This window comes from Macaca thibetana, chromosome X (assembly GCF_024542745.1).
Source record: "Macaca thibetana thibetana isolate TM-01 chromosome X, ASM2454274v1, whole genome shotgun sequence".
NCBI classification, from domain to species: Eukaryota; Metazoa; Chordata; class Mammalia; order Primates; family Cercopithecidae; genus Macaca; species Macaca thibetana.
This window is the reverse complement of record NC_065598.1, coordinates 8,427,098-8,499,186: the sequence shown is the minus strand read 5'-3', so window position 1 is coordinate 8,499,186 and position 72,089 is coordinate 8,427,098. Positions and strand designations below refer to the sequence as shown.

Below are 72,089 nucleotides of genomic sequence, written 5' to 3'. Positions count from 1 at the left end.
TTCCTGTGCTTTTGAAGTCTTATTCATAAAGTCTTCTACTAGACCAATGCCCCGAAGCATTTCCCTTCTGTTTTTTTTTTTTTTCTAGTAGTTTTATTATTTCAGGTCATACACTTAGATCTTTGATTGATTTTGAGTTGATTTTGTATAGGGTGAAAAGTAAGGGTCTAGTTTCACTCTTCTGCATATGGATATTCAGTTTTCCCAGCACTACTTATTGAAGAGATTGTCCTTTCCCCAAGGAGTGTTCTTGGAACTTTTGTCAAAAGTCAGTTGACTGTAGATGTGTGGATTAATTTTGGGGCTCTCTATTCTGTTACATTTGTCTATGTGTCTGTTTTTATGCCAGTACTATGTTGTTTTGGTTACTACAGTTTTGTAGTGTATTAATATTTGGAGGTCTGATAGTTTCACGGCTCCAGCTTTGTTCTTTTTGCTCAAATTGTAAAAGTAACTTTTTAATTCACACTAGTGAGGTAGCAAGGAGCATAAGGTAGGAGAACATAAACAACACTAATTGTTCACTGTTTTAAATTCACATTAACCAGTAATCAGCAATCTTTTAAATAGGTTTTTGCTTACTAAAAACAGTAGCAAAACATTGCTACTTAGATTCTTACTCTGTGCTCAACTTTTGCTGTATCCTGAGGAGCACAGCCCTGGCCCCAAAGCAGGGAGAAGGGGTTTCCCAATGAACTACCTAGCAGTCGTGAATAGACAATTACCCTTTGAGCACATGAAACCCAATCCTCCTTCTACTGTGCAAGGACAGCATACATTGCTTTAAGGTGACTAGACAACAGCAGTTTTGGCAAAAAGGACTTCAGTTCTCTGAGTTTTAATTTTGTCATTGGTACAACAAGAAGGCTTGGTGCCTTTAGCCTCTGAGGCCCTTTTTAGTTCCAATATTCTATGGTTCTCAGCCATTTCCATTGCTGAATTCAGGAAGGTTAGATTTTATTTCCAAACACCCATTTTCATGACTCAAACAAAATTTTATTCTTGGCTCTCTGAGGAAAGGGAACCGCTTTGTTCCTTATTCTCTCTTTCCTAGTATCTATTTCAGTACTAGCAGTTTATAGGTGCCTAGTAATAAGGAGAAGGTGTCAAAGGAACCAAATAATATAGAGTTGACCCTTAGACGATGCAGGGGTTAGAGGCATGGACTACCCCATCAGTGTGGTAAAAAATCTGCGTGTATCTTTTGACTCCCACAGAACTTAACTACTAATAGCCTGCTGTTGACTGGAATCCTTACCGATAACATAAACAGTCAGTGAAGACATATATTTTGTGTTTTATGTATTGTATAATGTTTCTAGCAATAAAGAAAGTTAGAGAAAAGAAAATGTTATTAAGAAAATCATAATGAAGAGAAAATATATTAGTATTTATTAAGTGGAAGTGAATCATTATAAAGATCTTCATCTTCATTGTCTTCATGTTGTGTAGGCTGAGCAGGAGGAAGAAGAGGAGGAATTGGTCTTGCTGTCTTGGGGTAGCAGTGGTAGAAGGAAATCCACTTATAAGTGGACCCATGCAGTTCAAGCCCATGTTGTTCAAGGTTCAACTGTACCTCAGTATTGACTAGAAGAAAAGATATTGAAATAGGACCCCAGCATTGGGATTTTACTGCCTTGCATGGAAATAGCCCTTATATATCTTGAGGCAGAATGAATTTTAGAGGCCATGCTATATTGTCCTTTCTACCCACAAACAATGACTTGAAGCTGCATGGTTTCCAGGCATGATTTAATGATGTGACCGTTACCCAACCAGTACTTACTCCTCTATGACCTCATGCTTGGAAGGGCATTGGTTTGGCCTTTATTTCTTCAATTAAAAACAATTTAAAAACCTAGCATATGACTACATGTCTCCCTAACAGTTCATAACCTTTCCAGTAAAAAAAAAACCAAAGTAAAGTATTTTGATAGACACCCTACAATTTCAACATTTGGGTTCTCAGTGCTAATACCAAACAATAGAAGGGTTGTTTGATAAGTCATTTCACAGTTCATTTTCAAAATTTTCTATTAGCATGTGAAAAGCCAAAGTATTCCATTATCATAAAGCTGTATTAAAAGTCAATTTATATTTATGCACCTGTTAAATGATAATTAAGAAAAAAAATCTCTGCAATGTATTAACTCCCTTTGCAGTGAAAAGTAATTGGCCATGGGAGATTATCATCAGCCAGCACTTGAATTTCAGACATATAACCTCTGCAGAAAAGTTTAAAAACAATTAGAAAAATGCTATCACCTGCTTTTTACAAAAGTTATGCAGGAAACGTCAGGGGACACACATTTATCTCCTAGATTATTCACCCATTTCCCCATCTTCCTGCTGTTAGTTCGGCTGATAGCGGCAATTATTCAGAGAGTGAGAATTCATCATATCATGTTCTTTGACTAAAGTCATGCCAGGAAATTATTTTCTAATCATTGGAGATCGTTTAAAATACCGTTGGTTATGGTGGACTCATTTGGCACTCGAATTGCATTTAAATCAGTCATTCCTCCATTGCTTGTTTGTCTTTTCCCTTATTTTCAATAAAAAACAAAGCGTCCTCTGTCCAGCCCCCACCCCCACCATGCCTCCTTTAAGATCTCTACTGTGACAGCTGCAGAACCCATATGGCAGCAAGGTTCTGACTCCTGCACTTGCTGGCTGTGCTGTCCCTGAAGCTCTGCACTGTGAACTCAACCCAAGATATTCATTGTCTCCATAGCAACTGGGGAAACCTTGAACGGGTTACCATCAAGACAACAGAGCAGCTACAGGTCCTGGCATTTCCTTTTCCAAATGGGATTGTGGGCAGATAAGTTGTTTAATAGATACGTGTTGCTTAAATCAGTTCCTCGAAATTCCTGAAAAACCAAGTAAAATGTCTGCATATTAGGAGTATTTGGTTTTGAGAGGCACTCAATGAAGAATCCCTTAATAAATCAGACACCTCCATTCTCCCAACAATTTCTTTTGGTATACACTACGCTGAATATGAGCACAGTACACCTGTGGAGATCTTATCCAGTTCCATTCTGCTAAGTCCTAGTGGTTAAAGATAGACCCTGTAATTGTGGAAGAAAAAGAATTTTCCACTGACTTCCTTCTGATTGTTGTGAATGGCATATGGCTATCGAAGCCTTCATGTCTATCAATGTTTTTGCTTCTCCCTGAATCTCTGTTTCTATCCATTCCTCTTTTGGATTATAAGTGAAGAGTCAACATAATGAGGTTTTCACATCCGTTTTTCAGATAATTTAGTGTCAATTAGACATTATTTAATAGGAGGAGACTCTCCAGAATTATGCATACAATTGCATTATAACCCTACCATGGCCAGGGACCTGATTTGGATCATGCTGACATTTTCAGGCGCATCCTGTGTTTCAGGCTCCCGTAAAGGCACTGCCTCTTGATCCTTTGATCCTACCAGCCCTGTGAACTAGGGAGAGTTGGTTGTCAGCTAATGCCCCTTGGTGTGTGGCTGCCTCCACAGTGGTCTATATGGCCCACGTGATTTTTTAGTGCCCCTTCTCCTTTATTGGTACCCGTGCTATATGATGGTTAAATATTTTGAATATCATACCTAGAAAGAGGTATTATTATCCATCTTTCATAGAATCTAAAGAAAAACCTAAACTTACAGAAAAGGGCTCTTGTAGAAAGTTACCTTCTTATAATGACTAAACTGTATAGACTCACTTTTTGGATACAGTTAGCAGTAATGTCCCAGTTACACATTTTGAGAACCATATTGCATTAGAAAACTTATGTAACTTTTACCTCTTTCCTCAACATTTAAGGATGAGGATGCTTTTTGTATTTTTACACGAACACAACCCTCAGACTCTCTACTGGAAATTACTATATATATGTGTGTATATATATATATACACATATATCTGTATGTATTCCTCTTTTCTCCTTGTTGATTGTTGTGTGGTTACATTTAGAAGAATTTAAGATTTGTGATAAGGAAGAAAGACTGTGTGCTATTGATCAAATGTCCAGGTGAGGGACGGTTATAATAGTGACAGATGGATAATCAATATAATTCAGACTCACAGAATGAGTCTGGGCAAAGATATTGGGCAAAGATATTTGCTACAGCTCCATTTGCTGAAAGGCTGAAATGCAAGTTGATGAGTAGAGTTAGAGAATATAAAATGATCTTTTGATTTAAAGGAAGAATGGACTTCATTGTCTCATTGAGAACACACTCAGTATGGTTCAGTTTACAAATTTAGATTGTGGTTTGATCATTTTATTTTAAAAGCACAATAGTACTTGGAGAGTCCATGCTAACCACTTTCTCCATGCCTGACAAGTAGATAAAAATGTGTAATAAATCCAGTTGCTCTGAGATGGAAAATAATGTGCAAATCATTGGTATTTTTAGAATATCATTATACTTCCAACTCCTCGTGTGCTCTCATCAAGTGAGCACAATTCGCAATGTTAAGGCAATTTAAACAAAGTATTTTTTGGTAGAACCACATTTGAGATGGAATCCATAAAAATATGTTCAAAATGGAATTTACTAGCTCTGAAATTATAGAACTAGGGTTTACATAGTAAAAACCACCCTGAAACCTCTAATATTGATTTGAATCCCTTCGGCATTGTCTTATAATGCATGTTAGTCATTTACAATGCATGTCAATTCTTTTCCTATCTACCAATTGTCATTTCTAAAAAGTGGGAAAGACAGCCTGGCATTTGACTCTGGAAATAAACAATTTAGAAAACTTAAGGGGGAAACTGACTTAGAAATGAAATATTCATGTATGTTTTTATTGCTCATTACTTTAAACCATTCCTTGGATGCAAATGTTAACTTGCTGATTCGTGATTCTAGTTGCCTTTTCTATCAACGAGCAAGCAAAAAGGTAATTGGTGATGAAGTTTAGCAGCAAAGAAAAATCTATTCTTCACCCTCCCATATTTGCTGACTCCCTTAAGAGGATAGAAATTGAGGAATCAGATAACCTTTGAGAAAAAGCAATTGTTGAAATGTGTATTGGTGAACTTATTTGCATATATATATTATTTTGGAATGGGACTAGCAGGAAATTATACACTGCTAAAAGTGACCTACAGAGAGCATCTAGGAAAAGTTCACTTTAATAGTCAATGCAAGGAAAGTAAACTCTGTTGAACGATAGGAGTGGATCACAGATGGGTAAAAGTACCCAGATAGAAAAGCACAGTCAGTGGAAAATTGAGACTCTCAGTAGCAACATTGGAAAGTGCAGTCAGAAACTTTTGGTTGTGAAGAAACTAAACGAAGACAGAAGCTGACATTCCCTGCTGTGGTCACTGGGGCTCCTGGTCAACCAGAAGGCTAGGAAGTCAGTGGAGGGGTGGCAGGTCATGACTTTGACCTCTCAGCAATCCATCCCTCAAGAAGACCTGGAAAATGAATCCTGCTCAAATGTATACAGTTTATTAGTTTATAAATCTGAAACATTTTTTGCTGAGTGGATTTCTGTTTTGGTCTTTCAAATGCACAATTGTGGAGCGGTTTTTTTTTGTTATTGACAATAGAAAACTCTGTCAAGTTAAATATGGCGTAATGTTGTACAGGAGATGTATAGAATTTATTTATCTTGTATAACTAAAACTTTATGCAGCATATTGAATAGCAATTCTCCATTTCTTCTCTGCCCAATTATCAGGAACCACCACTCAACTTTCTGTTTCTGTGAGTCTGACTACTTTAGAGAGCTCATGTAAGTGCATCGTGCAGTCTCTGTCCTTCTGTGACTCATTTCATTTAGCGCAGTGTCCTCCAGGTTCATCCATGTTGTCGCAGATGGCAGAATTTTCTTCATTTCTAAGGTTGTATAATATTTCATTGTATGCATATACCACATTTTTGTTATCATTCATCTGTTGATGGACGTTCAAGGTGTTTCCATGTCTTGGCTATTCTGAATAATGCAACAAATATGGGAATGCAGATATCACTTTGGGATATTGACTTCAATTATTTTGGCTATGTACCCAAAGGTGGGATTGATGGAGCACATTTCCAAATTTTTGAGGAACCTCCATACTGTTTTCCATAGTGGCTACATCATTTTACATTCGCATTTACATGCACAAGAGCTCCAATTTCTCCATATTTTGATAACACTTGTTATTGTTTGTTTTTGTTTTGTTTTGTTTTGTTTTGTTTCAGATGGAGTCTCATTTTCTCGCCCAGGAGGGACTGCAGTGGCACGATCTCAGCTCACTGCAACCTCCACCACCTGGGTTCAAACAATTCTCCTGCCTCAGCCTCCCAAGTAGCTGGGACTACAGGTGTGCGCCACCATGCCCAACTAATTTTTGTATTTTTAGTAGAGACGGGGTTTCACCATGTTGGCCAGGCTGGTCTCAAACTCCTAGCCTCTAGTGATCTGCCCTTCTCAGCCTCCCAAAATGCTGGGATTACAGGTATGAGACACCGCGCCTGGCCTATTGTTAGTTTTTTGATAATAGCCAACCTGACAGGTGTGAGGTGATATCTCATTGTGGTTTTGATTTGCATTTCCCTGATGACTAGTGATGTTGAGCTCCTTTCCATATACCCGTTGTCCATTTGTATGTCTTTTTTAGAGAAATACCTATTGAGGTCCCTTGCCTATTTTAAAATCAGGTTATTATTTTTCATTTTTGCTACTGAGTTGTAGAAGTTTCTTATATGTTTTAGATATTAACTTATCAGATATGTGGTTTGCAGATTTTTTTTTTTTCCATTCCATAGGTTGCCATTTCACTCCACTGATTGTTTCCTTTGCTGTGAAGAGGATTTTTAGTTTGATAGAGTCCGGCCTATTTCTGTTTTTGTTGCTTATGCTATTGGTGTCATATCCAAGAAATCATTGCCTAGATCACTGTCATGAAGCTTTCCCCCCATGCATTCTTCTAGGAGTTTTAAAGTTTTAGGTCTTACGTTTAAATTTCTAATATGTTTTGAGTTGATTTTTGTGTATGCTGTAAGATGAGGGCCCAATTTAATTATTTTGCATGTGGATATTCAGTTTTCCTAACACCATTTGTTGAAGAGATCTGTCAAGTTATTCAAAGCAGAAATAATGGAGTACTTATAACACCAAAACTCTTTGGCTAATGATTTTGCTGGCTGTGTTACGCTGTTGCCATCAGAGAAGCATGCAAGGAAGCCCCAGTTACAAGTGTACACACACACATTGGTTCATACACAAGCACACAACACACATGCACACTCTGGAGGCAACCTGTAATATATGCCCATAGCTGCTGGAACAGCCTCAGGTTGCTAGTTCCAAAGCCATAGACTTTCTTTTTCCTTGCAGATGATCAAGTTTTCTTCCTCTTATTTGTTTTTGCAGATTCTATAATTCCTTAAATCTGGGGATTCTTCTTCCCCCAGCTTTATTATACAATAGGACAAAGAAGCTCATAATGCCTTTTTCCTTGCTGTGCCATACTGCCCTAGACACACATAGAAACATTTTGTTTGCTTGTTTCAGGTTCATATGCTTGTAACTATAGGCATTTTTAAAAATTGATAAAACATTAGAGAAATTTTCCAGTTTCTCTTAAGGTCATCAGCTCTTACTTTCCTTGGGTTTCACTTCTCACCCTATTACCTCTGAAAACCAGTAGATAACTTATTGCCATAAATTGTGAAGAAATTCGACTAATTTTATCTGATAGAACTAGAGAGAACATTATAGATCTCTTGGTCAACATGAATGCAGGTGCAAAGATCTCTCTTCTGCCACTTCCTTTCTCTTAGGTCAGAAATAGAGAGTCTCTAAATATATACAATTTTTGTTTATTAATTTTTCCTCGATAAAGAAAATAATGAAGAAAAGCAGGGTCTACAAAGCAAAGACGGAACCATACCTTTTTACGGTAGCTATTGTAAGCCCCCATATTTTTGTCTGAAAACAGCATCTTAGAAATATTTGGCAGGAAGAGGATTTGGGTGGAGCTGGTGGCTGCATGCAATATCCTGGGGTGGATAGTCAGCATAAACCAAATAGAAATGCATCTAGAGAACTGCAGCTTTTCACGGACTCCTTTGGAATGGCGTATGAATACTCTGGCTTTGGAAAACCAGGAAGATCTCATTTCAGTATAGCAGGTAAATGGCAAATGATAAATGAAAACTTGCTATACATTGGAGTTCAAACCAGGAGCTATGTATATCAGTCAGTTGGTCTTAATAGAAGGATGGAATTTGAAAAACATTCCCAGTGGATATAAAGATGAGTGCAATCTATGCAGCCTGTTTGTGGGCAGAAGCTACAAATGGGTAAGTCCTTTTATACATATGACCAGGAGACAAGAACAAAACAAAACAAAACAAATGTGGATGCTGTGGGAAAACCTGCAGAATTAGAAAACAATATCATTCTGAAACCTCAGAGGGAGAGTGAACCTCTAATATGAATCAAATCAAGAAATATAAAAGAATTCTAGAAAACTGTTCAGAATCCCAAAAAATGATGTGAGGCAATAGGTCAGAGAATAAAGTAATAAGAGGAAAATAGGGTAAGATAAAAAAAAAATAACGAAACCAAAGGATAACATGAGGAAACAAGATGGGTGAGACAAGAAGGAATACAAGGAAACTAAAAATCCAATAGCAGTATTAAAATTGGCCTCAGAGGTAGTTAAGATTGTTTTCAGGGGAAAAAATGGAAAAAAAAGACTAAACTGAAAAATTTCTTTAGTTTATGAAAAGTACTTCTAAGAAAATGGATTGACATTTTACGCACTTAAGGAGAAAAATACAATTTATCTACAAGGTATTAAAAATTCAGTGGAATTTCCATCTCTACTTGCTGATCAGTTCTCCCTTTCCTTCTTTAGGTAACGTGGCCCTTCATTTATTTTAGGAGTTCTTCTGCCTGGTGTTATCAATCAAATGAAACTGTCACCTAGTGCAATATTAACCATGGGATTCAGGCTCATCAGTTAGGAAGCCCATTCTCTGAACAGAGTTGAGCATGTGACTCAAGCCAGACCAATGATATTGAGTCAATATTTCTTCTTGTTCTTTTTGGGTTATATTAAGTGAATTGGGTTTTGTTGCTTGTAACCGAAATACACTCACATAATCTCAGCCTCTCCTCTGAAAACACGAATATCCGAATATAATGGAGAGGCATTTACAGATTTTCAAGTAAAGCATTATAGGAAGGGCATTCTTAGATATGCAGAGACCCAGAAAAATGGCCTCCACGAATCCTTCCGGAACAAATGCTTGATGTCTTAGTTCAGCTTATGTGCATTGATTGAAACTGCAGAACTTGGTCTGGTTGACCTGTTGCTTTCCGTCTACTTTGAGAAGATTTGGGTTATCTGCTATGTCCACAGCCCCCTCTGAGATGGTCAGAGGTGGTTATACTTGTTATAATGTGAGCCCATGAGACTAGTCAATGTCTTTAGAACCAAGGAAGGGGGATTAACACAAGTGAAACATTCTGTGCTTGATTTACATCTCTGCCCATAACCAGCCCTCTCAACTGGGTGTTAACAGGCTTACTGATGAAATATTGTTGAGAAATTTAGGTCTGATATACTTAGAAAGAGTAGGCAGAAACAGAGAAAGCAGAAGCCACGGAGTCATAGAAGACAAGAAGCCAGCAGCACACTTGATGGAAAGGCACAGAAACCTATCTTGAAATGCTTGAAGCTGAAAAGGGAATTTATTCTTTCACAACTGAGAAGTTCAGGAGGATTCTGGTTTTAGGCACAATGCATCCAGGCGTACCAATAATGCCATCTTTGTCACTCTCTGTTCTGCCTTGTGTGTTGGCGTCATTCCCAGGTACGTTTCCCTCAGCCTTCATTCTCTAAATCCTAAGTCAGCAAGAAAAAGATAGCTTCTCTTTTCTAAGAGTTTCAGCAAAAGTCCCTGCAGAATGCTGTGCTGCCTCAGACACACCCATCCTTGGACCGACTGTGATTTGTTGGGAAGTTGCACTCTGCATAAACAGGTTTGGATGGAGTATCCCAGCTGAAGCTCATCCTTCCCCATGGCCTGGGGACAGAGGAGATCATAAGGGAGCTGTTCCTTGTAGGAGCTGTTCCTACAAGATGAGGAATGGTTATCCAACAGGCAAACACTAATGAACTTCTGGACCCCTTCCATAAGCCTAAGACATAGGTTCTTAGGTTTATGGAAGAAGAGAGATGAAGAGTGGAAAGGCATTGATAGAAATATTAGAAGCAGATAAAGAGAGAGTGTGTCTGAATCATTAACGTAAGTTTTACAGGTGGAAGAATTGCACAACTTTGAGCACATGTTGATTTAAGCTGGTTGACTGGGAAGATGGCATTTCATGGTAGTCAATATCAGGATTTCTCCACCTCAGCACTACAGACGTTTGGGGCAGAATCATTCTTTGCTGTACAGGGCTGTCCTATGCGCTGTACAGTGTCGAGCAGCATCCCTCGGCTTTCACCTGCTAGAGGCCAGTGGCACACCCTCCCCAGTGGTGACAGCAAAAAATGTCTCTGGACATTGCCAAATGTCTTCTGGGGGGCAAAACTTGTTGCAGGTTGAGGACCACTGCTTTCTATCTACAAGCGGGATAACTGGAGTTTGTGACTGTTTTTTAATTGCCTCTTGGCTTTTGTCTTTTTGACTTCCCCATGTATCACTACAATAAACCCAGCCAACTGTGGTCACCCTGACAGTATCTCAGCTGTATCTTGAAAATTATATTTAGTGACAGGTTTTATTTAGTGTTCTTTGCTTTGAATAGGGAAGTACTCTGGAATACCCATAATGGATGTGATCAATATTCAAGTCTTTATTACGTCACCTTCCATGCAGGGTCGGTGAATTCCTGTGGACTATTTCTACATATTTGAGATTATTCTCCATGTACTGATTTTGGCTTTTATTTATTTATTTATTTATTTATTTTTGAGACGGAGTCTTGCACTGTCACCCAGGCTGGAGTGCAGTGGCATGATCTCAGCTCACTGCAACCTCTGTCTCCTGGGTTCAAGTAATCCTCCCACATCAGCTTCCCGAGCTGCTAGGATTACAGGCATGCACCACCACACCCAGCTAATTTTTTTTTTTTTTTTTTTTTAAGTAGAGATGGGGTTTTGCCATGTTGGCCAGGCTGGTCTTGAACTCCTGGCCTCAAGTGATCTATCTGCCCGTCTCAGCCTTCCAAAATGCTGGGATTATAGGCGTGAACCACTGCGCCTGGACAGCTTTTGGCCATTTTTAAAGCTTTTTTTGGGGGGAATTTAAAAAAAAAACAGTAAACATATGTTATTTATAAAATTATAGGTGCTGATTTTTAGAAATATGTGCAATTTTGAATATGCCATGTTATTATCACACGTAAAATATTCATAGCAAAAATCAACTATATTCAGGCACTAACAGTGTGAGTGTTTATTATCACTATTTTTGTACTTTTTGGTATTTTTCCAATTTCCAAAATAAATTTGTTACTCAAAAAACAAAATAAGATAGCTGAAGAAGGGAAATGGCTACCCAGGTGATACCTGAAAATGCCCAGTTGAGGAGCAGACCTGGATTTCTGGCCACATGGCTTGTTAGGGGAGTCCTGGCTTTCTCTGTGCGCCTGGACGGGATGAGGGTGACAGGGTTTCCTTGGCAAAGAGACCTGCATCGGGGCTTTGACAAACGTGAACCCTCCTTGTTTTGTCTCTGCTGATTAATGAGGAGACGCTGCCATCTTTCTTTAATTTCTTTGTCATGTGAGCACTGCCCAGGGATAGTGTATCATTACCCATATATATGAATGAATTAGTTACACTGTGATCTTTTCCTAAACTATTCTAAGTTCAGTTATCATCATAGAAAGCCAACACTCTGGGATATTTTGCAATATTTCTAAATGTAAAAAGAATCTTAATTAACAACTGTTTGAGTATTTACACACTTTCTTTGTCCCATGCCACATGTTGTTTTATCCAAATAGTATGACGAAGTCTTGCCCTCAAGTCAAGGAACTTAATTTAATTGGGATGACAGACCAATGTAAATTACATAGCATAGCATCAGTCATACAAATTAACGTGTAGTTGAACCTTACAGCTTATTCTAAACTCTAGACATTATGCAAGTCCAGAGAAAGAAATGTGATAATGCTAAAAGTATAATTCAAATATAATACAAATTGAGTTAAAGAAGAGAAAGCGGCCGGGCGCAGTGGCTCAAGCCTGTAATCCTAGCACTTTGGGAGGCCGAGACTGGCGCATCACAAGGTCAGGAGATCGAGACCATCCTGGCTAACACGGTGAAACCCCGTCTCTACTAAAAAAATACCAAAAACTAGCCGGGCGAGGTGGCGGGCGCCTGTAGTCCCAGCTACTCGGGAGGCTGAGGCAGGAGAATGGCGTAAACCTGGGAGGCGGAGCTTGCAGTGAGCTGAGATCCGGCCACTGTACTCCAGCCTGGGCGACAGAGCGAGACTCAGTCTCACACACACACACACACACAAAAAAAAAAAAAAAAAAAAAAAGAAGAAGAAGAAGAAGAGAAAGCTAATCATGGGAATGTGGACACCCCAGTCATCTGGGAAACTCTAGATACACATCCAGAGAAACCTAGTGAAAGTCCACACCTGTGTGTTTGCTCTTATTTTGTAATACTTTGCAGACAAAGTTTGTTGCTTGGGCATCAGCTGTTCCTGTCTTGGGGCTCAGGCAGGAGAGGGAATTTTTGTGCAGGTCTGAAAGGATGGGCTAGTCAGCCTCCCACCAGGCCTTCTGACACTTTCCACACTATGAATATGATCAGATTTAATGAATCAGAAATTAAAAGAAAAATAAGTTTTGTGGCTAATGAGCATTTCAAATGATACGCACTTTTTATGGATTTGATGATCTTTGCATAATTACTGACAGCTCAAATCCTAAGGATTCAAGGAAAATGAAATTCTCTCTTCAAGTTGATTAAGAAATACATAATGTAGCTCCTAAGTCACACATGGCAAAGCCTTGTATTGTGAATGCAACGATGCTTGTAATTGACCAATAATTGCTTAGTCATGGTAACTAGATCTATGTCTACAAGGTTGGCAAGAAACTACTAAAATGGGTTTATGTACTAAAAATATAATTTGATTGATTTTTTAGTCTCCCCTTCAGTATAGCTTCTTTCTATTCCTGAGTATAGGCATTCCTCAAGGAACTGCCTTTTTTGGTTGTAGCTTCCTTTTCCTCAGTTTGCCCTTTAATGGGTATGGTTAAACCCAAGGTTTCAAATATCTTAGTTGACTCCCCAATTTTTGCCTGTAACTAATTAGCTCAACATCTATGTATTGAGTATCTGTAATGAGCCAAGATATTTTCTAGGTGTAGAGGAAACAGCAGTGGGCGGGACAAAGTCCTTGCCATTGTGAAGCTTACATTCTAGCAGGGCTATTCGGAGAATATGAGAAACTGTATAAATTAGTATTCCCTCCTTCTCTGCATCTCTACCTGCCATAAATGTACTTTAGGATAATGAGGCACAAGAGAAAGAGAGAAAACTATTTAAGTCCAGGGAGTGAACTTTCTGCTTTCTATGTGGGTATTTCTACATACTTCCAGAACATCTCCATCTGGATATCCATAAGACACGTCAAATTCAACCTGCCCAAAAGCAGACTTTCCAATGTTGGGAAAAAAACCACAAAAGAGTCTACACTGTGTGGTTTCATTTATATAAAGTTCAAATTGGGCAAAGCTCATCTGTGGTGATAGAAACCAAATTAGAACTTACTTTTGGGGGATGCAGGTAATCAGAGGGTGCTTCTGAAGTGCAAGTAGCATTTGTTTCTCGACTGGGTGTTATTTAAATGGCACTGGTCACTTTGTGAAAATTCAATTAGTCGTACACTTAAAATTTTTTCATTGTAGTGTAATGTACAGAAAATGCACGTACTTCATGTATAAAGTTTGATGAATTTTCACAAATAGAACACAATCATGTAAACAGCAACTGAATGAAGAAATAGAACCTTCCTAACACCTTAGAAACACCTCTTCGCACCTTTCTGGTCACTAACTTCCATCCTGCCTTCAAAAAGCATAAGTTAATTGTGTTCCTTTTTGTACTTTATATATGATAGAGTATGCTTTCTTTTGTATCTGACTTATTTCACACAGCATTACTTTTGAAATTCATGCATGCTTGTGCATGTGATATACTGCTCACTCTTACTGATGAATAGCATTCCATGGTGTAAATATAACACAATATATTCATCCATTCAGGGTTTGATGGACATTTGGATTGTTTCTACTTTTTTGTCATAATAAATGCATCTGCTGTGAACATACTGTACATGTCTTTTGGGGAACATATGTCAGCATATCTGTTGAGTATATTCCTAGGAATGGGATTGTTGGGTTATGAGATATGCACGTGTTCAGTTTAATTAGATACTACCTAACAGTTTTCCAAAATGCTGCACCAATTTATACCGTAGGAATGTATAAGTATTGTTGCATAACTTTGTCAACAGTTGGTATTGTCTGTCTTGAAATTTAGACATTCTGCACAGTTTGAATTTGTACACTTTCCTGTATATATGTTACATTTCAGTAAGAATTTGTTTAAAAAAATAAACTCCTAGATCTTCACCTTTCCTGTAAAACTTTATCCTTCTTTTGCTCTCTTTTTCTATAGTAATGGCTCACCACCATTCTTGGCTTCTAGGCTAAGCTTCCTTGAATTGTCCTACTCATCTCACATTCTCTCTTTTTATCTAAATCAAGTGAAATCTTATTGATTCTATTACCAACGCATCTCTCACAGACCACAGGCGCATAAGTTGACCTTTCCTGGGGATTCAAGGAATGCTTCAAAGAGAAGGGACCCTTTGAAGTTGTGCTTCAAAGGACAAGTGAGGTTACAAGGTAGGCGAGGGTCTCATAAAGGCATATTTGGAAAAGAGAACAGCATGTGTAAGTGTGCAGAGGAAAACAATGATATGGTGTGCTCAAGGGTACCATCTGCTTTTCAGTGTGACTGAGGTTTGGGGAAAGATGGGAGATGGGATTGGAAAGAAGGGCAGCAGATTGTGCAGGAGGTTCTATGTAATGACAATCAGTTTGGACTTTTGTGATTACAAAATGCGGGTAACTAGTAATGCTTTAAATAGGAGGAGGACTTGATTGTGCTTGCATTTTAGAAAAATCGACATCACAAGAAAATGAAAAATAGATTAGAATGGCAAAGCTGTTCTCAAGGACACCAATTAAGAAACAATTACAATATTCTAGATGATCCGTTTTGAAGATCTTAGCAAAAACAGTAGCAGTGGATATCACAAGGAGAAGGAGGACATGTGGTGTGAAGATGATGGAACTGAAAAAAGTTAGTGACTGGAAAGGTGATGAAGAGGTAAGATGGTATGATGATTCTAAAATTTTGGAAGGTGGTTGATTAAGAGGGTGATGGTGCCATGAACAGAGATTGCGACTGGAGGGTGATGCAAGTAAGGGAGGAAGAAAAGATAATGCCTTGAGTTTTGGTTATTGTGGGGTTGAGATAGGAATAAAACATTCAAGTGGAGAAGTCCAGTAAGCAGTGTAAAATACCAGCTTAGGAGGAGAAATGGACTAGGGGCACGTCACTGGAAACTGTAGACATTCCATGGGTGTTGGAAATGACAGATGGAAGGAGATCCCTTAGAAAGGATGAGAGCAAGAAATGAGAGTGGAAGGTCGAACCCTGGGAAGCACCAACATTGAAATGGCAGGCAGTGGAATGGGAGCTCATGAAAGAGACAAAAGTAAAATGGCTTGTTGCCTAGACAATCAAGGCAGTAAAAAGTTCCCAAAAGATGGGAATGGCTAACAATGTCAAGTATTGTGGAAAGGTCAAGGAAAATAAGGGCCAAAAAGCAGAGCGGTGGTTTTGACAAAAGCAATTTTAATGGTGTGGTTGGGGTGAAAGCCAGATGGCAAAGATCAGAAGAAATGGGAGGTGAAGAAATGATGACAAAGCAATGCCTATTCTTTCAAGAAGCTTCTCTCTGAAGAGGGGTGATATAAATAAAGGCTCAAGGACACTTTTCCATCTTGTTTCCCTAAAACATGTAACATAGTGTCATACAAATAGCAAGGATTCAATACGAGAGTATCAGAATAAAACATATTATCTCTGTTCCTTTTGCTTGTTTATTGTAATGATTTTTACTGGTTAATGGGTATGAGATCACCATTTAAATATATTCTCATGTCAGTAGTTCATAAATTAGAGTTCTGAACTTATATAATCTAAATTCATACACTTATAAACCTCTGGCTGGCTTTTTCAAGAAATATTATTTAGTGCTTACATGTAAATATTTTGTGGGACATCCATATTTCATTACATAAAGAAGCACATTTCATAGTGACTATTAACATTATAACTGAGGAATCATTTGAATTGAGGAAGATTTTGAAAAGGCAAATGTAGAGAAAGGAACATTGATTTAAAATTTTCACTAGAACCATTTCAACATTTTAGAGGAGGTAGAATCCACATCAAGGTGGAAGCTTCTCTTTTATTTAGGAAAACACCTAAGAAAATTGTTCTTGTTAATGAAAAGTAAAGCTCCTTGCCTGGATTGAAAGAAGGAGGCTAAAACAATGGGAGATAAAAAGTCTTGGTGTACTAGAGCTACACTAATTTTCCATGGTTTCTTTTTGGCCCAGGGGGCTTCAGAAGTTCAAAGGCTCAAAAAAAGAAGGACTAGAAAGTGTAATTTAATGATGGTGGAGTTTGTTTTGTGTAGTTACCGCTGAACCTCTAGCACCTAGAACCATGTCTGGCAAACAAGCTTCCAATAAATATTGTTTTGATGAATGAAAGATTCTTTATAGAGTAAGGGCAGGTCCCGGAAATACGAAAAGATTCTAATAAGGAATTTTCTGGGTGAAAATGGCTGATGGGCTTTCAGTATGGTGGTACCTGATACTCAGTTTGAAGTATTATAGTCTTTTTATTCTTTGCTACCCTTCCCTTTTTAAAAATCCCTGAATCTTTAGCAAGTTCTGTTAGATGTAATAGGGTTGCATTAGTGGTGCTATAGGAATAAGGACAGGGCCCATATGTCTGCAGGAGGTGAAATTGAGCCAAGCAGGTAACAGATAGATAACATGTAGCAGAAGTACCCCACCTACTGTGAAAACAAGCAAGGAGCAGTGACTCAGGGCAAGAGGTGATGGACAATGGTCCAGAGATTCTCAACCCCAACTCTGGAATCTGAAGAGATATTTCGTAGGAACCCGAGGTCCCCACAAAAATGAGGTGCACATTTACTCACCTGGATATCAAGGAAAACAGTGACACATGATATACGTAGGCTTATACAATTGGAATTTTAAATACATCCACCTGCATATGCATGTCACCATACACTCACTGCTGTCCCCACTCAGCCACAGACACATCCCATACTTCGAAGTGTAGGGGAGCAGGGAGTGATCTAAATCGTGGGGCCCTCAGTTCTCTTTATCATTGTGGTGTTATGTGAGAGCAATGTAATGGAAGGGGCACACGGAATTCTCCACTTCCCGAGATCTCAGTGCCTTGCCTGTTTTGTGCAACATCTTGAAGCAGAGTTCCTCTGGATTACTAAAAGATGAGGGAGAGTGGGCTTCCCTCTCACCACCTCCACAGCCATTTCTCACGGGCATCATGAGCTGAGTTTAAAAACCACTGGATTCATGATCCATTGCTGGTAGTGCATTTACATTGTAATAGATGCTTTCTTAAGGCTGTATTTGCCAGGCGTGGTGGCTCATGCCTGTAATCCCAGCACTTTGTGAGTCTGAGGCAGGTGGATCACCTGAGGTCAAGAGTTCAAGACCAGCCTGGCCAACATGGTGAAACCCCGTCTCTACTAAAAATACAAAAATTAGCTGGGTGTGGTGGCAAGTGCCTGTAATCCCAGCTACTTGGGAGGCTGAGGCAGGAGAATCACTTGAACCTGGGAGGCAGAGGTTGCAGTGAGCTGAGATCACGCCACTGCACTCCAGCCTAGGCGACAAGAGAGAAACTCCATCTCAAAAAAAAAAAAAAAAAAAAAAAAAAGACTATATGTACTTCTAATGCCACCCCCAAAATTTCAACTGCTTGGTGGGATGTGAGTGGTGCTGGGGAGGTAGTTTGTGGAGAAAGAAATCTCAAAGTATTTCTTAAACTCTATATGGATACAAAAGACAACCTGCCATGTTGGGAAATGTGTATGTTTGGCTTAGATAGGCCTCTAATTAACTGAAAGAGCAAATCAATGGAATCTCTGCACCTTGATGTCTAGCAAGATGGAGAATGTGCCTTGTTTTCAGATACGGTCTGACTCCTTAGCATTAGGTGAAGCCAGATGATTGGGCAGAGGGTGTTGGTGGTGTTTGTTCTCCTGTGCACCAGTCTCCTGCAGGGGCCCTCAAGAAACTCCCTAGAACTCCTGGGGCTTTCAGAGCATGAAGTGAAGCTCTCTGAACTAGTGGATCTCCAAGGTCTCATCAAGCCTTAGCAGTCCAGGACTGATTGTTACTCCATCCGTAGGTGCTTGATCTACCTGCATAGCACCTACCTAGGTTAGATTAGAGTCCTCTGAGTTAGGAACTAGAGAGTTTTATTTTATGCTGGATAGGTGAAAGTTGATTATCTCCAGTGATATAGTTTGGCTCTGTGTCCCCACTCAAGTCTCATCTTAAATTGTAATTCCCACATATCAAGGGAGGGACCTGGTGGGAGGTGATTAGATCATGGAGATGGTTTCCCCCATGCTGTTCTCATGATAGTGACTTCCCATGAAACCTAATGGTTTAAAAGTGGCAGTTTCCCCTTAGCTCTCTCTGTCTCCTGCCACCATGTAAGAAGGTGCCTGCTTCCCCTTTGCCTTCTGCCATGATTGTAAGGTTCCTGAGGCCTCCCTCCCCACCCATGCAGAACCGTGAGTCAATTAAAACTCTTTCCTTTAGGGAGTCTCTCTTTGTGGCCCAGGCTGGAGTACAGCGGCGCTATCTCAGCTCACTGCAACCTCCTCCTCCCAGGTTCAAGTGATCCTCCTGCCTCAGCCTCCCGAGTAGCTGGGATTACAGGTGCCTGCCACCATGCATGGTTAATTTTTGTATTTTTTATAGAGGCAGGGTTTTGCCATGTTGGCCAGGCTGGTCTCAAACTCCTGACCTCAGGTGATCCGCCTCCCTTGGCCTCCCAAAGTGCTGGGATTTACAGGCGTGAGTCACCAAGTCCGGCCTCAGGTAGTTCTTTATAGGAGTAAGAAAACAGACTAATATATCCATCCACCTCAAACACCGGGGGACAATCATTACCAAAAACGTGAAGCATGGTGTGGGTCTTATTGTCCTGTGTATAATTCATCAAAAGAAGGATTGCATAAATTCCACCTATTATTTGAGGCCCCGATGGAGTAGAAAGTCAACAATTACCTTCCTTTGTTTTTCCTAAGAGCCTTATTTTCTGTGATAGGGAGTGAGTTATACACAATGATGCAGAATGAAAGACTTTCGCTAATATAAGGGATGTTTTTGAAGGATATCTGAAGAAGATAGGATACAGGAGTGTTTGGCATTTTAATCAGATGATATGTCAGATTTTGTTCCTTAAGCAATCAGTCAAGCGGAAGAAGAAAGAAAGCAAACAAAAGCCAGTTTTTGGTAGATCGAAGAAAAATAAAATGATACTAAATATCTAGAAATACACAAACAATAGCAAAACATAGCTAGACAATTCTTTAGCCTCAAACTGTACATTGCAAGTCTGTAGTGAAGGGCATAAAATTATGCTTAAGGGAGAAAAAAATATGTGCTTTCACGTAATTGGATTCAGGAGACAATAGGACTTCCGTAAAAGACAAAGAATGAGGATGACCTGGGACAAAAGTGGAAAACATCGACAGGGCACATCCATTCAGTGACACTGCAGGTTTGTTCCTCTAAGCACAGTTTTAGCTGTACCCCACAATATCCAATATTTTATAATCGTTATTCACCTCAGAATATTGTCTAACTTCAGCTGTTATTTCCTCCTTGGGCTTTTGTTATTTTGGAAGTATGTTGCCTAATTTGAAAATAATTGGAGGTATGATATTAATCTTATTTTGTAATTGATTTCTATTTTAATTCCTTTCTGTTCTGAGAACATAATCTGTAGAACTCTCATAGCTTGCGACTTGCTTTCTGGTCAAGTATATGATCTATCCTGGTGAATTTCCCAAACACTCTTGGAAAAAATGTGTATTATATAGTTGTATTTTGTATATATGTCTTCTACAAATGTTAATTCAGGCAATGTGGTTAATAGTGTTCAATTTTTTTGTCTTAGCTGAGAAGAATGTAGAATGTTCAGGCAGTCTTCAAAGACACAGTCAAATGATGAATGAGGATAACTGGATAATTTTTCCAACAAACAAAAACACCTGCTTTTTCAACAATGCCAAACTAAACCCATATTTTTGTTACTGAGATAAGAAATAAGGATATTTGATTTAGATTATGTAAATTGACTACCAATTAAACTTCCAATTTACTTTTCCTGTTAAGTTATGGTGAGAGAATTATTCTGTACTTTATAGTTGAAAATATCTATTCTAAGGACATCAAATACTGGTACCTAAGTATCTGTATTATGCCAAACTGAAAAAAACCAGAAACTATTTGCATAAAAATATATTTTACACTTATAACAGAGAGACATCTTATAATTCTATTACCAAGCTGCTCCTGGACCATATAAAATATGACACAATTTTCAAAACTCTTACATGATAAATTTTTCTTGTTCTCTGTTGTATAAAGTAGTTAGCATAAGTACATTAACTAGACATATATTGTTAATGCTGGTCTAATACTATTGAAATATATGTTATGACAACATCTATTTGTTATATGCTGTCCCTAATTTTGCCTCCATCTCCTCAACTTAAAGTGTTTTTCTGGCCACCAGAGAAATGCAAATCAAAACCACAATGAGATACCATCTCACACCAGTTAGAATGGCGATCATTAAAAAGTCAGGAAACAGCAGGTGCTGGAGAGGATGTAGAGAAATAGGAACACTTTTATACTGTTGGTGGGACTGTAAACTAGTTCAACCATTGTGGAAAACAGTGTGGTGATTCCTCAAGGATCTAGAACTAGAAATACCATTGGACCCAGTCATCCCATTACTGGGTATATACCCAAAGGATTATAAATCATGCTGCTGTAAAGACACATGCACATGTATGTTTATTGCAGTGCTGTTCACAATAGCAAAGACTTGGAACCAACCCAAATGTCCATCAATGACAGACTGGATTAAGAAAATGTGGCACATGTACACCATGGAATACTATGCAGCCATAAAAAAGGATGAGTTCATGTCCTTTTTAGGGACATGGATGAAGCTGGAAACCATCATTCTGAGCAAACTAAGACAGAAAACCAAACACTGCATGTTCTCACTCATAGGTGGGAATTGAACAATGAGAACACTTGGACACAGGATGGGGAACATCACACACAGGGGCCTGTATTGGGGTGGGGGGAATGGGGGAGGGATAGCATTAGGAGATATGCCTAATGTAAATGACGAATTAATGGGTGCAGCACACCAACATGGCACATGTATACATATGTAACAAACCTGCATGTTGTGCACATGTACCCTAGAACTTAAAGTATAATAGTAAAAAAAAAAAAAAAAAAAAAACAGAAAGAAACAAAGTGTTTTTGTTGAATTTTATGCTTCACAAGATATTTTTTTTTAAAATGCACCTTCCCAGCACCATTTGCTGAATAGGAGGTCCTTTCCCCATTGCTTGTTTTTGGCAAGTTTGTCAAAGATCAGATGGTTATAGATGTGTGGTGTTATTTCTGAGGTCTCTGTTCTGCTCCATTTGTCTATATGTCTGTTTTGGTACCAGTACCATGGTGTTTTGGTTACTTTAGCCTTGTAATATAGTTTTAAATCACATAATGTGATGCCTCCAGCTTTGTTCTTTATGCTTAGGATTTTCTTGGCTATATGGGGTCTTCTTTGATTCCATATTAAATTTAAAAGTTTTTTCTAATTCTGTGAAGAATGTCAATGGTAGTTTGACATAGCAAAGACATGGAACCAACTCAAATGCTCATTGATGATAGACTGGATAAAGAAAACATGGTACATGGTACATGTACACCATGGAATACTATGCAGCCATAAAAAGGAATGAGATCATGTCCTTTGCAGGGATATGGATGAGGCTGGAAGCCATCATTCTCAGCTAACTAACACAGGACAAGAAAACCAAACATGTCATGTTCTCACTCAGAAGTGGGAGTTAAACAATGAGAATACATGGACACAGAGAGGGGAACAACACACACCAGGGCCTGTTTGGGAGTAGGGGGGTAAGGCGAGGGAACTTAGAGAATGGGTCAATAGGTGCAGCAAACCACCATGGCACACATATACCTATGTAAGAAACCTGCACGTTCTGCACATATATCCCCCACCCCCATTTTTAAGAAAAAATTAAAAAATATATATCTTTTGGAAAGAAGAAACACATGTAGAAATAAGTTCAATTTTTACACTTGAGTAATTGTGGTCAGGAAATTTTTTTTTTTTAAATTTTAAATACTTTCACTTAAGAGCCCCCTTCTAAATGTGCAGTTATTTCTAATATCATGAACTGCTACAGTCAATAAACTGTTATGAAATGACAAAAAAATGCACCTTCCTTCTTGTTCAATTGCACAGTTACCGTTCTCTGATATAACCTTAGAAATGTCCAAATTGTTTGGAATTTAGAACTCTTTATTATATAGCTGCACTACATATAATTTGGTATCTTCCCCTTTCAAGCACTACTTTCCTGTTGCAGTAGCAAGTAGACTGTTTATCTCAGGGGTGCTTTGCCTAAGCGAGTCAAAATAAACTAAAATTTGATATGATGCCAAAGAGGAAGGTTTTCATGAGATCTGTCCATTTTTATGTTTTATGTGCCAATGTGCTGTCCATACAGAGAATTCATTTTGCAAACTGTGAAATGTTGTGGACCATTTTTGGATCTTTGAGCTTCATAAGATTGCTCCAAAGTCACAAAAATCCTGCTACATTAAGAGAATAGAATATATATTTAGTCCCAAAGCATAGGTAGCTCCTATTGGATGGCTGTCTTTGCAAGCACTTGGCCTTACCTTTGGTATTAGAAGGAGAACGTAGCTCAAAGGCAGTGGTATATATGAGGAGCCCAACCTCTGTGGCCTGTTTAACAGATGCCAGCAGTATTTCTCAATGTCAGAAACTCATTCACACTGGATGGCTTTCTAATTGATTGTGACACACGAAGCATGTTTATCAGAGCCCAGCGTGTTTAATGCTTTGGAAATAAAAACCACGTTGCTACCAGTATTTAACCTTTATACATGACTCAGGTTATTGAAGAGGTCATTCAAGACAAAAAGAGTTTCTGTCGTAAAACCCAAATATTTAATACATTATAAGGCAATGAGTTGTAATGAAGCTTGATGGTTCCCTGCTAGGGAACTTTTGGGTATTTATAGGGTAATTTTTAAATTGTCTTGATTATTAGAGGATTGCACTGCATCTTATGCGGAGTAAGATAGTGTCCAACAAATACATTGAACAATGCAGCATGACAATTCAGGTGGCATTTGACATCAAAGTAAGTGAAAAACTGTTCATAATTATCAGAAGCTACAAATAAATAATTTCATGTAAAGTAAAAATATTTTCCCCACAATTTTAATATACATTGGACTTTTCCAAGATTGTAACTCTTATATAATTTGAGGGTAGATTGTACACCGTTTTGTTCATGAGTTTACCAAGAGTATTTCTCCATTTTGAAAGATTAAGTCCACAATATGCCATTCATGGTCACTGAGTTGCCCATAAAAAGTAGCTGAAGTCAGCCTGAATTGGTAACTGCTGTATTCATGATGACTCTGTGTAATATGCAAGAATCAGATATTTACAACATGTTTTTAATATAGACATGTCAGATAATTATACATTGAAGAATATATTAGTGTCCTTTTAAATTTCACTTTTGTTAGACCATGTTTTTAATGTTGTTGAAAGTATATTTACAAATTTATATTATTTCTCAGTTTCCTGTAAAATGTGAGCAATGCATTTTAGGAAATGGAAAAGTAACCAACTTTCCAATAGATGACTATGAACTCCAAACAACATACTTCAAATGTTGAGACAGTGTTGTATTGGACAAAAGATGGACACACAGACAGATAGAAGAAACTGAGTACACAAATGTCGTCATACAAATGTCATCAGTTGGGTTGTAGACAAAGATGCAAAGAAACAATAGGGAAAGGACTGTCTTTTCAACAAATGATGCTGAAACAATTGAGCACTTATTTGCCAAAAAAGTTATTTCACCTAAACCTCACACCATATACAAAACTTAACTCAAAATGGATCACAGATCTAAATGTAACATGTAAAATTACAATGGAAAATCTTCATGACATGAGATTAGGCAAAGATGTCTTTGATATGACACCAAAAGTATGATCTAAAAAGAAAAAAGTAATAAATTGAACTTCACCAAAATTGAAAACTTCTGCTGTGTGAAGAAATCACAAATACAATAAAAAATGTTTGCAAATCAAATGGTCTAGAAAATATGGAATACAGTAGAGATGAAAGAGGAAGGTATTACTGCTGATGGGAGCTTCCTAAGTCAAGCAATTGTGTGTGAGCTTAATGTGTGTGGGATGAAGTCTGAGATCTCCTTGCCTGAATGAGAAGCCTGTATTATAGATTGGAAGTGGGAATGGAAATGATGTTTTTAGATGACACTGATGGGTGTAGCTTTTCTTGCATGACTGTCAAATAATTATGGAGTAGAGGGGATTGAGTTAGTGTATGACCCAACCCCTTCATTTATTGCTGAGTTTACGGATGGTGACGTCTTGGTTGATAGCATTTGGCTGATTAGTGTCTGAGTGTGGTCCAGCCTCAGCCTCCTATTTCTGATACAGCAGCTTCTCCATAGTATCTGTGACTTAGCCCAAAATGTGCCCATCACCTCTCTTTTGGCCACAGTTATTGTTTTCAAGAGGTCTCAACCAGGCGATGGCTGTCTGGGGAGTCATTAAACCTGTTGAACTGATGTTCTTTCTTCAGCATAATACTACCATATGCTGATCAATAAGGCAGGTGTTGAAAAATGATACAGTTTAGCCAAACTGTGATGGGAACACACTGTAGTAGGTAGAATAATGATCTCTCAAAGATGTCTAGATCCTAATTCCCAGAATCTGTGACTATATTAGTTTACATGGCAAAGGAGAATCAGTCTTGCACATGGAACCAAGGTTGCCAATTAGCTAATCTTAAATGGGAGAAATTATCCTGGATTACCTGGGTGGGTCCAATGTAATCACAAGGGTCCTTAAAGGAAAGAGTGGGAATCAGAAGAGGGAACCAGTGAGCTGGCAGCATGAGAACGAATCGGCATGATGTTGCTGCCTTTAACGATGGAAATTGGGGCCATAAGCCAAGGAGTGTAGGAAGCCTCTAAAAACTGGAAAAGGCAAGGAACTGATTCTCCTCTGGAGACTTCAGAAGGATCTGGCCCTACTGACACCTTGGATTTCGCTAAGTGAGATGCATTTGGGATTACTAACAGCCAGAACAGTAAGATAATCCATCTTTATTGTTTATGACACTCACTTTGTTGTAATTTGTTACAGCAGCAGTGGGAAACTAATAGACTACTGTATTCATCAGAATTGATTAACTTCTGAAGGGTTTAGAAATACTTTTTCTTTGTCTCTCTTTTTCCTTCCTTTCTCTTTATTTGCTTCTTACATAAGCAAGAAATGCATATGGAAAAATTAGAAAACATAAACAATAATGTATTATAAAATGTATCTAAAATTCACACACCCAGGGATGGCGAGATGTATCATTCTAGTGTTTATTGTTCCATGCTTCTTCCTGTGCTGATATAGAGATAAAAGACATACTCATGCATACATCTGCATGTTTTCACCCATGCACATTCATATGCATGCACATGTGCACATGCCCACAGACAAGCATTCACCCTTGCCAATGTGTAAGCATTCGTACACACATACCAAAGTTGGGATCCTGGCCCCAGAATTGATTTTTAACAACTTTGGGTATTCAGAAAACCCACATGCCCCTCATATTTTGGAGATTTGCCACCTTTAGGAATGTTTAGAGGAATGTGCCCTAGCTGCTGAAAGTGCTTTAATAAGCATTTTGATTAATGATAGCATGGATGTATTATAGGTATAGCATCTCATATAACTTGGAAGACAAAGAAGCGTTCATTTACATTATGCCATCTAAGTTCTATTACTTTGTAGTCATACTTGATAAAGAGTTTTTGTTGACTTCTGAGTTCCATTCTTTGTAGTAACCTGTGATTGTGCCGGGAGAAAGCACATCAGAAACTCCATCGTGTTAACAAGGAATTATGGAGAACTTCAGGGATTACATAAAGACACTAATTCACTTAAAATATACAGACCAGTGTTGTCTGCACATAATTTAGAAAGGAGCTAGCCTCTACTATACAAATCAGGAATCTGTTTTTCTATGCCGAGAAAAAAGTTTTTTTAAAACTAGCAGGCCAGAATCCTGTACCAACGCCTCTCTGGGAAGCCCAGGCAATTATTTGCAACCTTGTCTTTCATTAGCATAGTGCAGAGCATTTAGGACTCATAAAAATGCCACTTAGCAGAACAATGCAAGTTCAAGTACTCTGTGAGTTGTGGCTTTTTCGTTATTATTTTTCTGTTTTAAAGACAAGAAGCTCCATTAATTTCAATTTTGTTGGATTCAATATGGTCAGTGTACATTGAGTACTCCATATTATACAGATACCTGCGAAACTGTTCTTGACCTTCAGATGTAGTTTAATGGGGAATATGACTTCCCAGATAACTGCAATATAAGGAAAATTTCCCATGACAGATAAAAGCTCTAAATGGGTTGCAAAGAGAAAGAGTGTCTCACTTATTTAAAAGCGCTGGGTGAACGGCTGCATTAAAGAAGAAACATTTAGGGTAGGTTTAAAATTCTGATAGGATTTGTCTGCCTAGGAAGGAACGTTAATAATTATTATCAGAGGCATGTGGGGTAAAATTTGGTTTTCCTGGAGAGCAGTCAAATAAAAGGAGAGCCATGTGACAAACTTGAAACGTGTTTGAAGTCCTAATCTGGAGGTCTTTGGAGGTTGGCATTTGGAAAATGCTAATCTACCTTTGTTCGGATTTGGAACATTTGTGCTTTGTGAAGAGCTCGACTTTGTGCCTGACGTGGTTTGGCTCTGTTTCCCCACCTAAGCCTCATGTCAAATTGTAATCCTCATGTTGGAGGAGGGGCCTGGTGGGAGGTGATTGGATCATGGGGTCAGACTTCCCCCTTGCTGTTTTCGTGATAGTGAGTGAGGTCTGGTTGTTTAAAAGCATGTAGCACCTTCCCCTTCACTCTCTTACTCCTGCTCCGCCATATGAAGATGTTGCCTACTTCCCCTTCACCTTCCACGATAATTGTAAGTTTCCTGGGGCCTCCCCAGCCATGCTTGCTATACAACTTGTGGAACCGTGAGTCAGTTAAACCTCTTTTCTTCATAAATTACCCAGTCTTGGGTTCTTCATAGCAATTTGAGAATGGACTAATACAGTGTCCAAGCCACTCATTAGTCTGGTACATCATTTTCCCTGACCCCTTTCCTCATGGACCCAGTCACAACATCTTTATGCCTCTGATTTTCTGTATCTGGATATAATAATTTCTTTTAAATTATGTTTTAATTTAATTTCCCTATAATCTAATTCCTTAATACATTTAGATTGTTTTAATTAAAAAAATGCTAGTTTGCACACAAAAATAAATGAAATGTTAAAGCATGATACAAATATTCTTACTGGGAAAGTGTTCATATCAGAATTTGTTAAAGGAATGTAAAACATAGAAAATATAAAGGAAATCTTTCTGAGATTTTGAACTTAGCCTTCTCAGATTCCTACTAACTGCAACCAGGTTTAGGCTCCCTTTATACCAAAACCAAACAAACTAACAACAAGAAAAGACAATACAAAAGAAAGATAGAATTTTGAAGCACTCTCAAAGACTTCAAGGAGACATTGTTAAAGTTTCATTTTAAGAACTGTGAAGAAAAGTAAAAGGAGTTTATGTTATTTAATCTGTAGAAAAGTAGCTGAGGTATTCAGTACAATATCATGGGCCAAGACTGAACTCATTCTCTGAGTGTGCATAGCTTCTAGGGCAGGAATTCAAAATGATCTGGAACTTAAAACAGCCTGAAACAGCTCTAAGCTGGCTTTTTGCAATGCTCTGGGCAACAGTTTCCAGACCACAGTTCCCTTTCTCTCTTCTCAAATACAATACCATTATGCTTTAATGCACCAGAATGGAACATTACCTTCCATGCTTTACTCACACTGAATGTGAAAAAGAGATCATGTGAACATTTATTTTAAGTTATGAAGATACTTTGAAGATCACTTAGTGCTGGCTTTCATATTAAACAAACAAACAAACAAACAAAAAACCAGGCCAGGCGCAGTGGCTCACGCCTGTAATCCCAGCACTTTGGCAGGCTGAGGCAGACTTGAGGTCAGGAGTTCGAGACCAACCTGGCCAACATGGTGAAACCCCATCTCTACTAAAAATACAAAATTAGCCGGGCTTGGTGGCGGGCACGTGTAATCCCAGCTACTCTGGAGGCTGAGGCAGGAGAATCGTTTGAACTCGGGAAAGGGAGGCTGCAGTGAGCCAAGATGGCGCCACTGCACTCCAGTCTGGGCAACAAGAGCAAAACTCCATTTCCAAAAAACAAACGACAAACATCACACACACAAACATATTTACATGCAGGCGTGTACACACACGACAACAACAAGAAAACTTTTCTCCTATTTGCTAATGTAAGTCTAATTTTTTAATCTTTTGGGAAACTGTAGGTAGAATAGAAGATAGTAACAGCCAACGAATTACTATAGGATGTGATAAGGGTTCGTTGGTTGAAAGTGAAAGAAAATGCTCACTCTACTTCCAAGAGAGCAATTTAAGATACTATGCCTGTGTCCAAGACAATACATTTGTATTTGGTCTCTCCTGGACAGACAGAGTTCAAACTCCCATATCACTCTTCATTTTCATTGGTGGTTTTACTTTTATTTTCTACGGTTTTGGGTTTAGGCATGTTGATGCTGTGTTAATCACAAAATGATTTCTGTCAGATTGTCAGAGTAGATCATGCCCTTCTCTTGTTCTGTATACTCTGCCTTTAGTTTATTCATTTATTTTTTGCATTATTTTACATTTGCGAGCTATCAATTCCCAGATCCATATTTTCCTTTTCTTCATATTTGTCTGACATGTATTTTTTGTATCATTTTGTTTTAGCTCCATTCTTACATACAGCATATACTTAGATTTTTATTTTGATCCAAGTTGGAAGTCATTTCCTTTAGATTCTGAGTTTATCTCATTCATATTTCTTGCTCAACAGATTCACTTGGCCTTAATTTTGTTCCTTTATGTTATGGTCTCTGGAGTATTTTCTTTATTTTCCAACTTTTACTACAGGATTTGTGTTCTTTGTGTGTGCTCTTTTTGGTTATATAGACATTTAAGGCTGTGGATTAGTTTTCCTGATGACTGCCTTTATAATTTCTTTTCTTTTCTTTTTTTTTGAGGTGGAGTCTCGCTCTGTCGCCAGGGTTTCACCGTGTTAGTCAGGATGGTCTCGATCTCCTGACCTTGTGACCTGCCCGTCTCAGCCTCCCAAAGTGCTGGGATATAATTTCAAAAATATAATGAAACTCTATATCTTGATTTACAAACTTTAGGCAATATTTATTTACTCCTAACTCCAAAACAACTCTCCCCCTATTATAGGCGACTGGAGGTGGGAAAAAGCTGAGTTAACGATAAGTATTAAGGCATTAATTTGTGGGTGAAGGTTGTGGCATATGTCTGGATAAGTCTGGAGCATGAGGGTTTGTGGGCAAGTCTGGGGCATGAGGATGAGAAAGAAAAGTAGTGAGGAAACAAAAATGGTTATGGGCAGGGCACGGTGGCTCATGCCTGTAATCCTAGCACTTTGGGAGGCCAAGGTGTGCAGATCAACTGAGGTCAGGAGTTCGACACCAGCCTGGACAACATGGTGAAACCTCGTCTCTACTAAAAAAAAAAAAAAAAAAAAAATTAGCAGGGCTTGGTGTTGGGCTCCTGTAATTCCAGCTCCTTGGGAGGCTGAGGCAGGAGAATCACTTGAACCCGGGAAGCGGAGGTTGCAGTGAGCTGAGATCACCCTGCTGCACTCCAGCCTAGGCGATAGAGTGAGACACAGTCTCAAAAACAAACAAAAACGATAAAAGCACAATCCATTGATTGAAAAGGATGCAGCTGGGCATGTTGGAACACACAGGGCATGGGAGGGAGCCTGGGCCCAACCCATAGGATGATGGCCATTCTAGCCAAAGGGGCAGGGGTGGCTGGAAAGAGCCCCAGGGCGAGGTTCTAGGCCCTGTCCACTTGGCCTCCATACCAAGTCCTGTGTCCCTCCCCAGGAGCAGAAGCTGAAAGAATGTGGGAACAGAGGCCCCAAAGGGCCAACCCCACCTCAGTCCACAGCAACCACTTGCTGTCACTTAGGGGAAGGGGGAGGGCGTGCCAGCAGGGGGCGTGGCCCCACACGGCCTGTCACACGCATGTGCACTGAGTCGACCAATCTGCGAGGAGCGTAGGAAGTGCTGTCGGCAGCTCTCACGAGAACTGAGTACTTGTTTTCTTTTTTGTTTTTTGTTTTTTGTTTTTTGAGACAGTCTGGCTCTTGCCGCCCAGGCTGCAGTGCAGCCGCGCGATCTGGGCTCACTGCAACTTCCGCCTCCCGGGGTCAAGCAATCATCCTGCCTCAGCCTCCTGAGAGGACCCGTTTTCTAAGAGATCCTAGTGGTGCTGTTGTCTGCAGGTTCTTTGAGGGCGCCACATCAGGGGTCCCTCAGGTGAAGCGCTCGCGGTGGGGAGGCGGAAACGCAGGCACGAGGCCCTCTGGGAACCAGGGTGTGAAGCGCTGGGCCGCCCGCTGACCTGTGAGGAAATGCCCCTGGCGTGGTCGCCTGGGGCCTGGGTCAGGGCGAGGCCCTGAGGGTGGGCTGGGATGGGCCAGGGCAGGGAGGGAGCTGGAGCCGCCTGGGTGATCCCTAGGGCCCAGGAGGGCTTGTGCATGTGTTGGGGGGAGGTGCGGAAGGTGGGGGGAAGTGGGGGTGGGGCGAGGGTGTTGTTGGGGACAGTCTGAGTGGGGCCCTCCTGCCCGGCCTCCCGTCAGGACAGGACACTTGGGGTCATCAGGGGTCCCCTGTGCATCCAGGCGGGTGAGTGACAGTGCAGCCCCTGACATTCCTCTGGAGGTGGCTGGGGAGATCCTGTGTCACCCGGTGGCCCTCCCAGCCACACGGGGTCGCTGGGGGACCCAGAGGTAGGGCTGAGTTCTGTCCCAAAGGTGCGGCGAGGATCCCGCAGACGCCGTGGAGTTCAGGTGTGAGGGGCAGCTGTGAGCTCTGCAGCCAGCCCCCGGGACGGGCTGGACGGGCTGGACGGGCCAGGACAGGAGGGGACACTGGCATCTTTTCGGTCCCCTCCTGCTCCCACAGGAGACCCAGGGCGTGCCAGCCCCACCCTTCTTGAACCTGTGATCCCAGTGGCTTTCCTTTCCGATGCCAGGGTTCCTTTGCTTCCTTAGTGTGCCTTTGCCCTCATCAGGTTCAGAGATCACCTGTAGCTTCCCAGGACAGCCAGCCACGGATCCTGTGGGCAGGAGCGCTGCCAAGGCCCAGTTGGAGGCTCAATTTATGGCGGCCCAGGGGAAGGAGCGTGCAGGTAAATACAGCCCAAGGTGACCCGGAAGAAAGTGCACGCCCAAGAGGACGGTCTGTCTGCTTTCTGCGCTGGGGGCACAGGGGTAGCCCAAGGACCCGGGCCCCTTCGTGGCTTTGGAGTCCATCGTGCACGTGCTAAGATGTCCCAGGTTTTCAAAGCAGGCTCAAGGGCCTTAGGCTTCCCGTGAAAGGCTCCCCTCATAGCGGGGTTACAGATGCTCCCAGAGCAGCTCTTCTCCATGAGTGCAGTCATGACATCCAAGGGGTCTGACGTGTAGTACGTTGTTTACTGGGACTTGAACCCGAAGGGCTTCCAAAAGTGCCCTGATAAAATGGTCAGAAGCCGGTGATTCCATGTACAGCTCTGCTTTAAAGCCTTAATTGGCAGATAGCCAAAAAAAAAAAAAAAAATTCTACAACTAGTACATTTCTCCACAAAAAAAGTCCACAACAGTGTCTTCCTCTAAAAAACGTTTGTCTTTTAAATTTTAATGCAGGAAAGGATCCAGTCAGTGATGAATGTGAGGAAAGAAACCCTTTTACAGAAACAAGGGAGGAAGATGTAACTGATGAGCATGGGGAAAGAGAACCTTTTGCTGAAAAAGACGAGCACACGGGGTAAAGTGTTTAAGTCACTTTTGCCTGTCGGATAGGGTCTTTTAGGAAAAGTCACCTTTGGACCATGTCATCACTGTTCTATTCTGTGCAGAACATTTCACATAAGACATTTCTTTTCCCAACAAACATGGCATTTTGTGTAGTATTATGCTAAAATTTTGATGTAACTTTTTTTACAGGGCTAATACCAAGAAGCCAGAAGATACTGCAGGTATATTTTAGGAGTTACCTGTCGTTTATGAAAATTGTTTTCAATCATGCAACTGTTGCAGTAAGTTATATGAATCAGTGGATGACAAGACTGTCTTAAATGGCTTATCATATGTAGCATTTAACATACGTATTTAATGTAATCTGTTTGATAAATTTTTCTTACCTCTTTGATTGTTGATGTGGAATGTGAGAATGCTTCTAATAATGGTGAAGCGAGATGGATGGCTTTTCTTTCATACACGTGGAAATTTAATTGTTTGGAGAATATTAGAGGACATTGGAGGAGAAACAGCTCTATTCGTTCCTTTTAGTGTACGCAGATTAAGTCATATATCAGGTTTTTTTTAAGCTTTCACTTTAAGTTTGGGGGTACATGTGCAGGTGTGTTATATAGATAAATTGCATGTCACAGGGTTTTGGTATACAGATTATTTTGTCACCCAGGTTATAAGCATAGTACCTGATGGGTGGTTTTTGATCCTCACCCTCCTCCTACCCTCCACTCTCAAGTAGGCCCAGTTGTCTGTTGGTCCCTTCTTCCTGTCCGTATGTACTCAGAGTTTTTAATATGAGTTTTTCATGTTCTTAATTTAGCTATTCTATTGTCACAGCTTTCTGATTTTGTTTTATTTGAAGTACAAGAGAAAATTGAATTCTCTAAAATCATTTTCTATTATTATTCGAGTAATAAACTGTGTAGTACAAAAGTAAGGACAACTTTTCTATCTAGTGAGAAACATGTAATTGGATCCAAAAACTCATAAACTTTATATTGCTGTGTGAAATATTAGTTGCACTGTTATAGGGACCATATTTTCAAAAAAGTTTGAGAAAATTTCTGTAAAGATGATGGAGACAATACTCTTACTTTTGAAAAGCTCAATTCAGTTTTCAGCTCTTCGATAGCGATGATTCATACAAGCAGTATATTTGGAAAGCTTTGCTCTGCTTGGTGACAAAAAGTGCCGGTTTTGTGAGCTGCCTAATACATTGGGCGTTATAGATGGAGACTGTATGTAAAAAATATTTGCATTATGGTACAAATCTTTTATGATTGCTGAAAACTGTTTTTAGCAATTGATGGTAGGTCTCTGATGTGAAATCATGTTTAGGAAAGCATTCCTTGCAGTATTACAGTTTTCTGAAACACAGCACTATGGGCACAAATGTCATATAAAAAGCTGCAAGAAAATATTTTAAAAGTGTTTTTGAGTGTACTTCTTTACCTAAACCTAAATTTTCATACTCATGGCCATGGCTTCTTTTATTAAAATACAGTTAATAGCATCAATCACTAGATTGCTTAAAAATGCTTTTCTTACTGTGTATTAACTTATTTCTACCCGTTGGATGGTTTTATTATATGATACTTTTTTGTGTGCTTTACATAATGAGTTGTGCAGTATTTCATGGAAACATCTCCTTTGAATTGTAGGACATTTTGTAAATGTAGAAATTAAAGTCTGTGCTTATAACCCTTTCTGCACATTTAAAAAATAGAAACTTTTAATTATTTGCTTTTTTTCATCATCCGTCAATTAAGTGATTTTCAGTTATACAAATTGGAATTGAAATACGAATATTAATACCTGAAATGTTTTACAGAAAATAAGTGAGTAAATCTTGCTTTTTGAAATGATTTTTGAATTTTATATTTTAAATATCCTTCTTGTATTGCTGAACCATAATGTCCCATATTGATGTCAGTATATGCAAATAAACTACTTTTCAACATTAACTTTTAATCCATTTTCATTTACTAACTGACATTAAAGAGGATCTTACTGCAAAAAGAAAAAGGATGAAAATGGATAAAGCTTGCAGCAAAACAAAGAACAAAAGTAAAAATGCTTTGAGAAAAAAACAACTTAAAAGGTATGACTGTTGGCTTTCTCGCGTAATGATATTTATATCATTTCTTTGTATTCGTTGGTGCAAATAATTTCAAAAACTACCCTGTACATATTGGCGTCTCTAGTGAACAACATATTTTACTTGATTGTTCTCTAAGCAGGTAAGTTTCTTTAGTTTTATAACCTCAGTTTAACAGAATCAAGAGATATTACCTAGAAGTCAATGAAGATGACCTCTTTTTGCCTTCCAGATAAAAATAGTCTTCCTGTAAAATTAATGTTTATCCATTTCTAGAAATATGGTAGCTGCATATAAGATAAATGTTCTCAATGTTTAGTCTGTAGATCCTTAACGATACTCAATTATGTAGAAAGGGATAACCTTATGTTGTAAATAAGTTATCTATTTTAGTTAAATTGTTTTCACTATTTCTTTTACAAAACCATTGGTGTGCCAAAGTGGAGAAATAGTTAAGTGAAGCATTTCTTCTGGGAAATCTTATGGGATGAATGGCTATGATATTCTTGAACCTACTTATGAGAACCCATATGTCATTCAGTAAAAGGAAATGAAAAGTAAACTGCTCTTAGAGAAAATGAATGTTTCTGGGAAACTTATAGTGCAGTAAACCCTCCTTTGTCTTCAGCAGGTAAAGAATATAAGATAGCTGCTCTAGTAGTCAGGAAGGAAGGAATCCTTTCAGAATGAGAGCAACTCATTTCACCTTTTTCCAAAAAGATTTCAGCTACTATTACTCCCTTGCTACTTTATAGGATAAATTATGTCAAGTCAGTTTGGGTTTGAATAGGATTAATTTTTCATCTCTCTATGAAGTTTGACCGTGTTACTTATTATGTGTTACAGGCAGAAACGTGATTATATACATTCTCTGAAGTTGCTGAATGTCCTTGAAGAATACATCACAGATGAGCAGAAAGAAGAAGAAGAAGAAGAGGGAGAAGAAGAAGAACTAATTGTTGGTATCAGGCTTAGCTTTATGTTTAACCTGTTGTATCAATGTCTCAGGGAGTAATTGTTCATGCAGAAATTCAGCAAAGAAGGAAGAGTGCATGAGCCCAGAGAGGGGGCCCGTTAGTGGACTCATGTACCAGGGGAATATAATTGCCATGCAGCATTAGGGGTCCAACTGAAGTCAGCATCATAACGATGAAGAAATTGAAGTGAGCCCAGTTGGAGTATTTGTGTAAGAGCAGCTGTAGGGTTGGAATTTCCTGGGTTGGGGTCTAGCCGAGCAGATTGACAGAGGGAGAGTTGGGCAGGGAATAGATGCAGGGATGAGGATAGATGACTGGCTGTGGAATTTCAGCTGGGACTGAGTTACCCGAGCACATGGGGTGGGCAATGGGCAGTAAACAGTGCTCCATTCAGTGGGTGTCAGGTCTCGACAGACTCCTGAGCTATAGTACTGAAGTGAGTGACCTACAATGGCAGGGAGGTAGTGGCTGTATGTTGGGAAGATGGAGAAACAGCTGACTACAGTGGTTCAAGGGCTGGGACTATGCAGCCACACTGCTTGGGATCCAACTCCAGCTTGACCGTTGCTAGCTCAGAAACCACGGAAAAATTATTTATCTCTGTGCTAGCTCGGAAACCGTGGAAAAATTATTTATCTCAGCTTGACCATTGCTAGCTCAGAAACCACGGGCAAATTATCTACGAAAGGAGACATGGTAAGAGTACCTACGTCAGAGTTGTTGGAGGATCAAAAGGTTTCTATGTAACGGGTTTATTTAAGTTTTTCAGGATGTGATCTGACCCATGGTTGCTCCTTATCATTGCTATTATTAATATTACATAGGTGTTGCAGTCATTGGGAATGACAAAATCTAGGGGATGACTGTGCGAGTGAGTGCCACGTAGAGGAGAGGAGAACACTGTTGTTGGAGATTAAGTCAAGGTGCAGAAAGGCCATCATTATTGGGTGGTTCATCTATGTGCCTATTGAAATGACCAAGATTTAATACATGCTTAAAATCCTAGAAAGAATGTGTCTTAGTTAATTTCTGTATAGATCTTACCTATCTGTGGTCAACAAATTGTAGGAAGGTTCATCAAATATTCTTCATTGGAAATCAAGAAATTAGGACATACGTGTTGAATATGTGAAAGTAAGAAAATTATTTACTTAATGACTGATGAAAAAGGTTAATACATCATTTTTAGCATGTGATTGGCGAACATGATTGTTTAAAATTGGTCCTAAATGTTGTCTAAAAGAAAGTGTTCAGAAGTATTGATTTAAAGAGTATTCCTTTAAAGCTAATGGAGAATTGTGTTTTGTAAGTATTAAAATTTACCCAATTTTTATCACTATTTTGTTGTGGGATTCTAGAAAATATTTCAAGAACAACAGAAGAGGTGGCAGCAATATAGAAGTGTTAGGAGAGAGAGGCTGAAAGAGATGAAGCTGCTACGTGACCAATTCTTAAAGGTCTGTTCTATTTGGTAACATAATACATTATAAAATACACCACATGCATAATAGAAGAAAGTCTGCTTGTTTCTGAATGTATGGAAAGACATTTTGGTTATACATTTTGAATTACTTACCATTTTCACTTTGAATGTATTGTTCCAGATATAATAGTATTGGTAAATGTATTTTTAGGATTCATGAATAGTTTGTAGGAGTTATTTAGAACAGGAAAAGGTAAAGTGGAAATTTTACCTAGAAATATACATCTTATGTATAAAATTGACACTTTATTAACACATTAACTTATTTATGCCAGAGGTTGCAAATTGTTTTTGTGTATGAAAAATCAGACCTTGGCAATGACCTTGAGCAGTAGGATATACATGATTCCCACAAGGTTAGCGTTCCTATATGGAACACTAGGCATAAATGGGTTTTAATGAAGATACTATTTTCAGTTTTCAGAACATTAATGACAGATCTATGGTGGAAGGCAGGAAGTCCATAAATCCTTTCTGGATATCTTTTTTACTTGTGTTGTTTCAAGAGTTTTAGTTAAATAGGAAGTAGGCAAGTGTAACTACTGAGTGTCTCTTTTATTTCCTGCTGTAATACAGGAGCGTTTTAATGGCATATTCACTCACAAAATTATTAGTAATTGTTTTACATGACAATTTGTAATCATAAGAGATGGTTCAGATGTATAACAGAATGGGAAAGCCAGCAGATTATTAACACGTTGTGAATTGTGAATTATCTGCTGTCGTATAGCACGTTAGCAAATTATCATCAGACAATAACCTCTTCTTCATGTAGATGTAAATAATTTAGGAAGCAATGGAATTCTTTTTTGGGAGGCCAGGTATTCTTTTTAATAATCTTGTGAAAAGACATGTTCATATGTCACTCCTCTACACTAACTGAGATGTGTTAAATAAACTGAGAAAAGAGTTTGAAAATAAAATTTTCAAGCAACTTGAGGATGATCTATACACAGTTATTTAAATAGAAGTTACAAGTAGAGAACATGTTGCTATAATGCTCCCCAGATACCATTTATTAATTGGTAGGAACATGAAACTAGAAGTTTTCCTGTCAGTATTAATGTTCCATGTTACCACTTACGGTAGGAACTTTGCTATCGTCTTGGACTCTTTTGAGTCCATTATCCTTCCCATGCAGTTATCATGAGACAAGTTTTACCTCTGCAATGGTCCTTTGATTTCTTTCTTTAAATTCCCACTGCGGCTGCCCTAGTTCAAGACCTCATTCTTCCTTGCTTGTACTATTAAACTCTTTTCTGAGTTCTCTCTTCTCTTCTGAGCCATCCTTCACTGATCGGCAATATTACTTTCCTACAACCCTCCCCTTCCTAAAATGCTTCCTAACCCTTCGCTCTTCCCAGCCTGTCAGTGGTGCCCCGTCTCAGTTCTTAGATGTTCAGAGACTCCCCTTTACATGACCCCCTCTTAGGCTCGTTTTGCCGCTGTCTGTCTTTCCTCCCACTTCTCCAGGCTGACCGCCTTCCCTGAAGGAACTCACTGTTACTGCCATGCTTTGCTCATGCTCTTCCCTCACAATGCTTTTAAAATCTTTTTTTTTGACTGATTGAAACCTTTTGCCAACTAAATCAACATCAGTCTCCATTTTTGGCTACATGTCTGAGTGAGTTGCCCTTCCATAGCAGTTACACGAGTTTTGTATTCCTTTTTTTAAAATTTGTGCATTTGCTCATGTCACAGGAATATGGAAGATTGTGTATTCATTTTTTATGTCTTCCTCAATATTAACATACAACATTTTAGGGAGTAGGAACTGTTGAACTATTTGTTGAGTAAAGAGTATATATTTCAAACATAGTTACATTTTCTCTAACTTGATGAGGTCATATCACCGACCATTTTATCCCTTCAGTGGAAACCATGTTATGTAGACTCTTGCTGATAATATATGGGTCACTACCTGCTGAAAAAATATAATATTTCATGATATAAGTCTGCCCGTCTTTTTCTGTCTTTGCTCCATCTTGACCTTAAGTTTTCTTCAACCCATTGTATTTAAGCAAAGTACATGACTGTTGGACCTGCTAAAAAAATATGTCACTGAAATCTGGCATTAAAAAATTTAAGTGGGTATTTGGAGCTCCATGTATTGATTATAGTTTGTTCTATTTGAAATGAATAGCCAGCATCCTTTGAATATTAAAAGCTGTTTCCTTTTGACATTTAATTAACTCTGTTTAAAATGCGAGATGTAAAGTGGTGGTTTGTCAGTGAACTAGACTTTTTCTTTTAGACTCTTGAGGACTTTGAAGACCTTTGTGACAGAGTTTTTTCTGATGAAGACAGTGAACTTGACAACTAGACATGTTTTTAAATAAAATTGTGTCGGAGACTGTAAGTAGTGCATATTTAATATTAAAAACTCAGGATTGATGTAAGCACTGGAATATTTTATTTGCAAAAATGTGTATCACAGTTACTTAAATTTTTTTTTTTGAAACAGCTTTTGGAAGAGTTGGCACTTACTCAGTTGTCTCTTCAACCTCTGTTATTCTGATGACTAAAGAAAGAACTTGAACCTATGTTATATGATACAAGCACAACTTGAGCTACAGTAAACTACATGACAGTGTTTTGATAATTGTTATATAAATCAGTATAGCTCCTCTGTCATTTGTCTGTTACATGCCAGACCTCGTTTCTATGATCTGTTGAATGAACCCTAGACACTTCTGTGAGAAAGCAGCAATTGCACAGTTATGTACACGGTCAATTAAATTTTAACATTAAAGATGATTTAGATTTCAGTTCGCCTCTGTGGATCTGTATCAGTTCCAAAAGTGTAGAAAGCACGGGCATAGAAAAGTACATTTTTCTCTAATAAAAGAAGACAAAGCCTGCCAGGTGCGGTGGCTCATGCCTGTAATCCCAGCACTTTGGGAGGCCAAGGCAGGTGGATCACTTGAGGTCAGGAATTTGAGACCAACTTGAACAACATGGTGAAGCCCCATCTCTACTAAAAATACAAAAATTACCTGGGCGTGGTGGCACGCACCTGTAGTTCCAGCTACTCAGGAGACTGAGGGAGGAGGATCGCTTGAACCCGGGAGTCGGAGGTTGCAGTGAGCCAAGATTGTGCCACTGTACTTCAACCTGGGTGACAGAGCAAGACTCTGTCTCAGAAACCAAGAAGAAGACAAAAGCTGTCTTAACTGTGCATTCTTTTGTATTTACTCATTAGGATAAAGAGGCAATTCCAATGAAAGCAGGACTTCAAAAAGTAGATATACTCTATGGCCGTATCAAAATTATTAAGAGCACCTTACTGTCTGTGTTCTTGAAAAAAAATTATACTACTGTAAATGATTAAGGCAACTGAGCAAGATATATTAATGTCAGTGCTGAGCCACTGGTTTGTGGGTTTGTCATTTCCACAGATATCAAAGTGCCATTTAGTTTGTTTTGGTCCACCATTCAATGATACCTCCCCTCAGCACTGAATGAAAGTATTTTATTAACATTTATGTATGCTTACAATTATTTCACATCTGTGGCAAGGTGAATTATGTAGAGTGCTTTGTTTATTCAGTTTAATATTCATGGATTATGTGGAAGTTTAAGTATATGTACATCTAAAAACTTGAATGATGAATTCGCCTACCTTTCCTTTTTTTAATGTGCAGTTTTCACATGCAACAACATATAACAACATGTAAAAACGATTTTTACATGCATGTAAAAACGTTTTGCATGTAACAACATGTTAAAAAGATGTACATGTTTTTACATGTAAGATTCCTTTTTACATGTAAATTTTACGTGTTTTTACATGTAAAAATTTTACATGTAACAACATGTAAGAAAAGAAATGTTCATTTGGAAACACTTTATTTAGTAAATATGAAATTCAGAATATATATGGAGTAAGCGAAGTAAATGTATTCTTTTGCCAGGTTTCTGAAATTCCATTCATGAATCCTTCAAAACACAACACTCCACTGGGAGGAGAGGAGCGACTTCCTCTCATTTTTCCTTGTGTTTTTTATGTTAATTGGCCCCTATATACCACTCATCTTTTCTAGGTTTTCCAAGTTTAAGAAAAAAAAAAAACAATTTCATTCAGATTGTGTTTTTCTGCCTGCAGTCACTTATACAGCTATAAGTGAGTCCCTATGGGGAGCATTTCATTCCTAAAGTTTGCATTTTCATAAAGGATTTTCCTTTTCCCAAAGCGTGTGTTGGTAGTACTAAGTACTATTAAGTACTACTTCAAGTTTCTAAGAAGATCCTTATTTGAGATTTCTTTCAGTAGTCACAGAGGCAAAGTAAGCACTGCAGAGGTCCATGTGCGAGTTCTGTTGTACATACTGGGCTATCTGACTACTATTTACTCTATAGTGGAAGGACAAGAAAGAGGCCACAAGGTACTTAATGATGGAACAGTTGATATTTATGCCACCCCTTACTACCTCAAATGAGTAACTGTGTACTTGAAGTCATATTATTTTTGGAGACCAGGTGTCGCTCTGGCCCAGCCAGAGTGGTACGATCATAGCTCATTGCAACCTTGACCTTCTGGGCTCAGGCGATCCTCTCACCTCAGCCTTCAGAGTGGCTGGTACCACAGGTGTGTGCACCACGCCCGACTTATATATATATGTATAAAATATATACAAAATATATAGTATAATTATATAATATATAATACAAATTATACACACACACACACACACACACACACACACACACACACACTTTTTTCTTTCAAGAGATGCAGTCTCCCTGTGTTGCCCAGGCCAATCTCAAATTCCTGGCTTCAAGTGATATTTCCACCTCAGCTTCCCAAATTGCTGGGATTACAGGCGTGAGCCACCGAGCCTGGCTGCATTATCTCACTTTTATATGGAATCTAAAACAGCTGAACTCACAGAAACAGAGAATAGAATGATGGTTACCAGGAGCTGGGGGAGGTGGAAGGTTGGGAATATGTTGGCCAAAGGGTACAAGATTTCAGTTAGGAGGAGTAAGTTCAAGAGCTCTATTGTAAAACACTGTGTCAACAGATAATGATAATACTGGATTTTTAAAGATTACTAAGAGGGTAGATTTATTTAAGAGTTCTCACCACAAAGAAAATTATACTTAAGTGAAGTAATGCAAATGTCAACTAGCTTGACGTAGCTATTTCACAATATATACATATTTCAAAGCAACCTATTGTAGACAGTATATACCATTTAAATTTGTCAATTAAAATAAGTTAGTAAAATGTTTATAATTAAAAATAAAAACTTACACTTATTGCCCTGCAGTTCTGCAGTTTCATGTAAAGTCTGGAATGAGTGTCTTTGGGTTAAAAATCTAGATGGCAGTGGGGCAGTGTCCCTTCTGAGGGTTGTAAGGGAGGACCTGTTTTCTTGCATTTTTTGGATTCTGAAAGCTCCCTCCATTCCTTGTCTCATGGCCTCTTTCTTCGTCTTAAAAGCCAGGATTTTGGGGGGTCAGAGCCTTCTCATGTGGCTGTCTGGTTCCTTCCTCCTGCCTCTCTCACACTTAGAAAGACCCTTGGGATTCCACTGGACTCCCCTAGAGATAACCCAGGATAATATCCATGTTGCAGGTCAGCTGATTGGTACCTGTCATTAGCACCTTCCAGTTCATTTCCTCCCTTGCCTTGTCGTCTCACACGTTCACAGGTTCCAGGGATGAGTTCCTGGACATCTTTGGAGGGTACTTATTTTGCCTACCAAATACACCCTTTCTTTAAATGCACCTCACCTTTAAAATAGCATTGTTTTAGGTGGGCACAGTAGCTCATGCCTGCAATCCAGCGCTTTGGGAGGCAGAGGTGGGAGAATCACTTGAGGCCAGGAGTTTGAGACCACCCTGGCCAACATAGCAAGATCCCATCTCTACAAAATAATTTTTAAGATGGCACCATTATAAAGAGGGAGGTAGGATGGATTCCATCCTGGTCTCAGCCATTGTTCAAAGGTGTTGACTTGCATAAACTGAAAAGCCACAGTGACAATAAAAAGCTCATCCCTTGCTACCCTCAAGGAGAAACGCCAGCTCCCATAAGCAAATGGCGTGACTGTAAGTCTTTGTGTGTGTATCCGTGGGCTGGGAAACGGGTTCGTTGAGTTAATGGAGGCTTTGAATTCTGTACTCTCTTCCACCTGGCTGCAAATTATATACAATGGTTCAAGGGATCCTCTCACTTCAGGCCTCCTGAGTACCTGGGAATATGGGCGTGTGCCACCATGCTGGCTAATATTTTTGTGTGTTTTGTAAAGACATGGTCTCACTGCATTGCCCAGGCTGTTCTTGAACTCCTGGTCTCAAGTGATCCTTCTGCCTCAGCCTCCCAAAATGCTGGTATTACAGGCATGAGCCACTGCATCCAGCTGACCTATGCGCTTTGTTTTTTATTTGATTATTTCATTTAATTTTAATTTTAATTTTTATTATGAGACAGGGTCTTGCTCTGTCACCCAGGCTGGAGGGCAGTGGCACAATCATAGCTCACTGCAACCTCTGTCCCCGGCCTCAAGTGATCCTCCCATCTCTGCCTCATGAGTAGCTAGGACCACAGGCACACGTCACCATGACCAGCTAATGTCTGTATCTTTAGTAGAGAAGGGGTTTTGCCATGTTGAAATAGACTCTCTTTATTTAAAACATATGTCTATCTATTCCTGAGTACAGTTTAAAAACATCATTTTTTGTTATTTGAATTTGTAAGAGTCTTATGTGTAAATAGAAAAAATCTTATGATAAAATTAATCATAATTAAAATTAAAATTATTGCATAATTAATATATTAATATATTTGCTTAACAAAATGTTAATATTCTCTTAAAATATCATTACTAACACATAATCCACAAAATCCTACCTTGGATTTTATTACATAGTTTAGAAATTTTATTGCTTATTCTAATTTTTGTAGTACCATAAATGAATTTTAACATCTCTAAGCACAGGAGATCATATACGTCATTGCCCTTACCTTACAGCTAATAAATGATTGATCATTTCAGAAACCAGGTATTTGAAGCTGTGTGAACATGAACCATTCATCATTACAGATACCCCTGATCACATAGATACATAGTATCCAGCAATTGCAACTTACAAAGTGTATCAGTCCAAGATCTGATAGGTTCTGCAAATTTAGATGACTCATTTTCCAATATTTTCAAGTTGCAGCCCCATGTTTTCATACATGTCATTTCTGATTACCCATTAAGCATGTTCTGGTAAATTGTTTCTCTCGACTGCTCATGCAGTGTTTTGAACTGGTGCCATAGTAGATTTATTTTCTTCCCTTCAGTATAGACAGATACATGTGCTTATTTCTAAACCTCATCAGCTACCACTAAGGACCAGGAAGCAAAATCTAAGTGACTGAAAGCGGTTTCAAGTTATTCTTTGATTGGCTTTTGGAGTGAGTTTGATGCAATCTCCTCGCTTTTCTAGCCAAGGTGATTTGGCCAAGTTATCTGTCCTCAGCCATTCCCGTTTGGGCTGTAATACTGTTTTGCCAAACACGGAAACACTAATGTAGATAGCTCACACTTACAGTTTCCAGAAATTTTTTTCACACAGGGAAGTTTTCTTAATGTATAAATCTTTTTTTTTTTCTAAATCCACAAACAAGATTGAATAATATATCACATATACATTTTAATACATATTGTAAATATTTGCATATGAATATATACAATATATGATTATTGTAAACCATTTTATTTTCCTTGCATTTCTTAAAATCAAAGCCAATGAAAAACATTTTAAGTACAATCATATAATTTACTGATAAAAGAAAATTATTTTCCCCTCTTCTATAAATTTACAGAGCCTGGGATTTTCATCAAATAAATTTTGGATACCTTATAGCACTAGCATAGTCCTTTTTTAAAACATGTTTTTGGAATTTAGCTATTATTTTTAGTAGAGACAGCATCTCACCATGTTGCCTAGGCTGGTTTCCAAGTCCTGGCTCCAGTGATTCTCCCACTTCGGCCTCCCAAATTGCTGGGACTACAAGGAATGAGCCACCGTGTTGGCCCAGCATAGTCCTTTACAAAAAAAAAAAAAAAGGCCACTGTAAATATTTGCTGAGATATTGAGTGAGTGGATGGATTAACAAATGAATTAACCAATGAAGTGGTGTCTGAACTTAGGAGAAATTCTTTTTTTTTTTTTTGAAGGAACATTAGTTAAAATGTACTAAACAGCTCCATGCAACTTCTCCAGAATGATGGACATTGCCCTATAGACATATATGAAAAATGCATATGTTTATTTATAAGAGATATATAACTTTTTTTATTACTGTATTCACTTTATGTTGCACTTTTTTTTTCTACAAATGACTACAAAAGCCTGTTTGTTATAATACAATTTCTATAGGCACTTAAACAAACGAAATACCTCCATCCTTATTTGTGTTCAAAATTTGAAAGTTGCTATTTTGGGGTCATTTTTAACTATGTTCATATCTCTGTTTCTGAATTTGACTTGGTAATGCTTTCTTATTTTTTAAATGTATTTAATTGTTTTTCTTTACATAGGTTATTGGGGAGCAGGTGGCGTTTGGTCACATGGTATTTGGTAACACAGGAAAGTTCTTTAGTGGTGATTTGTGAGATTTTGGTGCACTCATCACTCGAGCAGTATACACTGAACCCTATTTGTAGTCTTTTATCCCTCACCCTCTTTTCACCCTTTCCCCCCTAAGTCCCCAAAGTCCATTGTGTCATTCTTTTGCCTTTGTATCCTCATAACTTAGCTCCCACTTACGAGTGAGAACACATGATGTTTGGTTTTCCATTCCTGAGTTACTTCACTTAGAATAATAGTCTGCAGTCTCATCGAGGTCACTGCAAATGCCATTAATTCCTTCCTTTTTATGGCTGAGTAGTTTTCCACTGTGTATATATATACCACAGTTTCTTTATCCACTTGTTGATTGATGGGCTTTAGGGTTGGTTCCATGATTTTGCAATTGCGAATTGTGCTGCTATAAACATGCGTGTGCAAGTATCTTTTTCGTATAATGATTTCTTTTCCTCTGGGTAGATTCCCAGTAGTGGGAATGCTCGATCAAACGCTAGTTCTACTTTCAGCTCTTCAAGGAATCTCCACACTGTAACGCTCTTTTAAAATATGTGCTTTTGATTTCTTGCTTGTATATTTTTGTATTTGGAAATTGATTTAGAAAGTATATATAATCCATAGAGACCTCAGCCCATTTTTAATGATTCACGTTACAAACCCTCCAATAGCTTCCTGTGGGTTCGGCATGGTAGGAAGTACAGGTGAAAGAAGACAAATAAGACAGAACTGGTATTCTGGAACTTGAGAAATTGAAGAACCCTGGCAATCACAATGCAGTGTGAGAAGTGCTATGAGAAATGCATTTGCGGGACCCCTCGGGGCACATGTCTGTCTCCTAGTGCAGCCCAGGAGGTATTGTCATGGAAGGCATCCCTCTTAAATCATCTCCCAGAGGATGGCATCTGATGAGGTAGGATGCATATTCCAGGCAAAGGAAGCAAATGCACTGGGTTATTAAAGTATTGCAAATAACTCCTGCACACTTCTAGGACAAGTGTAAATTGGTACAAATCCTCCTAGGAGAAATATTTGGTAACATCTACCAATATTAAAATGTATTAATGATCAGATATGGGACCCAGCTCTCCCAGCTGTTCCATTTTTGAGAACGCTTCCTGCAGAGACACTTGCACATGGGTGACGTGGCAGATGCACCGTTTTGTTCACAGCAGCCCTAGCCTTCGCACAGAGTTACAAACACCCTGGATCTTCCTCAGGAGAGGAAGGATTCAATAAAATACTGTGTGTCCAAATGGTGGGAATGCCATGACAATCAAATGATAAGGAAGATTTTCTGAGATATGATGTTAGGTGAAAAAAGTGGGTTGTAAATGGAGGTGTATGATATACCATATATTATGTGAATAAGGGAAAATATATATATGCCTTTACTTGTCTCTTGTAAATGTATAAAGTCATATCAACGTGTATGTAAGAAGCTGACAAAAATATTTGTCTCAGTGTGTGGTGTTGTTATATGGGACTAGATGCAGGCCTCATTGGGGTGAAGGATGAGAGGGAGAGAGTGGTCCAAGAAACAGCTACAGACCTTCTCCAAGCTTCCACAGTCATCAGATCATGGCCCATCCCATTTCATCCGAACTCCTAGACATTTCTCCCTGCCCCACAGTAGAATATCTTGTATATATACAGATGCGCGCGCACACACACACACACACACACACACACACATATTCATGTGCCTGGCTTATGGCCCAAATAAGATCCATGCATAACAATTAAAGGTAAAATTTTTCTTTTAAATATGTACTTTCTCAAACTTCTGCAACAATTATAAAAGCCTTAAATTATGAATGGAGTAAAGGAAGTTTGTTATTATTATCAAACTCTCCTAGACACAATTATATTTTTATTATGATTTTTCTTTTAACTCATAGTGATCTTTGTGTGTCTTTTTACATTTTTAAATATACAGGGCCATTGAAGGTTTTCTTTTGGTATTAACTTTTTAATTTTTGTATTATAGTTAGAAAACTTCAGATTCTTTGAAATTTGAGAAGACATACTTTATGTCAAGTGGGTAACCAAGTTTTCGGAAATTTTCTGGAATGCTTGAAAAGGTTGTGTGTTCTCCAATTATTTGGTGCAGTTTTCTATATATGTCCATTACAAGGAGCTTATTAAACTATTAAATCTTTTATATTTATATTAGTTTGGTCTCTATGCCAGTCATAGACCATTCTCACAGCTGGTGAGAATATGCTGAATTATCCCAGTATGATGGTGGATTTGTTCATTTCTATTTTTATTCTGTTAATTTTTCTTTTATGTATATTATATCTAAATGCCATTTAATTAGATGCATATAGATTTAAATTGTTATAGCTATCTGAGAACTTAACAGATTTTCCCATAGGGATAACTGTTTTACCCATAAGAATGACTTTTGCATTAATATTTAATTAATCTGATGTTGATACAATTAAGCCTTTTTCCTTGGGTTAATACGTATATGGTATTTTGTTTTCCATCTTCTTTTCAAACCTTTTGTGTCTTTATCTTTTCATTATAGAGTTTAATCTGTTTGTATCCATTGTGTTTATGGATGCATTTCTGTCATCTTATATTGTACTTTCTATTAGTATACTTGCTGTTCATATCACTTTTATTCTATCTTGTTTGTGTTTGTTTCATTTTAGCTTGATTAGTACCATTTTATTTTGTCCTTTATTGGGTCAGAAGTCACATCCTCTAATTTTATTCTTTTATTGGATATTATAGAAATATTAAAATATGTATTTTTGAAGTGTGTACACAAAGAAAGTGAATGAGTAACCTGACTCTTCTTCAGAACAATATAAAGACCACACAAAGTGGGCACATAGCTGTGGAGGGACAAAGGTGATGCTGTGGCACACAGACTGAGCACACAGAGCTGGGTCTCTTCCGCGATGACGTATGTCTGTGTGAAGGATGCCAAGGCACACTCTAAGATAATGTTTGTGTGTGTGGCGGGGGGGGCAGCGTGTGCGTGAATGCGTGCATGTACACCTGATGCATGCTTAGGAATATGTGTATATCTATGTGCATCATTGTTTTTAATTCAAAAAGTACATAGCTTTCATTTTCACAGGAAGTTATGATGCAAAGAACATGATTCATACAGCAAATACCTTTGGCACATTTGGATGACTTTTTAAGGTAGCATCTCATTTTTTAACCAATTTAGCAGCTGTCTGCATCCTAAAAAGCTGGATTCAACTTTAAAACTTCCCCAGTCTAGTATAGTATAGTGTAAACAGATCAATCGCCATAGGAGGGGGATTAAACAGGCATATTCTGAGCAGGTGACTGGAACACAAAACCATTTATAAAAGCAGAATTGGGCCTGTGTGTTTAAAAGCATAAAAGAAACTGTGAAATATCTGAAATCCAATAGCTAAGAGAAATTTCACATGGAGAGACTGAGAAACTTCTGCAATAATTATGAAAGCCTTAAGTTATAAATGGAAAAAGATTTCCGTAGTAATCTCCAAAAATGAATCTGTTGCCCACTGAAACTCGGGACAGTAAGGAAGCACAAAGTTATGGCAAGACTGGGCTAATTCTAATTCCATTGGCCATGCCTGACTAAGCATTTCATTAATTCTTTAGTGAGAAGAGATTTGAATTACAGTTGACATCAAGAAGTAGTTGCATTTCTATTTGCCAAGATCAATCATTCAGCAGCATTTAATAATTGATTCAGTAATATGGAGTTGGTCATTCCTAAATAATGTTTTCTGTTTGCTTTGTAAATTTCTGAAGCAAAAGGACAAAACAATTATTAAAAAAAAATCAAAGGTCAGTATCAAAAAGGCAAAGTCAAAATTCTGCAAGAGTTTGGTGCTGAGCCTGGGTGGGCCAGATACACTTTATTGCTTTTGGAAATGGTTGTCAAGTGATTCGTGTAGGAAATAGTGTAGAAATATTCTGGAAGGGTTTTCTCTGCCTTTATGTGAAGATTTCCAGTTTCCAGGAGCCACGGAGCCTGATTCACTTGTCTACACACAGATGATGATGATGATGATTATTATTACTATTATTATGCTACTGAGTTGTTTGAACTCATTATAGATATATGATATATATATATATATATATTCTGGTTCTTAATTTCTCATCAGGTGTATAGTTTGCAAATATTTTCTTCCATTCTTTAGGTTGTCTCTTCGTTGATTTTTTTTTTTTCTTTTTTTACCATGCAGAAGCTGCTGAGCTTCATGTTATTCCATTTGTCTACTTTGCTTTTACTGCCTGTGGTTTGGACGTCTTACTCAAAAAGTCTTTGCCCAGACCAGTGTCCTCAAGCATTTCCCCACAGTTTTCTTTTAGTAGTTTCATAGTTTCTGGTGATAAACTATGAGCATGTAGTTTTGACTCCATTTGCCAGTGTTGTGGACTGAAGTTGTGAGGACAGAATGCTTTGTGTTTTCATAAGTTTTCTGTGCAAAGTTGATTTGATGACAGTGGCCTCCTAAGAAGGAACTTTCATCGAAACACTGAGGTCTCTGACCAAGCAGACAGTGAAAACACTCCTTAATGTGGGAGTCTTCAGTACCATATAAAAGGTGCAAATTAGCAACATTTCTGTCCGAGTATTGAGCTACATGATTCAACTCTGGAATAGTTTATGGTTTTATTCGTTTTTATATTTAATGGAGGAGACACATTTTTGCCTGTAAAGGAATAAACTCATGTGTCTAATTATATATTAGGAAAATGAGGTCATTTCCTTCTATGTGGCAATATATTCACATATGGGGAAAATGCCATAATATATGGGACAATAAGATGGATAATACTATACTAACAAATATAATAAAATGAATAATATGAAAAAAATCAAGAGATGGAATTAACTTTAAATACAGGGCAGATATATTTTTATCAGCTTGCTGGGCTAGCACTTTTCCTTACTCCTCTTCCTGAAACCTCAATTCTGTTTCTATTCTGTGTGTCTTTTTTCCCCTCTTCTGTGGACATGTGTCCAGGGCCCCTTGCCGCCAAAAGCCCTTCAACTAGTTATTCTCCAGCAGAACATTTTTCTGCCAGTGAAAATATTTTCTTTCAGGAATTGACTGAAAGCTGTTTTCATAAAAACTTCCCTGTGTGAATTGAGCTTATAATTATCTTGTTTTTTCTTAGGATTTCTGCAGAGCTTATGCACACCTAAAGCGTGCCAATTCACACTTGGTTCTGGGCTCTATAGTAAAGTCACAGAAACATGACTCCTGTCATGAATGCAAGCTAGGAAGTGGTCCCTAAAGCAGGGGATGTGTCTCGAATGCCTCTTCAGTCCTCGTACAGTGTCTAATATGGTGCTGCTTCCACAGCGTTGAGCAGCAGTCCTTAAGAGGGTGGAGTTTAGAATTTGATCTTTGCAGCCCTGAGTTTTAATCCTGACTCTATAACCTATAAGCAGTATAAGAAAGGTGCCCAAACTGTCTGTCTCATTTGTCCAGTGGGGACGCTACCCATTTTACAGGGTGTGATGGTTAATTTCAGGTGTCAACGTGACTGACTGCCTTAAGGAATACGTCAGGAACTGGTAAAGCATTGTTTCTGGGTGAGCCTGCACATGTATTCCCGGGAAGATTGGCGTGGGCTGGTGGACAGAGTGGGGAAGATGCCCTCAATAGAGACAGGCCCCATCCAGTTCTCTGAGGGCCCAGATAGAGGAAACAGGGCAGAGGAAAGGCACTGTCCTCCCTTTCTCTCCTGGAGCTGAGACCCTTCTTTTCCTGCCCTTGGACATCAGAACTTCAGGCTCTTTTTATACTGAGAATTACACCATCCACTTCCCTGGTTCTGAGGTTTTGGGTGTGGACTGAGTCACACTCCTGGCATCCCAGGGGCTCCAGCTTGCAGACAGCCTGCCCTGAGACTTTTCACCCCCTAATTCCCCTAATAAATCCCCTCTCATCTATCTTTGCTGATCACCTGTTGGTGTCTCTCTAGAGCCCCGATTAATCCACAGGGGTAATGTGAGGGAGAAATGAGGACGTGCTTGGGGAGCATTTCACACCCTGCCTGACACATGCCCAGGTCCAATGGGCTGCAGCTGCAGTTATTCTAGAACTTAGCATCAGTGTTCAAAACAGCAGAAGGCCTTCCCTCTGGTACCCAGCCATCGCGTTGAGCTTCTCCTGTCATTTTTCAATTCCAGAGTGTTTTGGAGAGCAATTCTATGTCCCATGTATCACTGACATGGGGCCAAAGACAATCCGTACGCGTGGGGATCTGAAACTGGGAATGACCAATGGGTCAGAAAGTTCTTAGGAGTCAGGAGCAGAGGAAGCTGCATGGTCAAGGGGAATCGACGTGAGCCTTCCTTGTGTCCTATTTCCTGTGGTCTAATGAGACAGAGACATATGTATGTAGACATCATCTCATGCTGAGCTCTTTAATATGTGCAAGGTGTTTTCAAATTTTCCCACCAACTGTCTTTGACAGCTGAGAATCTGCAGATCACCTGTTGTTCATGACTGTTGTCAAGGGGATCCTCCCTTTAGGGACACAGGAAGATTTGCCTAAAAACATCAGGAAGCTTTGATATCTATTATTTTATTATAAAGGCCAACTAAAGCTTTGCTGTTATATTACTTCAGATCTTTACTCATCCCACTGTTTATTTTAAGCCTGAGCTTGTGGGTAGTGGGAGAAGGAGGGAAAATGTTTAAACTCTTATTTATTAATTTAACTGTGTATGTAACACGTGGAATCAAGAAAGACTTAAAGGAAGATGTAGTATTTGTGAATGCTCCAACAAATTAAAAGATTATTTATATTATTGATTTCTGATTAAATCACTTGTCTATAATGAATTAAAAGTTTGTGAAAATAAATTCAGTGACATTTTTGCATCTATAATTTCAAAATCATAGTAACTTTCCAAAGCCAAAAATTCCTGAAACACAAGTCTGCCAATCATCACAATAAAATATGAAACCACAGTGAAATAGCTAATCAGAATGCGTTCCCAACAAATAGCAATTGAAGCTCCAACTGCCATGAAATCATGAAAGAAACATGGTGTAAGAGCCATGGATAATTTTTTCAATGCCAAAAGAATCATCGCAGACTGTTTTGGCTTGCAGAGCTTGAGGGAAATAAGGCATTAAAATAAGGTGTACGAAATTAATTCTTGAATGTAATTTTGAAACACACTGCAGAATTGCTCCCTAATATACACCAAACCCAAAAGTGACCACTGACAAGATTCAGTTTCTTTCAGTTTTATGCTGTCATTATGGAAAAAAACTATAGCAGACAATTCACCAACTGCCCTTTGGAAAGAGATATACAACCACAGCCAATAGGCTTTCTTAAAAGACAGCAGGAGCTTTTCATGCGGACTTGTTTCCCATCCATAACATACATATATTTATTGTTCAGGGTCAATACAGCCTTGCAAATAAACAGGCTTTGAGTTGTACCTAGCATCCTTATATGGTATTTCCATGTAAGAAATACAAAAGAAATACACCACAAAATGATGGTGTTCAGGACATGGGGCAATGCCCTGTTTCTGTGGTATAGCGGCCTAGGTTTCATAGGATTCCATAGGAGGCAGCTACAAGGTCAACATGCAAAGCTCTGAAATCCCTTCCTAAGCTAATGAAGTGAAACCCTGACCGCACCAAGGAAGGGATGAAGTAGAACTCATCTGTTGTTTCTCAAATGATGCTACCATCTCTTCTAAGCCACCATTAATTTTAACATCTTTAACGCTATAAGAACAATCTATGTAACAAGTGAAAACTGCCTATAAAGTTAGTGCTTTACATCTCAAACCCTTATTATGTGGAAATTCATATTTTCATAATCACATAAAAGTTTAATGTGCTGTTCATTATAAGATTAAAGGACATGAATTATTCTGTCTGTGTAATTATTAACAACTGGAAATTAAATCGTGATAATTTTGTACTTTATTCTTCTTAAAATGATAATTTCTCCTTTTGCCTGAGAAGCATGCTTCAACAATACTAATAGCTTACCTTCTAAAATAAATGATCACATATAGAATAGATATTTTATATATAATATATATTTATATTTATACATTATATATTTATGTAATATATATAAATATAAATATGTTTATGTTTTATAGATGTCTTTAAATATTTATATATAAAATCTATGAAATCTATCTATATAAATATATAAAATCGATACATAAATATACAAATATATAGAAATTGTATGTACATAAATATCTAGAGATAAATATAACATTTATATATACACATTAGAAATACACCAATCTTTTCTGCATATAGTAAAGACCTGTGTGTTCATATAAAAACCTGCATATTTATATAAATATTTATAAATATAGATTATATATGTGTATATATACATTTTATATATATATACACATTAGGAATACAGTAATAAATTGTACTATATATAGAAAAGACCTGTGCATTTACATAATTATATATAAATGTAGATTACATATATACACATTAGAAATACACAGGTGTTTTCTATACATAGCAAGTTCGGCTATATTATTCTCTCATTGCAATTATTGACAGCTGGGTATTGAATCGTGATAATTTTGTACTGTATTCTTCTGAAAGTGATAATTTCCTTTCTCTTTGCCTGTGAACCATGCTTCAACAATCATAACACCTTATCTTCTAAAATAAATGATTATATATCATACATACATATAAATATATGTTTTATATATGTATTTATATAGAATATATATTTATATAGAATATAAATATTTCTGTATAAAAATATAAAAATAGACATGTTAATATATAAATATATAGCAGGTTCTAGTATATATAGAAAAGACCTGTGTATTTCTAATGTATTTAAATATGAAATGTACTTTCTGTCTCCTCAGTTGCAAAAATAAAAAGGTTTTTTTCAAGTGGATAGATTTTGCTCTACTTTCAATTTTTCTTCTTAATCATATTAGATTATAGGGAGGGAACGCTGAAAGGAAAGAGGATGGAGACGATTCTTCCATCGGTTTCTATAAATGAAAGGTATTTTAACAATGAAACCTAAGTAGGTAGAATCCAGTTCTTGGTAATTCGTGTATGTGCTAGCAAGATTGCATAATCTTAAAAACTGGATATCCCTATGCAGAATAATAAAACTAGACTCCTATCTCTTGCTATACACAAAAATCAAATCAAAATGGATTAAAGACTTAAATCTAAGACCTCAAATTATGAAACGACTACAACAAAACACTGAGAGAAGTTTCCAGGACATTGGTCTGCGTAAAATTTTCTTAAGCAGTACCCCACAAGCACAGGCAACCAGAACTAAAATGGGCAAATGAGATCACATCAAGTTAAAAAGCTTCTGCATAGTAAAGGATACAATCAACAAAGTGAAGAGCTAACCTACGCAATAGGAGAAAATATTTGAAAACTACCCATCTGACAAAGGATTAATAACCAGAATATTATATAAGGAGCTCAAACAACTCTATAGGACAAAATCTAATAATGTGATCAAAAATGGGCAAAAGATTTGAATAGACATTTCTCAAAAGAAGACATACAAGTGACAAACACACATATGAAAATGTGCTCAACATCACTGATCATCAGAGAAATGCCAATTAAAACTACAATGAGACATCATCTCACCCCAGTTAAAATACCTTATATCCAAAAGGCAGGCAATAACAAATGCTGATGAGGATATGGAGAAAAGGGAACCCTCAGACACTGTTGGTGGGAATGTAAAGTAGTACAACCACTATGGAGAACAGTTTGGAGATTCCTCAAAAAAATAAAAATTGAGCTACCATATGATCCAGCAATCCCACTGCTGAGTATATACCCCAAAGAAAGGAGATCAATATATCGAAGAGATATCTGCACTCCCATGTTTGTTGCAGCAGCATTCACAATAGCCAAGATTTAGAAGCAACCTAAGTGTCCATCAGCAGATGAATGGATAAGGAAAATGTGGTACACATACACAATGGAGTACTATTCAGCTATAAAAAAGAATGAGATCCCGTCATTTGCAGTAACATGGATGAAACTGGAGGTCATTATGTTAAGTGAAATAAGCCAGACACAGAAAGCAAGCTTCACATGTTGTCACTTATTTTGGGGAGCTAAAAGTTAAAATAATTAAACTCACAGAGACGAAGAGTAGAAGGATGGTTACCAGAGCCTTGGAAGGGTAGAGGTGGGATGGAGGGAAGTAGGGATGGTTAATAGGTGCAAAACAACAGCTAGAAAGAATATATAAGACCTGGTGTTTGGTAGCACAACATGGGTGCTATAGTAAAAAAAAATTGTACATTTTAAAGTATTTAAAAGTATAATTGGATTGGTTGCAACACAAAGAAGAAACATGTGAGATGATGGATTCCCCATTTACTCTGATGTGACTATTACTACCCTTTGCATGACTCTATCAAACTATCTCATGTACTTCATAAATATATATACCTACTATGTACCCACAAACATTAAAATGAATAAATATAAAATAAAATGTAAAGAAACCATGTGGCTTTGATACTCTGTTTTTCTGGGCCATAGTTAGTAAATACGTAAAACTGGGGTGCAAATAGAATTTATCTCACAGATTATTGTGAAGTTAATTTAACTGATAAACGCAAAGAATTCTGAATAGTGTCTGGCTCATAATCAGTGCTAAAAATCTTTTATTTATGAGACAAGGGAAGAAATGAAGTTTTCATTCTACTGAAAAAACAAACAAAAATTCTAGAAATACTGCTGGAACTTGGTCCTGAAGGATGTGTATACTTCGAATATTTAGAGTCATGATTTAGGGGCCTTGTCTTTTAAACAAAGAAAAAGCACACATACATTTGGGGAACGTGATAGAAAAAGTGAGCCATCCAGTTGGGCTCTCACGCAAGGATCCCGCAGTAAAGAAGGGAGATTAAATTATAGAGGCAGTAAATGCTTTATGGAGTTTGGAATGTGTTCATTAGACAACGGTGAGTGATAGAAGGTATTCGATCAGGAGAATAGCTTAGTCAGTGCTTTGTAACAGGAAGATGAATCCTGTCGCAGAGTGCAAGCTGGATTGAAGAGGGGAGAAAGAGAGAGAGAGAGAGATCAAAGAGACTGCACAGGATGTTATGAATATATAAAATCAGGAGACTATGGCAAAGCTAGTATGGTAGTCCAGTCATGAATTAATGAGGGCCAGAACTAAGGTAATAACAATGTGAATGAGGAAGAAAGAAAAAAATGAGATGAAGAATTGAAAGAAAGATTACCTTTATTAGTTTTCTAGTTTCGGAAGCTAGAAATCCAAAATGAAGTTTTGGCGGGGTCATCCTCCCTCTGAAACCTATAGAGAAGAATCTTCCTTGCTTCTCTCTTTTTCTTAGCTTCTGGTAGTTTGCTGAAAAACTTTGACATCCTTTGAATTGTAGCTGAATCATTCCAAAACTCTCTCTTCATTTGGTAAAGTCTTCAGATCTCCCTCTATGCAGATCTATCTTTATGTCAGATGACACCAGTCATCTTGGATTAGGGCTCACCTTAATGTGTCATTTAATTTGATTACCTCTGTAAAGACTCTTTTTTTTTTTTTTTTTTTTTTTTTTTGAGATGGATTCTCCCTCTGTCACCCAGGCTGGAGTGCAGTGGCAGGATCTCGACTCACTGCAGCCTCCGCCTCCTGGGTTCAAGCAATTCTTCTGCCTCAGCCTCCCGAGTAGCTGGGATTACAGGCGTGCACCACCACGACTGACTAATTTTTGTATTTTTAGTAGAGACAGGGTTTCACCATCTTGGTCAGGCTGGTCTTGAACTCCTGACCTCAGGTGATCTGCCTTCCTTGGCCTCCCACCTCCCTTGGTGGCTCATGCCTGTAATCCCAGCACTTTGGGAGGCCAAGGCAGGCGAATCACCTGAGGTCAGGAGTTTGAGACCAGCCTGACCAACATGGTGAAACCCCATTTCTACTAAAAGTACAAAAATAAATAAAAATAATTTAAAAAATAAGATAAGGCCACATTATGAGGTACTGGAGGCTAGGATTTATATATATGTATATTTTTTTCTTTTTTTTTTTGGAAGAGAGGGGAAGGGGATAAAATTCAAACTATATTGGTACCTAAGTCAGTATGATGCAGATCCATACTCATTGTCTGCAATTACTGCATTCAAAAAAATATGTAAGCTGAAAATTAAGTAATATCTCATTTGGCAATAAACACAACCAGTGCCAATGAAATCATATTATTGTTCTTTGTCTCACCTGGTGTGAATGTGAACATAATTTGTCACACAAAAAAATTGGTGCTTGATTACGTGGTGCTGCTCCTCACCCTCCTGGAAAAGTTACTTAATATATGGTGTAGAGCAGGGGTCCCCAACCCCCATTACTGGTCCATAGCCTGCTAGAAATTGGGCTGTGTAGCAGGAGGTGATCCATGGGTGAGCAAGCAAAGCTTCATCTGTATTTACAGCCTTTCACCATAGCTTGCATTACCGCCTGAGCTCTGCCTCCTGTCAGATGAGAGGTAACATTAGATTCTCATAGGAGCATGTGTCTTATTGTGAACTGAGCATGCATGGGATCTAGAATGCACACTCAATTTGACAATCTAATGCCTGATGATCTGTTACTGTCTCCCATCACCCCCTGCAAACATTTCCACATGTGAGGTCTCAGTTGGCCAATGTTTAGAGAGAAGATTGGGACCCTGCCATAGCTTGAATATTTTTATCCCCCCAAAATGCATATGCTTTAACCTAATCCTCAATATGGTGGTATTAAAAGAAAAAAACTTTCTATGATCATTAGCTCATAAAAGCAGTGCCCTTTTGAATGAGATTAGTGCCTGTATAAGGAACTAAAAAGACTGGAGTTCTTCCCTTCCGTCACAAGAGGCTATAGCAAGAAGCCACCACCTATGAAGCAGCAAGTAATCCTTCAACAGACATAAAATCTGCTGGCTTCTGGATCTTGGACCTCTAGAACTGTAAGAAATATCTATTGTTTATAAGCTACCCAGTTTATGGCATTTTTGTTATAGCAGCCTGAATGAACTAAGACCCCAAGATTTGAATTTGAACTAGCAACAGATAATCACATAATGCTTAGTTGTCTTTCACTATGAGCAAGTCGCAAACAAATACATACAAAAGAAGTAATAGTTTCACACCATAAACCTCTCCCTTATTTTTTATTTTACCATTTATTTGGGTTGAACAAACTCTTCTATGAAAATCTGAACTTGATGTGCCCAAGTGATCAGAATGTTAAATTTTGAAAAAAGAAGAGAAAAAAAAGGTAAGAAAAATAAATTGATAGTTGAGGATTTGAAATGTGGACAACTGAAAGTGACCTTGCTCACAAAATCAGATTCCAGGGAATAACCAGTTCCTGACTTGCTGAGAGAGGATGCTATAAACACAGCCATGGGCAGAAAGTCTAGCTTCTATTTTGTGGCTGGGATATGGGCATGTTATGTGCTCACATAAATTTCTTGCTTAACAGTCCTGACTCCTTCTGCTTCTCTGCATTCAGCCCTGCAAAATAATTCAATGAGTGGCGAGGGCCCAGTCAAAATACCAAGGAAGCAGAGGCAGAGTGTTAGTAGTCATTGCTTGAGAAGGTACTAGAAGTGAGAGCAGGAAACGGATCAGAATCCACCAGAGAAGCCGGTAAGGAAGCGTACACAAACTATCCAAGATCAGGGCAAGTAAAGAGCCGAAAGCTAGGTCAATCAGCACGAAGCAGGAGGATATAAATAGTAGCGGTATACGGGGCAAGTCTATTCTAAGGCACACAACAGCCTAGTCAATGGGGAAAGAGAGGAACAGTGTAAAGCTCAGGTCAGATGCAAGCTCTGGAGAAGGAAGGCCAGGGTTTGCTTCCAATAGAGGCTTTGGCTTGCTTCATGGGAAAGGTGAGCTTTTCCCCAGTGTGGACAGGCTGAGGTCCATAGCTGGAGTCATTTGGGAAAATCTCTCCCGAGGAAGGAATGGGGTGGGAGAGAAGAGAGAGAGAGGTACTCCCTAATCTGCGCTGTAATTCAACCCATAGATCTTAGAGAAACACATTTGTAGAGATGCATTAGCCGTTATTTTTCTAAAAAGACAGTTGAGGATAGTTGTATAAAATCAATTCACTCCACATTTAATGCATTCAAGTCTGCTTAATGCATGTAATGAGTATGCTAACCACCCTGAGCCTCTCTCCTCCAACTCAACCGCACTTCATAAGAGGAACATTAGATAGCCCCCAGACCTCATAATTTTCCTTCCATTTCCTTTGACTTATTCAGTGAGCAATTCTCTCATTTTTCTCTGGAGGTGTCTTCGCCTCACTCTCAACTTTGTTTTCTTCTACTGACCTATCTAATCATGAGTTCCCAGGAAGGCATATAACTTTCCCCTGCATCACTGTCTGAAGCCACGTTATACAGTCTAATGGAATGCAACCCTCTTCTCTAGGTAAAAGAGTTTTAATATCATTCCTTCTTTGCTTATCTTTTTGTGAAGCTGTAAGAGAAACTCTAAAAAAACATAGCAATGATAATAAGAAAGTGGCCATTTTTCTTGTGTTAAAATGAAATCCCAAGGAGTATGGTGGTTCTGTGATGCCATTGGGGAGTTCTTTTTGCATCTATTTTTCTACTCAGCCTCAGCAGAGTGTGTGGATGTCATCTCATGATTGCAAAGTGGCTGCTTCTTTTCTAGTATTGTGACTACCCCAGGCAAGCATGGAGAAAAGTTGATGATAAGCTAGAGCTACCCAACTCAACTTAGTCTGCTGCCATTTTAAAGATTACTCCCAGAAGCTTCACTGTATGCTTTTTATGTATCTCTTAATGGTCAGAATTATGCCACATGGTCATCTGAAGGTGCAGAGGAGCTTATTATATTTAGGTTTTAGCCAGAAATTTTTCACTCATTATAAAATAGAATCACTTTTGATAGAGTAAAAGTGGCAATAAGTATTGGGTAGGGAAATGGCTATCTTGCCATAGACATAAAATAAATCATTAAAAGTATACAATCAATGAAAAGCCTTGGTAAGTGGTAAAACTAAGTAGTTCAGGTTGATATGAGAGCATATCATAAGGCAATGTGATGTAGTCTGAGGTCTGAGGAAGAAAGCTTAATAAACATGAGACCAGAAAAACAAATAAGAATTAATTAGGTAAAGGGGTATTGTGGGATATGGATTTATAATTCTGGCCAGAAAGAATAATACAGGCAAAGAAATGCCCAGACTATGAAGAAGTGTGCCATTAAACCTAAATGTAATAAGCTCTGCATCTTCAGATGACCATGTATTCTTATATTTAGGACTACAATCCACTTGGGGTGAATTTTTTTTTACGTGGATTGACTAAGGTATCTAAATTTACCCTCTTTTATATGTTTTTGATAAAAATACATCTTAATTTACTATCTTTACCATTTTTATATGAAGAGTTCACTATCGTTAATTATATTTAATTGTTGTGCTATAGATCTCTAGAACTTTTTTCTTCATATATGTAACTTTATATCCACTGGACAATTCACCATTTCCTCCTCCCTCCTAGCCCCTGGCAACTACAATTATACTTTCTATTTCTGTTTATGTCTCATAAAAGTGAAATCATACAGTATTTATCATTTTGTGACAGATTTATTTCACTTAGCATAAGTCCTATTTTTCCTTCTAGCAGGTTTATGGTTTTAGATACTACATTTATGCCTTTAATTTGTTTGTTTTGAGTGAATTGATTTTGCATATGGAGTAGAATAAGGGTCTAACTTGGTTCTTTTGTATGTGGATATCCAATTTTTACACCACCATTTGTTGAAGAGAATGTTTATTTCCATTGTGTTGTCTAGGCATCCTTCTTAAAGATTGTTTGACCAGCTGCAAGAAGGCTTATTTCTCAGCTCTCTAGTCTTTAATTGGTCTACACATCTGCCTTTTTGCCAGTACTACATTTTTTGATTACTGTAGCTGTATAGTATGTTTTGAATCAGGGAGTTTGAGACCTCCAACTCTGTTATCCTTTCATTGTCAATACATGCATGTCCTTAGCTCAAAAGTGTGTCTTTTGTAAAGAGCATATAGCTGATCCTGTTTTTAATCTGTTTTGCTAATTTATGCCTTTTCATTGAGGAGTTTAGTCCATTTATATTTAAAATAATTACTTAAAAAGAAAGGCTTTCTGTTGACATTTTTTTCTTAAGTTCTTATGTAACTTTTTGTTTCTCATTTTCTCCCTGCTGCCTCTTATTGTGTTAAGTTGATTATTTGTAGAAACATGCTTTGATTCCTTTCTCATTTCCTTTCATGTATATTCTGTATAGTTTTTCTTTTTTGTTAGCATAAGTATTACAAATTACATACAAAAATAATCTAATTTATTTGAAAATGAAACCAAATTAGCTTCACTTGCATGGAAAAACTCTACTTCATTACTACTTTTACTCCTTCTCCTTTGTATTATTAATGTCATGAATTATCTCTTTATTTATTGGGTACCCATTAGCATAACTTCTAGATATTTTTGTGCTTTTATCTTTCAAATTTTCTAGTAGAGTAAAAAGTGGAGTTACCAAAATTACAATAACGCTGATTTTTCTGCAAACAGTCAGCTTGTAAACCCTAGGAGAGGGAGCTGCTTTTAAAATTCCCAATTGTCAAAAAAAGATTACAAGAAATGCAAAGAAACAGATAAAAAAGTCCTATTCAAAAAAATTAATAAATTCCCAGGAACTGACTGTCCTCCTAAAAAAAGCTTAGCCTTACTAGACAAGACCTCTAAAACACAATCTTAAATATGCTCACATAACTAAAGAAGCATACAGACAGAAAACTAAGGGAAATTTTCACAGAATAACATACGAACAAAATGAGAATATCAACAAAGACATAGAAATAACAATAATGCACAAATAAAAATTCCAGAGAAGAAAAATATAACTCTCTATACATTCACTAAAGATTAACAGCAGACTTGACCAGGCAGCAGAATCAGCAAACCTGAAGACATTATTTGCAATTATCTGTTCAGAGGAACAAAGACAAAAAAGGAAGAGAAGAGTAAACAGAGCCCAGTGTACTTATAGAACCCCATCAAGTTGAGCAAAATACAAATTAGAAGAGTCCTTTATAGAAACAATTTAATTTTTAATAGATTTTCTATTAAAAATGAGAGAAAAGAGAGTAGAGGGAAGAAAGAAGGGAGAAAACAGCAAGCAGTTTATTTGAAAAATTCATGAGTGAAAACCTCCCAAATTTAAGAAAAGAACTGAAGATACAAATCTAATAAGTTCAGCAAATAAAGTAGGATAAACTCAAAAAAGAGCCACACTGAGATATATTAAAATCAAATAGTTGAAAGTGAAAGATAAAGAGAACATCTTGAAACAGGAAGAGAAGAGCAAGTCATCACATACAATGATTCTCAAAAAATTATCAGCGGATTAGTGGCAAAAACCTTGCAGGCCAGAAGCCCGAGGATGATCTATTTATTGTGCTGAAAACAAAACAAAGCAAAAATACCATCAACTGAGAATTCTATATCTATCAAAACTATTCTTAAAATGAGTGAGAAATTAAGATATTTCCAATAACTAAAAGTTAAGAGAATTCATACACCAGACCCACCACACAAGAAATGCTGAAGAATTTCTTCAAGTTGAGACTGAGATGCTAGTCAGAAAATTAAACTTATGTAAAATATGGTTTCCTGCTAAACCTTAATACATTGACAAATATAAACGCTCTCTTTATCTTTCACTTTCAACTGTTTGATTTTAATATATCTCAGTGTGGCTCTTTTTTGAGTTTATCCTACTTTATTTGCTGAACTTATTAGATTTGTATCTCCAGTTCCTTTTTTAAATTTGAGAGGTTTTTACCCATACATTTTTCAGATAAACTGTTTGCGGCTTTCTCTCTTCTTTCTTCCCTCTACTCTTTTCTCTCATTTTTAATAGAAAATCTGTAAAAAATTAAATTGTTTCTATAAAGGACTCTTGTAATGAGTACTTTGCTCACCTTGATGGGGTTCTATAAGTACACTGGGCTCTGTTTACTCTTCTTCTTCTTTTTCTTTGTCTTTGTTTCTCTGAACAGATAATTGCAAATAATGTCTTCAGGCTTTCTGATTCTTTCTTCTGCCTGGTCAAGTCTGCTGTTAATCATCTCTAGTGAATGTATAGAGAGTTATATTTCTCTTCTCTGGAATTTTTATTTGTGCATTATTATTATTTCTATGTCTTTGTTGATATTCTCATTTTGTTCGTATGCTATTCTGTGAAAATTTTCCTTAGTTTTCTGTCTGTATGCTTCTTTAGTTATGTGAGCATATTTAAGATTGTGTTTTAGAGGTCTTGTCTAGTAAGGCTAAGCTTTCTTTAGGAGGACTGTCAGTTCCTGGGAATTTATTAATTTTTTTGAATAGGCCATTTTTATCTGTTTCTTTGTATTTCTTGTAATCTTTTGTTGACAATTGGGAATTTTAAAAGCAGCTCCCTCTCCTAGGGTTTGCAAACTGACTGCAGAAAAATACCTTCAGTAATTACCCAGTGTGAATGCTTATGTTTTCTTCAGACTCCTTCTGTGCATGTGTTTTCTCTGGACCTGTATGTTTCCTCAATTTTTCACGTATATGTCTGTTTGAAATGTCTTAATTTTCCAAACACTCTCACCCCTGCTTCTTTTTAGAGGCTTCAAATGTATTATTGTATTCTTCTGCCTATAATCCTTTTGTTCCTATGTGTCCTCCTATCTGCATTTCCCTGTTTCTCATGCTCTACACTGCATTCTGTAATCTCCAACCTGATATTCGAATATGTCTTCATTCCCATCTGAGGTCAGAATGTTTTAAACGAGTTCCACTTTTACTTTTATTCTGAGAGATGAACTCGGTATTGGGCAGCTTCCTCCAAATTATGCTGTAACAAATTGGAAAGGAAATAGGACAAGGGAAGAAAAACACTATGAAATTTCCTACCAGTTTGAGTGGTCCCCCCACCCTACCCCACCTTGTCTGGCCGTTTGCTGCTTGCTTGCTGCAGATTCTTTACTTGTTCCTAGAGCTCCCACAAGACCATTTTCACCATTCTGTAGTTTACTTCGTGTTTCTATGGGGAAATAGCATCTAGAGCTTCTTAGTCCATTGTCTTATTGACAGCTGTTTACTTAGGTATTTTCTGAGCATGCATACTGCCCTGGATGCATGCCTGGATTTTTGATATACAGAGCTCTTCATAACCCTTTTGCCCCCAGGTTTTCCTCCCAAGCTTTCAGCATGTTTATTGCTTTCAACGACTCTAATTTTTGCTTTATTCTGCAAGGCCCACATTGTTTTTTTAAGAAATACCTCTTCTTAGCTGCTTTGCTTTTCTGAGAAAGTTGTGAAAAAAGCAAACAAAAGCAAGTCATTTGGATCATTCCTTCAGGGAACCCATAAATTAGTTAGAACAGACAAACACAATTTTTAGGGGAAGGTTTACCCTGCTTCCTCAGAAACCTGTATTAACATCGGAGCACAGGTTGTCGTTCTCAGAATTGCTCTTCTCTTTGAAAGAAGAATGGTGAGGTTGAAATAAAACATCACAAAACTCTGATATTTAAGTCTCCTTTTTTCTTGATTCAGCATTTGCTTGGGAAAGTTGATTTTAACAGTTTTATTTATTTATTTATTTTTTATTATACTTTAAGTTTTAGGGTACATGTGCACAAAGTGCAGGTTTGTTACATATGTATACATGTGCCATGTTGGTGTGCTGCACCCATCAACTCGTCAGCACCCATCAACTCATCATTTACATCAGGTATAACTCCCAATGCCATCCCTCCCCCCTACCCCCATTTATTTATTTTTAATTTGTGTGTCAGTGTGCAAGTGGGGGCGGGATCTTGGATGCCTCTACAACATCATCTTCAATTATATCACTGCCATGTTTATTTTTAATAGAAATGATCTATTTTATGAGAACCACTCACATAAAATATTTTATGTCTTTTAAAAATAAATTGAATTTTAAACTTGAGGTTTTACATGCTTTATTAAAGAAAAACTTTTTTTAACCAAAATGGGAGAAATCATTTTTTTCTAAACTTCAAAATATATAAAAAATGTAGGTTTCCATGTTACTCACAGTCATTCTCTCTACTTTATTTGTTCTTCTTACAAAGGCAGTGGTTCCCTCTTTTTTATTAATTACCTTCAAGTTATTAATTTGAAGTTGGCATCTGTCAGATTAAACTATTAGTAAGATTATATGCCCTAATGGTGTGTTCTATGTACCCGGATTAAGTTTACCTAATTCAAGTTTATTATCTGTTTAGCTCTATCTCTTTATTATTTAGTATTGAATGTTTGCACGGCTGATATGAAACAATGAAAAAAAGCAGAGTTGAGTTGAGAGAATATAAAATAAAAAAATTGTTTTAGGTCTTCCTTAAAAATACCTTCTAGCTTTATTTGAATATATAAAACACCGAACTCAAATTATTTACCATTTTAATGTTTTTAATTACATTAAATAACAATTATTTTATACAAAAATAGGGTTTAAAAAATTCCTCTTCCTCAGAAATGAGTCACACTCATTGCAATTACCGAGAATCTACTTATTTCTGCATCGTGAAAAGGGATAGAATCATTATTTATTTATTTTTTTGAGACAGGGTCTCATTCTGTCGCCCAGGCTGGAGTTCAGTGGCTCAATCTCGGCTCACTGCAACCTCCACCTCCGGGGTTCAAGCGATTCTCCCACCTCAGCCTCCCCGTAGCTGGGGCTACAGGTACCTCCCACCATACCTGGCTAATTTTTGTATTTTTTGGTAGAGATGCTGTTTCAACCATGTTGGCCAGGCTGGTCTCGAACTCCTGAGGTTAAGCAATCTGCCGGCCTCGGCCTCCCAAAGTGCTGGGATTACACACAAGAGTGACCGCGCCCAGCTGATAGACTCATTTTTTAATGTTGTTTGCAGTGTTACAGATAGCTTACATTATGCAAAAGCAAAGCATCACCATAGGCAGCTGTCTCTTTTAGCAAAAGTATATCTTATTAGAAAAGAAATACTATAAAGTACAACTTCAACTCTCATTGGGCTCTCAATAAATGTTTCTAAAGTAAATAAACATTCATCCAATTTTTGTAAAAGAAAGAATTATTAAAAGCCACATCGATATGGGTTATTAGAATGTCCATGTACACAAGAACACATCTCTAATACAGATGTGACCTAGATTCCTGATTTATCACTTGAAACTGTTTATTCAGGACAACATTCCTGGCCACCGTTTGAGGCTCAGCGCTTCTATTGGGAATAGGCCTGAGATGAGTTGAGAGAGTATACAATTAAAAAGTTGTTTTAGGGCCGGGCGCGGTGGTCGCAAAAAAAAAAAAAAAAAAAGTTGTTTTAGGTCCTCCTAAAAAACACCTTTCCTTTTGCATAATTTCAGCACTTGTAGACTGACTTAACAAGTGCTGGACCTCAAACTGTTCATTCTCATTATACTGAATTACTCTGTTGCCTTTTACATTTGCATTTGTAACATTCTTTTGTGTATTTGTATATTTATACCGTACCTTCTGCTGAGAATGCATCCAAACATCTTGCAAAGGCACATATAATATAGCTGTGCTTCTGTGGAGGCTTGGTTCCAAGAATAGGTGTTCCAAAAGACAAATAGTGGAAGCTTCCCATCTCTTAAGGTCTGGGTCCAGAAACTGACACAGCAGCATCCCACTGAATTCTCTTGTTTGGGCCATCTTCATTTGCCACACTAAACTTTTAAGAAGAAAAGACTGACCTGGACTCATATAACCTCACTCTCCTCCTCCATCATCTCAGCAAAACAGAGGAGCTACAGTTGACTGCTTTACAATGATGGGCCCTTCCTCCAGCCTTGGACCACAGAAACCCTTTGGACTTTATGTTGTTACATTTTAAAATTGCTTCCCTTTGAGTTCCTTGTATTTCTTTACAAAATCTGTCTCCTGCTCACCTAAAATTGATGGTCTCAGTGTCACTTAATAAGATTTAATTGTAAAAATAAGATGTTATAGCTGTAGTGAGAGAGGGTGGTATGAAATGCATTACGCCGTGTTTCTTCTAGGGAGTTGCTGGGCCTTATCAGCCACAAGCTGATTATGAATTTTAAAAAGGCTTCTAAATGAGAACATTTCCCATTACACATTTACAGGTACATGTTCTTTTATGTTTTTTTTCCAGTTTTATTGAGGCATAAATCACAAATTGCATATTTTGTCTATCCAAGATGTAGAGCATAATTATTTGATTCACATATATATTATACACTGATTACCATAATTAATTTAATTAACATTTTCATTGCTACACATAATTACTATAGTGTATGGGAGGGTGGTTAAGGAATATTTAAGGACTACTCTTAGTATTACTAACTGAAGTTGCCATTGTGCATATTAGATCCCTGCACTTACTCATCTTAAAACTAAAAGTTTGAGCCCTTTCACTAACATCTTCCCATTTCCTCTAATCCCCAGCTCCTGGCAACCACCATTGTACTCTGCTTCTGTGAGCTCACCTGTTAAAGATTTTACATATCCTGGCTAACACGGTTAAACCCCCTCTCTACTAAAAAATACAAAAATTAGCCGGGCGAGGTGGCGGGTGCCTGTAGTCCCAGCTACTCGGGAGGCTGAGGCAGGAGAATGGCGTAAACCCGGGAGGCGGAGCTTGCAGTGAGCTGAGATCCGGCCACTGCACTCCAGCCTGGGCGACAGAGCGAGACTCCATCTCAAAAAAAAAAAAAAAGATTTTACATATGATTAATATTATAGAGTAGTTGTCTTTCTGTGTCTTATTTACTTAACAATTTTTTTTTTCAGGATTATCCACATTATTACAAATGGCAGGATTTTATTTTTAATAGCTAAGTAATATTCGTGTGTATGTGTGTGTGTATTCTTTATTCATTTGTGGACATTTCGTTTATTTCCATATCTTGGTTATTATGAATAATAATGCTTCAATAAACATGGCAGTGAAGATTCTCTTGGGAATACTGATTTTAGTTTTTATGAATATATACCCAGAAGAGGCATTGCTGGATTAAATGGTGATTCTATTTTTAATTTTTTGAGGAACCTTCCTATAGTTTTTCACTCATTTCCTTTCCTAGTATACAGGGTTTCATGTCCTTCACATCCTTGCCAACATTTATCTTTTGTCTTACAGATACTGGCCATTCTAACTGGAGTTAGGTGATATCTCACTGGGGTTTTGACTTGCATTTTCTGATGATTAATGAGGTTTAGCAATTTTTCACATACATGTATGTCTTTATGCAAAAATGGTTATTCAGATCCTTGGCCCATTTTTAAAAATTGGGTTGTTTTCTTGCTATTGAGTTGCATGTGTTCTTTATGTATTTTGGATATTACGTATTTTGGATATTAACTCCTTATCAGATGTATGATTTGTAAATATTTCCTACCATGCCATAGATTGTCTTTTCACCCTATTAATTCTTTTATGCTGTTCAGAAGCTTTTTAGCTTGATGTAATCCCATTTATGTATTTTTTGCATTTGCTGCCTGTGCTTTTGGGGTTATATCCAACAAAGTAATTGCCCAGAACAATGTCTTAGAACTTTTTCCCTGTGTTTTCTTCTAGGAATTTTATGACTTCAGGTTTTACATTTAAGTCTTTAATCCATTTCAAGTAAATGTTTGTCTATGGTGTAATATATGTCCAATTTTATCATTCTGCATGTGGTTATCCAGTTTTCCCAACACAATTTGTTAAGGGGACTAGGGGATTAGTTGACTTATATGTGTGACTTATATCTGGCCCTCTACTCTCTTCCATTGGTCTAGGTGTCTGTTTTTATCATTGGAGAATACTGTTTTTATTACTATTGCTTTGCAGTATAATTTAAAATTCAAGCAGTATGATGCCTCCAGCTTTGTTCTTTTTTTTCAAGAATAAATGGGCTATTGGGATCTTTTGTGGTTCTATATGAATTTTAAGATTTTTTTTCCTATTTCTATTAAAAATGCCATTGCAATTTTGAAAGAAATTGCATTGAACTTGTATATTGCTTTGAGTATTATGAACATTTTAACAATATTAATTTTCTAATTCATCACCATTCAATTTACAAATACAATTTAATCAAAAGCAAAAATGGACAATATTAGTGGATTTTCAAGTATAAAAACTATTAAAATCTCATCTATTGACTAGGGACAAAGAAAGCGTGTTAAAATTCTTGTATTATAACCATGAATTTCAGGAGATTAGATAAATGTCCAATAGTTTCTGCTTTAATATAGAGAATGTCTATTAACATTTTTTGTTCTTAAGAAAAAATTTTTACATATGTAAGACAGAAGTTTATTTACTAAAAGTCCATTATGAGATATTGCAATAAGCTTAAAAAGCAATTGTTCAATGCACAATAAAGTTGATTTTTGAAATCCTAGGTTTACAAGACCCAGATAATCAAAAGAGGCAGGGGCTTTTCTAATAAGATGTGGAAGCTCAAGCTGATTTGGATATTTAATGTAGGGCCTAGGAACTGTAGGCAGTGACTGCTGTGGAAAGTCTGCCTTTGTCTAGAAGGGAGGCAAAAGGGTTCATTGCACCAAGGCTATAATCATTACCATTTTTTTTCTAAAATCCTGAAAATGTTCTTATAAAAACCAGGTTCTTAAAATTTACTTAATGGGAAAAAAAGAATCTTGAGAGGGACTAAGAATTAATGATTTTGTCTCTAAAAATAAGTCCCACTTTTGAATGTGGCAGCCTGGGAGGGGACAGATCTGCTCACACATGCTTGGAGCAACAGGCTTGAGCAACAGGATCACAAGCCCGCCCCTTCCCCACTCGGCCCCAGCCACAGGGTTTTCTGTCACAATTCTGGGAACCTTCCCAAGTCAGAGTTGCAGCATGATGAGCACACTGAAGCCATCACTTCACATCAGACCCAAAGGCATATCAGTTCTCTCTGCGGCGCTCAGAAAGATGACACAATGCATTTGCTGAGGGCTCACATGTCTGTTGAAAGATGATCCATCAGGGTAAAAACTAGGACAATAAAATTCTACAGAAGCGTTCTGCATCTCCGGGTACTTAGGAATTAAAGGAAACATGGGGAAATGGGAAATGGGAAATGGGAAAAATGATAGTCAAATAAAGAGAACCAAACAAATAATCGTCTTTTTCTCTCACAGGCTCTTCATGCTGGGAATTCTCAGTAATAGTCAAGCTGAAGTTCAAATATGAGCTGTCAAGCCAACATGGGGTGTCTGTGATTTAGGCCAGTGCTATATTCAAAGCATGGCCTGTAGACCAGCAGGATAAACATCATGTGGAAGCATATTAGAGATGCAGATTCTTGGGTCCCATCCCAGACCTACTGAATCAGAACCTGTGGGAGTGGGGTCCAGCAGTCTGTGTCCAGATGATTCTTAAGCACTCTATGGTTTGAGAAGCCCCACTTCAGGCTGTGGATAAAAGAAAACATGGAAAGACATTTGGTTTACTAAGGCTTAACTCTAAAAACTACATACTAAAATGAAGCATATTTCGTATGTCATTTAGGCATTTAGATAATAGCCCAGAGTTTGATAGGAGTTGAATAAATGGTAATCAATGAAACGACAGATTTCACAGATCAGTTACTAAAATATTTGTTCCCTAGTTACTGATGGCATAGTCTAGATTTTAGAAAATGCTGACAAAGGTTATATCTGGGGTGTTAAATATCGGATAGTCCAAGGAAGAAGTTGGGCAGAGTGCTGGGCTAGCAAGCCGTGGCTCCTGCTTCAGAGATGAAGGAGTACCTGGCCCCAGCACAGAGGCCTACCCTTGGCAGTGAGAGGCAGCAGAACCAGATGGTTCATGGCAATTAGAGGGAAAGAATCAGGTAAGTGTAGAGAATAACACTAAACATTCAGATATAAGAGGACAACTGCAGATCATGAACAGAAAGCAGAACCACAAAATCAGAAGTTGAAAATCTAACTTGTTGCAATTTGTTCCTATTTTTAAGTAGACCAACCAACACCAAGGCAACAAAGAATATAAGGATTTGAGGGTCTAACTTCATTAGGTGTTGGTTCCTAGTTTGAGTTGAGCCAGGCCAGGCCTGGTGGTGTACAGAGCCAGACAAGCAGTACATGGGCTGAATGGAGATTAGATGTGGTGATGCAGATCAAAGGCAATGTTCAAAATTGTTAAGCGTGCTGTTGGCCTGTCCAAACCAGGAAAACTGCCATTCCCACAACAGTGACTGAATAAGCACCAACATCAGCTGAATCAGAATTCTACAGCTTTAGTTTGGCAGTAGTATTCTCCTGAATCACAATGGTAGACCTTGGCCTCAAGCAGAGGTCCTCCTTCCTACCAAGACCTACACAGAGCTCTGCTTTAGAGCAGGTGTTCTCAATCTCCGGAACTTTCACTACATAATGATGTCCAGG

The 72,089-nt window shown here is 37.9% G+C and overlaps 1 protein-coding gene across 3 annotated transcripts; it reads left to right on the top strand.

The window, feature by feature from the left end:
• Nucleotides 1-30,763: 30,763 nt before the first annotated feature.
• Nucleotides 30,764-39,826, top strand: FAM9B (family with sequence similarity 9 member B). Of its 3 annotated transcripts, XM_050776575.1 has the most exons (9): nt 30,764-31,023; nt 31,781-31,897; nt 32,394-32,514; nt 32,694-32,725; nt 34,503-34,602; nt 35,446-35,557; nt 36,935-37,033; nt 39,314-39,414; nt 39,524-39,826. In XM_050776575.1, exons 2-8 carry the CDS (start codon nt 31,870-31,872, stop codon nt 39,380-39,382), a joined length of 561 nt encoding a protein of 186 aa, XP_050632532.1. In that variant the 5' UTR covers nt 30,764-31,023; nt 31,781-31,869; the 3' UTR covers nt 39,383-39,414; nt 39,524-39,826. The 3 variants fall into 3 exon arrangements, with proteins under 3 accessions (XP_050632532.1, XP_050632531.1, XP_050632530.1); XM_050776573.1 differs by lacking the exon at nt 30,764-31,023 and having other exon boundaries at nt 31,764-31,897; XM_050776574.1 differs by lacking the exons at nt 30,764-31,023; nt 36,935-37,033; nt 39,314-39,414; nt 39,524-39,826 and having other exon boundaries at nt 31,735-31,897; nt 35,446-35,790.
• The last annotated feature ends 32,263 nt before the right edge of the window (nt 39,827-72,089 follow it).

Excerpts from the sequence above, each read along its gene's own strand:
- FAM9B (XM_050776574.1), top strand. The coding sequence starts at position 31,735 with ATGCCAGGGTTCCTTTGCTTCCTTAGTGTGCCTTTGCCCTCATCAGGT. Across the intron at positions 31,898-32,393 it reads CCAGGGGAAGGAGCGTGCAG|GAAAGGATCCAGTCAGTGAT; the intron begins GTAAATACAGCC and ends ATTTTAATGCAG. Across the intron at positions 34,603-35,445 it reads AGAAAAAAACAACTTAAAAG|GCAGAAACGTGATTATATAC; the intron begins GTATGACTGTTG and ends TATGTGTTACAG.